The 67,500-nt window shown below is 44.0% G+C and overlaps 1 protein-coding gene and 3 non-coding genes across 4 annotated transcripts in view; 3 read left to right on the top strand and 1 right to left on the bottom strand.

Moving 5' to 3' along the window:
• Positions 1-422: 422 nt before the first annotated feature.
• Positions 423-497, top strand: TRNAP-UGG (transfer RNA proline (anticodon UGG)). The gene has a single exon. It is a non-coding gene; the product is annotated as a tRNA-Pro (tRNA).
• Positions 498-40,908: 40,411 nt separating this feature from the next.
• Positions 40,909-40,983, top strand: TRNAP-UGG (transfer RNA proline (anticodon UGG)). Its single transcript has one exon. It is a non-coding gene; the product is annotated as a tRNA-Pro (tRNA).
• Positions 40,984-53,266: 12,283 nt separating this feature from the next.
• TRNAC-GCA (transfer RNA cysteine (anticodon GCA)) lies at positions 53,267-53,337 on the bottom strand. Its single transcript has one exon. It is a non-coding gene; the product is annotated as a tRNA-Cys (tRNA).
• Positions 53,338-66,370: 13,033 nt separating this feature from the next.
• The window catches only part of LOC141032877 (fatty acyl-CoA reductase 2, chloroplastic-like), a gene marked incomplete at its 3' end in the record, with an annotated part of 1,674 nt that continues 544 nt past the window's right edge, over positions 66,371-67,500 (top strand). The window contains exons 1-4 of the mRNA XM_073506256.1: positions 66,371-66,482; positions 66,887-66,990; positions 67,060-67,259; positions 67,356-67,456. Coding sequence (XP_073362357.1) covers positions 66,371-66,482; positions 66,887-66,990; positions 67,060-67,259; positions 67,356-67,456 — 517 coding nt within the window. The remainder of the gene's footprint in view (positions 66,483-66,886; positions 66,991-67,059; positions 67,260-67,355; positions 67,457-67,500) is intronic.

Raw genomic sequence — 67,500 nt, 5'->3', positions numbered from 1 at the left:
GGAAGAATTGCTCAGATACCCGTGAGCGTATATAACTTGGGTCGTGTTATAAATGCTCTGGCTAAACCTATTGATGGGAGAGGCGAAATTGTAGCTTCCGAATCTCGCTTAATTGAATCTCCTGCTCCAAGTAGAATTTCCAGGCGTTCCGTATACGAACCTCTTCAAACAGGGCTTATTGCTATCGATTCGATGATCCCTATAGGGCGCGGTCAGCGAGAGTTCATTATTGGGGACAGACAGACTGGCAAAACAGCAGTAGCCACAGATACAATTCTCAAGAAAAAAGGGCAAGATGTAAGAAGAACGAGAGCGAGCCTTCACGAAAGAAAATGCAAGTGAAAGAGAATTGTCAAAATTTCCTAAAAGCGGTGGTTCTTTTCTTTATGGATCGGGTAGATCCATATGTTCTGAGGGGGAGACGAGGTGTAGCGCAGTCTGGTCAGCGCATCTGTTTTGGGTACAGAGGGCCATAGGTTCGAATCCTGTCACCTTGATGTGGTATTCACACAATGGGGCCGAAGTGCAAAGCCCCGTAGCCTATCCGCGGTCGGGAAGGCAGGCGAAAAGCGCGCACAAAAGAAAAAGAAAGCTAAAAAGCTTATTTGTCAATCCATTATCTTTGGTATTCTTCTATATTTAGATCATATTATATAGCTATTTCACAGGTTTTATTTACATACCTCAGTCATGTTATTTGTCTAGCCTTCAATCAGAATAGCCTCTCCACCGGTTCCGAAGATTCTTTCGGCATCAATGTGCTTTTGGAATCTTCCTATGAAACAAATAACATTCTGGAACAGTTTAGGACAGAACAGGCCTCAGTAGAAAGCGAGCTTTTTTCGCGTATAGCCACCTCGAAGCCCAATTAGCGCACGGGCTGCCCCCTCAACTCAACCCTGACGAGTACGCAAACTTGGTCAGGGAGCATTTAGACGGTGCAGTTAGTATTGACCACTACCGCCAAGTCCATAATTCACAAATTGATGAAGTCCACATAATGGAGCTCAAAAGCCGATTACCAAATCTACTTTTTTAGCATCTTGAAACCGCACATAAGAAATATTATGAATGAATCACCTTACAATAACATACGAGAGACAGCTTTCTATTTTGTCGAACAACAAGTCGAACCCAATGAACAATTCCATTCAAAGGAATGTTCTAGAGTTTTTTCCACTATATTCGCGATATTTAACAAAATGGAATAAATTCTTCACGATTTCTAGAGTTCCGGGATTACTTCACTGATATCGATTTTCGCCTAAGCACGGCCTCTAGGTTAGTTCAAAGTGTAATACAACGAACTATCGATACACCGAAAACGAGTCAAGATGGATACATAAAATGGAGACATCGTGGATTACCCAAATTGGGACGACGATAGGACATTTCACTTTCTTTCGCAATATTTCTGATCATGACTCAACCACTAGGAAAGGGGATTGCTTACTCTCAGCCACGTTTTCGCTTATGCTTAGTCAAGTGAGGATTCCATTCGAAGTAACGTAACAGGAGCACCATCTTCAAAACTTCTCGGGATCCGGAGTTTTTCGATAAAAGGTCCCATCCTTCAATATCATGATTGGGTCAACCAGGCCAGATCATAAGTGAAATAGTTTGATCGGGTCGACCAGGTCAGGCCCGATCATGAGTGAATAGAAAATCGAAAACGTACATAGCTGTTCCAGCGGAAATACTTTGTTTAATTCTACCACTTCTACTAGGAGTAGCCTTTTTAGTGCTAGCTGAACGTAAAGTAATGGCTTTTGTGCAACGTCGAAAGGGTCCTGATGTAGTGGGATCGTTCGGATTGTTACAACCTCTAGCAGATGGTTTGAAATTGATTCTAAAAGAACCTATTTCACCAAGTAGTGCTAATTTCTCCCTTTTTAGAATGGCTCCAGTGGCTACATTTATGTTAAGTCTGGTCGCTTGGGCCGTTGTACCTTTTGATTATGGTATGGTATTGTCAGATCCGAACATAGGGCTACTTTATTTGTTTGCCATATCTTCGCTAGGTGTTTATGGAATAATTATAGCAGGTTGGTCTAGTAAGACGGGGGGCGGCCGTTCGGTCGCCTATGATATACGGACCAATTGGTCAAAAATGGGTTTGTGCCGCAGGTGTTGAACGATCTACTCTACACAGGTGTGGGCTTACAGGGCTAGGGCTCATAAACCCTTTCTTTCATTCATCAAGGGGTCGGTCACTTTTCCGGGCCGGGATCGAGAAGTGGAAGTCATAAAAAAGAGATGTTTCTCTTCGCACCTCATATCAAGAGGAAAGGTAGCTTGTCAAGCTGGTCTCACTATTGGAAATTCTAGCTTTCTTTTTTTTTTTTTCACCGGCTCTTCTTCTTTGTCAACGCTACTAAGGACCTGACGGTTCGCCTACTTGATGGATGAAAGAACATGAGAAAGGGTTCTAAAATAAAAGGCTAGAAAGTCTACTACAGTACAGTCAAAGTCAGCGGCTGAGTTTGCCTAGCCTCGCCTACTCATTTTTGTAGGCGAGCGAGTTAGCGAAGAGGCTTAGGGATAAGAGAGTGTCGGTGCGTACGTAGCCTTCATTCTACTACGCTACACAAAGTCACTTAGCTCGACGTTAATTAAGAGAGTAAAGGAGGAATACCCTACATAGAAGAACCACAGTTCGCTTACAAAGGTATAACCTTTAGCTCCCCGGGGCTAAGCTGCTTCGCACCACTGATAGTTAATTAAGATTCCATTTCAAAGGCGCTACTTTGTTTCGCAAGCCTTTGTCATTGTCAGTCAACTAAGGTTGGCCCTCGGCCCCCTGCGAATCCGTAAATCAGAGAGCATGCCGCAAAAAAAAGGATGGTCCCCTATGCATTTCATTCTTTCCGGAACGCAAAGAATTAAAGTACCTGACCCCCCATCATGGTGAACCTCTCCTTGTGATCGGGATGAGGTAGATGCCTCCCAGCCGGGGGGGCGGATCGAATCGGAGTTTCCTTAGGTAGCCACCGACCTACAGTTCTCCTTAAACTTCTGTGCTTGGTGGAAAAGAAGCGAACAAAGGTACGCTCGCTTGCTGTCTTGTTCTCTGCCGCGGACTGGGATCGCTCGCCAGCTAGGCCCTCTAGAAAAAAGTTGGAGCAACATTGTATGAGAACATATTACCCATCTTCGGGGACAAGGGGCGGAACGACCTCTCGATCTACTTACTGCAGCCCAGGACGGGCGTCGTCGTCTAGGCGTGACTTCTTGTTTTGATCTCCCCTACGCCTAGGACGTTGTCTGGGCCAAGAGCCATAGTTAGTTGCTGTTTCCATTTGGTTCTTCTTTCTCGTTGTTGATACCGGCAAGACCCAGCCAGATGATGATGTCTGCTGGTTGGTAGTGAGAGGACTCTTAGTACCCGCAAAAAAAGGGCGCTGGTGAAAAAAAACAATCATTTGATTTAGTTTCTTGCTCTCCCTTAGCAGCGGGAAAGGAGTCTATCTATCTGCCTAGCTTTGGTAGATTTCCCCCAACGCAATTCAAAAACGGAAATTCCACGAATCCCTGAGGTGGATAAGTCCGACGACTCAGCAGCAGTGCGGAATTGAGTTTCTGGTCCGGTGGATCTGATCTATAGTTAGGGGGCAATACATACCAAAAGGTTCGAAGAAGGAAGGCGCAGTATATAACCAACCCACCCATAGCCGGTCTAACTGCTGAGAGAGAAAAGTGCTTTTCTTTCCCTAAGAGTCCTCGAGTACACACAGCTATTGCGGATCCTTTGCGAGATCAGGATTTTTGATTCATAATTTAGAATCAATCCATGTTAGGTCAACATCGAGACAGAGCATCTCAGTTGGCTCTGTCAAGGAAGTGAAACAGGCATTCCTAGGTTGAGGTTACCATTGGATTGACCCTCAGTCAGGCCTCCGATTCCAAGGAGTTGATTCAGCAAGTTCCCCGCGCTACCCCGCGGGAAGTCTAATCGGATCAATCGGTGGTTCCGTAATGAGTAGTCGAATACACATTGAGGGGGCCTTGCCTCCTCCTTCCCGCCCACACCTTCATTCTTTTCCTCCTCTGATCTTAGAAAGCATACTAAACTTCACTCCAATCTTTCTCCATTAGCAACAAGAGCAGCTCTATCTATCGGCCCTTGATGAGTAAGCTTAGCTATACCGCTTAGGTTGCAAAGCAGCAAGCTCCCTTCTAATGCGTTATTGCTTGGAGCCTTCTCGCTTAGTAAGCCGCCTTCGGCCCTTCCTCCTTCTTACTCTGTTTGGTATTCGCTCGCGGGTTTGTTTCCAGGTTCTTTCGTTCTTGGTTGGCTCTCTCTATTGTTGTTTGTAGATCGTGCGTCCTGCGCATTGATCCGGCAGCGAGACCCGCCCTGGTTGTAAAGCGAAGCGAGCCGTCCTTCCTTTCATTCGTTGCTTTGTCTTCGGTTTGTTTTTAAACTCGACCTTCTATCGGGACTGTGGTGACGAACCTTACTCCCCTCGGTCAAGTGGTTGACCCGTCTGTCCAATAAGTTTACTAAGTGAATGGGAATCCTATAGTTTGACCAGCCTGGGAAGAGTAGTCAGAGGCAATTCGCTAATATGGAGCTGTTTATATCGGCTTTCTTTCCTAACTAACAGGAAAAGAGAGACATGCGAGTTCGACTCTCGTTCTATCCATGTTCAGCAGTCCCTTTCCATCTTGGTACTGTTGATGGCAGTACCGCTCAACTACGAGATGCTTGAAAGTCGATGTATCAATAATGTTCCCAAGAGTAGCATCGAGCCTCGAAACGGCAAGCCATGCTTCAAGCTAAGTCAGTATGGATCTAATTGATTGCTAAACTGAAGGAACGATCTCTGTCGAAGATTCTCATTCTGAAGCAGGTGCCTAGCTCTGGAAGGATGGACGGGATCATACCTATTTGAATTGAAGAACATTCTGTAACACTTGTTTTTGAGTGGGGAAGGAAAATAAGCACACAAGCGAACAACCATCTAACCGTCAGTCTGAACTCCCAGGATCAGTCCATCAGTAAGAAAAAGCTTCCGTTTCCGTCATTCAGCAGTGGAATGGAATAGTTCGATGGTATTGATCGTCCAACCATTGATTGGAATGTCTATCGTGATAAACCGTGTAATTCTATAAGCTAAGCAGATGAGGCAACAAAGAACCTAACCGTCCTCTCTGATTGACTTCATCAGAAGATTCCTATGGTCTGGTTTACCTTTCTTCTTTCCTTGCAACCTTGGATCGATATGGTTCATTCCTGGGCTATGCTCTTTCAACGGTTGACAGAAGAGGGGGACGGGCAAGGATGATCAGACTGCTTGGTTCGGTTCGTCAGAGGTATTAAAAAAACCTTCTTTTTGGTCTTTTCTTTCTTGCCGCCACTTTAACAGGTGCCGCTGCAATGAGAGCGTAAGTTGCGGAGTTTTTTCTGGATTATTTTTTTTTTTTGGTGCGCTCTTCCTTTTTTTGGATAGAAAGAAGGGTTCAGTGGGAGGGCAAGGGGTAGTTAAGTTTTAGGTTGGCTCTTGTTTTTTACAGACTTTCTTTTCGGTGTAATTTAATAAAGAAGTAGCAATTGTTCATTTCATTTCATTTTTTTGCATTGGTAGTTCTTTTTCATTTGAAAGGGCAAAGGGGGGAAGGGAAAGGATTGACCCTCAGGGATCATATTACTCAAGAAGACTTGGGGAAAATAGCAGGATTGGAAAAGTTCGAAGAGACTGAGGAAGACAAATCCATTGTCGAATCCTGCAGAGTGATAACATCGAGTAGTGGGGGCTGGCTTCCACCCCTGAGAGAGCTTGATTTACCAGAAATCCCGCCGAGTCCTAGTGGGCCTAGATTCCGCGATAAGTTCCGAGAAATGGAGGAAATGATGCATTCAAAGTTCGCAGAATTGCAAGAAAGAAAAAATCCTTGAAAGAAAAACCAAACAAGACCAGATGTTCCCTATTGTTATCGGGAACGAGACTAAATGTTCGGCCTTAATGAGATGGACCTTGATTCCTCTCCGGCCAGGAAAAGATGCGGCTCCTCTTTGTTCTACTACCTTCATCCTCGGGTGAAGCCGGTTGGCTCACCAAACAAGATATATACTGTGAAATCATTGGTAACCATGCCTAACGGTCGGTCATCTAAGCTATCGGCCAAGGCAAGTGAGAGCTGTTCAAGAGTTGGGGGCATATCTTTAGCTCGAGCAGCATCCGCTCCCGAAATGTGAGTTAAGCTTTAAAAAAAGAAGAAGAGCTACGAGTGGAACAGCTTCTTCTATTCCTTGTTGGCCTCCAGCTCCTTCTGTCCCTCAATCCTCTTCTCTGCCCTTTTTTTACTATTATGCGTGGCATGCCCCCTGTTCGTATCTTAACAGGGCAACCTTCTCTTGCAAACAATCCCTTCGTCGCTAACACCGGTAATGCCCCATCCCTTTAATACTACCTTCGAGGAATTTCTCTCGCGTCCCTGTAGTGATAAGAGCGCATTCTCTAACAGCTTTGAAGCCGAGGCAGCCATCCTCTTGCCAATCCTAAACAAAAGAAAGAAAAGCCCTACCCGCCTTCATTGGTTGAGTAAGGGGCATTTACCTATCAGTCCTAGTCCTAAGGCGCAATCGGAGCACTAAGCCCAATTACAGCTTTCCTCCGTAAATTAGACCTCATTCTCCTAGTCCTATTCCTGATTGTTATTTCGGATTCTGTGCCTGGGTGGTATCTTCTTACTATTGATTCAACCTCTTCGGGCAAACGTTGTCACTTCCTTTATTTGAAAAAAGGGGTCTAGAACTACAGTGATCTGATACCTTCTTCCCTTGGTCTGGGTAGGTAGGTTATGTAGGCTACAACTGTTCATAGGTTGTTCGATCGCAAAAGGCCAAATAATCGATTACTAGTATGCCGGATATTGCCAGGAGGCCCTTCCCCCTATGTTTGACTCATCCTAGATGGGTTCACACCTGTTGATTCCGGTCAAAGAAAAAAGCTTTTTCACGGCATCCGTCCCATCACACCAATCTACGCCAAGATAAAGAATGCTGGGTTGCCAGGAACAAACCCTGTGATTCAAGGTCTTGCCTAGAATTGCCCTAAGAAAAATGCACCCCATTAATTGATCCCTCTTTAGAGTAGTATAAGTACATCCTCGACTATAGCACGAGTAGAGTCGAGTTCTCGTACTAACCTAAGAGCAGATATGCCGAAATATTTCCACGTTCAAGCAGCTAATCAGTAAACGACTTCTCCGTAACAGTTTGAAGATTGGCTCGCAACGCAAGTAGCGGCAAGAAAGGAGAGCAAGACTTCCTTTTCTAAAAGAAGAAAGAACTAGACTTCTATAAGAAGATTTTTATAATCGTAGATCGTGGAATATTCATCTATCTTATTAGGTAACTACTTTAGCTGCTCTCGAAACTGAACCATCGTGAATAGAACTAGCGCTTAAGGAAGAGTAGGATCTGTTAGCAAGTCATATTCAATCACCCGGTCTTCTCCTTCCTAGCTTTTAGATTTTATGATTCTCTCTTGGATTTTCATACACTTAGCCGTGTACGTATCTTGGCTAAACTCGAACCTATAGTTGATCCATCCATACTCGGTAAAGAATCAAAAAGGTACTTGAAGACGACTTTGAATGGGAGGAGGTTTTCTTTTTATCCCCCCTAACCTTATTTTTATGTCTTCTTCGTTCTCAGTCCCTACGGTCCATTGTAGGATGATTTTCCTAAGGCCTTGAATTCGTTGGCAAGGTGATCAGGGTCCTCTCCCTGGTCCTATCGAACCAGTGACTTCTCTCCTGGGATTGAATATGTTTTGCCTTTCCCCGATGGTTCCGCATTCCTATGTGGGTAGGATTCGCCAGGGATGAGCGGCTTATTTAGCCTATGCGAAGCGCGAAGCATAAGAGAAGAGTGTAGCGAAGCGAGTGTAATACTTGTAGCGAATATAAGTAGTGTCAAAGCCTACACTGGCTTAGCTCTGCAGATGTTTTCAGGACGAAGACGGTGATACGATACCACTCGCCAGTGATGATAAGATTCACTCATAGCATAGGTGGAAGATCCATCCTATTTTCTTTATAGATTTATTTGTGCAAAGAAAATACGCCTAAAAATCATTCAGGGAACCTACTCTTGGTATCCTTTACCACATTCACTTTCCATATTCCCTTTCTTTAGTTCAGACGCTATCGTACCTCAGGGAAAATCCAAATTTCTATCAACGATTCCCACCCAACTCTGGAATGACTCTCCCCTCTCTCCCTTAACATATCGAAGGCCTCTTATCCGTCAACCGCACCTTAATAGCTCAGACTTCCGAGCCTTGCTGGATGATGCAGAAGGGCCAACATCAGAGGATCAATTGAATAACCAACTCTCCCGCCCCGCTGCCGCTACTGCTCGAAAGCCTTTGGATCCCCTACAGGACTGTCATGAGCCCCTACAAGGAGTCAAAATAAAGCCGAAACCAGATACAGGAAGTGTTGACCCGGATCAATTGAGTGCGAGCCCTTTTATCTTGAGCTGATTCTCCTTATTTTAGAGCTGTGGCGAAGGTAAATTGAGCTCTGGCCTGTGGGGAAGGAAAAGGCTCTGACGAAGCTCCAGGGATTACAGGAAGGTTTAGGCCTTGTGAGCAGCTCCAAACGGTCAGAAAAGAAGATGGTCCCGCCCTTACTTCGGCTTGAGGAGTCGTTTTCTCGCTATCTTCTTCGTCTGGATTAGCCTTTTAGTAGCCTAGTAGGTTGTTTGAGTTTCAGGAAAGGAAGAGGTGCTTTCTAAAACAGCCGTTACCGCTATGTTTTTTTTCAATAAGTTCTTTTAGAGCATCGTGCCCCACTGTCCGAATAAAGTGTGCGCCTAAGGTGTCATGTGTTTAAGAATATACGTATAATAGAAATACTTTCCCAATCCGTATAAGAGGAAAGAAGGGTCCGGCAATAAGCAGTAGAAGAATAACCCGCAGAAGAAGTTTAATCGCTTCCAGAGATCGGAGCCAGACAAAGATAAGACTCCACGGCGGCACGATCGGGATGATCCAAACGGGTCAAAAATGAGTCAAAACTTGTAAAACCCCGGTTTTGGCCTTGTTACTAAGGAGAAATTGACATACTTAGCAAACAGAGATAGAATTATTTAAAAAAGAGATCAGGAAAGAGCCATTTCCCAACCAAATAAAACAGGAAAGCATGAGGCTCGAAGCCCTTTCTCATTTCGAATTTCATCTTAGTATCGGTAATGCCCCGCCCAAAAGTATTTCATCGCAATCACACGCTAGCTTGGTTGGAAAAGCTCGTTTGCACCCACTAACTAATACCTTCTCGTCAGTATTGAATTCTCCATGCTTTCGCCTTGCTTTGTAGTCATTTTCTATGAGTAATCGGTCCGAACTCAATTTCAAGAAAAAACTCTATCTCGCCTGTGGCCAAAAGTAGTGAAAATGGTATTTAGCTTAGTCAATATACAACACAACTGCTGATTCTTCGCGAGATGAAAACCCTTTGTCCTCCGTCTGCAGGGGCAATTCCTGAGAAAAGTGCTACTAGCCCTTGTTTTGGTCATGTCCACAGGCCTTTCCATTCGTCTTTATTCGTCTTTCTTTCGGCAATCTATGCATAATTCTACTTCTTGAACCACCGAATCCGCTTTTGAAAATGGATAACTAGCTCCATTCTGCGTCAAGTACTAAGGATGGGCCCAAAGCACACTTTTGAAAGGCATCGGTCACCTTAAAAACCCCAAAAGTAGGAAGTCTAGCGTGCTTCTTTAGTGCTGCTCTTCGATCAGATGCTTTCTCATTGAACGAGGCATATTAAAGTGCAAGAAGTTCCAGGTCGAGTCCCGAGAAGGTGATAGTTGATTTTGATCATGAAGTTGGCACTGGACTTTGGAATTGATTCTGGACCCCCACCTGCTCAGGACGCCCCGCCTGCTCAGGACGATCCCATTACGGATTTTCTGGAGGGGGACACGCTTGACCCAGCGCAAAAACGGGAATTCAGAAATATTCTGAATTTCTTGAAGACCAAAAGCAGAACGAACCTTCAAAATGAGCGAATCGTAATAAAAAGATGTTGGGGGGGCGAGGGTAGTAGTTACGAATCCAGGGCAATCAACCACTATCTAAAAACCCAGGTTGGACAACTGCGTGCTGGGGGATTAGCAGGGGATTTTGTCGTAAAGGAATTACGGAAATGGAAAAGGGACTTCAAAGCTCAGAAGAGACGGTCCCACTTCTATCAGGGCCTTCTCGGGGTCTTGAGCAATGTTAATTTGCATTGATTGCAAACAGGGTGCGGGATTCTCTGACGCAAACAAAGAAATGGTCCCGGAGAAAGGAATCAGTCTCTTCAGTCCGGCGCATGCCTCAAATTCATTTTTCCTTTGAATTACTCATTTTTTTGAATTTCGCACCGGAAACTTTTCTAGGAGAAGTTCGAATCCGTTCCGTTCGGATATTGATCGGTCTTGGTTTGACATGGTTTACGCGTTACTGGTTCCCGGAAGAGTCAATTTCTCCATTAGCTAAACCCTTTATTACCCTACCTTTGGACTCGTATTTTGTTTGTACACAATCAACGGAGGCCCCCCCGACATATGTTGCAACGTCTTCAATAGCATGCTCTTACTTCGTCTTTCCCTTAATAAGTCATCAAATTTGGTGCTTTTCGATCCCCAGTTGCTATGGGGAACAAAGGCAGAAATACAATAGAATCCTCCATTTAAGTGGTTCTCGCTTCTCCTTGTTCCTGCTCCTAACTCCTCCCCGGGTAGTTCCCAATGTTTGGCACTTTCCATACTTCGTGGGTGCAACATCAACAAATTCGCTCATGATCAAGTTACAACCTAAGATCTATGACTATATTATGTTAACTGTTCGTATTTTGTTCATTCCATCGGTATGCTCCCAGGTACCTGTAATTGTGATCTGTTTGCCAGAACCAAGGGGTCTTTCTGTGGAAACCTTCACGAGCAATCGTCGTTTTTTGATGGTTTTTCCGCTTTTCACAGCTGCTCTTTCCACACCCCCGGATATCTGGTGCCAAACCGTCGCCCCTTTCCTTATATATTCGATAATCGAGTTTGCTATCTTTGTGGCATTGATTGTACAAGTTCGTGAAGAGGGCTGGACGAGTAGAATGAGGGAAAGCGGCTCGATCGAGAAAAAAGAGGAGTAGACTAGAAAACCTAGAACTTCAAAAGTCACTATCAATGAATTCCCGAGCAATTCTAAACCAACATATGCTCCGTATAGACGGAATCTAAGATAAGAACCTAACAGAAGTTTCGCGACTCCTTCATGGAATATAGGTCTTAGTATATAAATAATGTCAGTTCGAACCTGACGAGTCGTTATCATCTGTTGCCCTAACTGAGTCCATTAGCTCTTGTTGCCCTTCTATGGTGGGGATCCATAGAGAGTTCGTTTTATGAAATATCTGATAAAGTAAAAAAAAAGAGAGACAGGTGGTTGCAACAATCACAAACCATAGAAAAAAATGCATATCCCGTGTGTGCTCTAGTTTCGGGTTCTCCTAGACCACCATTATGAACCAAAAACAACCATACCTAGTGAAGGGGAGCTCTTCGCAGCTGTCAGTGGAAAGATGGAAATTGGTTCTAAAAGAGCCGAGCTAGGGATAAGAGATATGGTTGGTTGGCAGAATGGAAGGAATGCTATTCTAACGGGAACCGGGAAAAGAATGGTTCCCAATACAGGGCCCGAAGAAGAGAGACGAAAGGAAGTAGTGAAAGAAGAAATAAAGTACGCGGATCAAAGTGAAAAATCACATAGCTACTAAGTCAAAACGTCCAATGAGAATGGAGATCAAGAGGGACATGAAATCCATTAGCAGCTCTATCAGTTATTTCATTATTAGCATTCCTTAACCAATAGAAAAAGAAAGAGATCACAAGCGTTATCAGTCTCCAGACGCATCTATCTATAAAAAGGAGTAGGGCACCTGATATGAGATACATACTGGAGTCAAGGATTGAGACCACTAGTGAGAAGGCCAATAAATCGTTTTTTTGTATCGGAAGGGAAAGAAGGACCATCCATTGGCAAGCACTAAAGGTAGGAATCTAGTGGCTGCTGCATCAAGCTCCATCCATGATTTTACACTCTAGAGGAGAGAACTGCTGTGAGCCAGCTTTGTAGCGACCTTTCTTATGCGGAAGCAAAACCTGTATTTCTATACGAGTTTCCTTCAGTTGCTTAGGGTGAGCAAGCCCATAATATTCCATTTATATTCTGTCTCCCTTTTCTGTTGGAGTTACATAGGAGTGGTCCATAGGGGGGGCACTAGTTACTGGTTGGGAACCATCGGTCCATAGGCGCGCGAATAGGGGTCCATCCAGTTTATTCTTTTGGGGTTGTGTGTGGGACTTTCCTCTTGATGTGGAAAAATAGGCTCTTAGGGCATATGCTGCCTTTACCGGAAAAAGAAAGTCAACGGACTTCATGGACGAGGAGGTGGAGGATGAATGGTATGGCTTGCTCACTTGCTTAAAAACTTATTTTCAAAAATAAGGAGACAGAATATAAATCTCCGAATGGAGAAAAGCATATTCTAGTATTTGCCCATAAGCTTATTCAAAATAGGAGTGCTACATAAGCATATGCTAAAGGGGGAGGAATCCATTTATTATTTATTTCTTAGCCTGGGCCCAACTATGTACAGAAATCTATCTATTATTGCCTGCATCGACAGCAAAGTAAACTCTCGCTGATGATAGAAGAACAACTCTTAGGGCAGTTGCAAGGAAACTATGAGCTATTTATTGTTCCTTTCTTAGAAAAAAAAAGATAAAGGATGGCTTATGGTCTATTTTCTTACTTGACTATCCTGCCTGACTTGGCCAATAAAAGATACCTAGCATGACACATCAGCTACGCCATCTGAGCCTGTCCACTTGCTAGTCAGGAAAAATAACCGCTCCGTTCCGTGGGCTTCTTTCGCAGCTCTCTTCACGCTCGCTTTACGAGTGCAACCAAGTTCAAGAAACTGTTCATGCTAATTCATAGACTATGCTGGTTTCTATCTAAGAGTCCTGTGAGACGCTTCCTTCTCATACACATCTGAAGCAACGTTTGATCATCCGCATTAGAGAGTTTTGCAGGTCCTTGAGAGAACGTTATCCAGTCAGTTATGACTTGACCATGGTCTGAGGTGAAATTGGTCCTGGTCCATAAAACGAAAGGTGCTGGGCAAGCGCAGAGAAGTCGTCTGAAGGGGAGTTCCATAGGAATGTTCAACTTCGATCAACCTTGGTTTGGTCCCATGCCTAAAAAAGAAATAAGGTCAAAAACAAAATAGGGGTGATATAACCCACTGCTCGCCTAAGAATGTACTGACGTAATCCCTACTATGGCTTCCCGAAGGATCCAGCTGCTAAGAGGGTCCGAGCCATAACGGATTGATGTGACCGTAGCGGCGACTGGAATCGATCTGAATGAGGCAGTTATGGGACTTATCTTATATAACAATATATATGGAGGAAGGATTCAAAAAAGGTGGGGGTCAAGGTGTATAATACGAGCTCCACTTTCAGGCAATGAGCTAGCTTAACCCTGATTGCTTAAGGTTTAATACAGTCATGTTGGATCTGCTACTAAGAAAGGAAGAGAAAGACTGATTGCGACAGCTCAACCGGATGAGACATCTCTTATTTACAGAACTGTGCCAACGTGTGCCTACATTGTTTGATTTACCAGTTCCGGGTATTGGATTTTGGAATAGAAAGAATGAAACTAGTACCAGCTTATCGCCAACCGTGCTTTCTACCAACTCCGCCAACCCCAGACGGGAATATTGATTGCGATTTAGCCGCACCTGAGCCCGCAACTGCTGCCTCTACTCCGCCTACTTCTTGTGCCGACTTCGCCAGCCTCGCGGGGTACCGATTTCCTCCTGCTTTGTGTGCGTGCCATTGACTCCTTTAATGGGTCGAAACCTACTTAGTTCTCATTTTTATTTCGTCTATACAAGAAAAGAAGGATTTGTGTTTAGCAAGACAGAGAATTGAATAAGTCAAAATAAAGTCGTGTGTACCCTTTACCGAAAAGCAAATATGACAGATAGGGTACGACATATTGCTTATTCCTGATTGATCTAGTTGACGACAGTTGCCTTGTTGGACCGATTGTGGATTGGAATAGAAGTTTCTTATATACAGATATTCGTGTTTACTGATTTCGCATACTGGGAATGGAACTTGATGTAACCCATTGGAAACTCTCTTTGAGACTCATTATCTGTTATATACGACAGGCTAATTAAGTCCTTCAATTTCAGAAAGGAGTCTTTCCTTACTTCCTTACACAAAACTGTTATGTTGTTATGCTGCTCGTGCAATCAAAACTTAGAATAGAAGAAAAAGAGTTCCCTCGGGACCCATCCTCTTCTCCTTTGCTTGTGTGACTATCATGAGAAGAATTCCATTCCAAGAAGTCAAATAACAAGAAAAAGAAACGAGGTCAAGATCCGTTGTTACCAGTACCGACGAAATGGAGAAAGTGTCCTCCGGGAACGCAATCTACTACATTAGTTGGTGTAGCCAAAGAAGAGGATATCCCCTTTTTTGACCCATTGGTCTTCAGACCAGACCCATACCATAGCTACAAACACTTTTGAGTCGGAGGAGACTGGCCAGATCGCCTTCTTGAGGCTCTCTGGGCTTATCGGACGTCAATCTGTATAGCCACTGGTCCCCTTCTCCTTAGTCGTTGGCATGGACGCCATTCTTCCCAGTGAACTCGACGATTCCTTTTATGCTGAAACTAGGGCTCCCTCTGGACGGGTAGAGCGAGAGGGATAGCAAGGACTTGAAAAGGGAAGGTTTTTTACGGCTAAGATGTTTCAGTTCGCCCCGACATGAAGCTACCACTTCTCTCCTATTGTTTCAAGCTGTTATCTCATTGCCCCCTTTTAGTAGCACCTTTGACCTCTATCGCTCAGAGCACAAATCGTTGTGCTCCTCACTGCTCAAGAGACTTCTTATTTTCTTCTTACCCTTCGAGAAATCGGGGCAGCTGAACTCTTTCTCTTTTGGTAGTGGATTCCCTCTTCAACTACTTGCAAACGAAAAAAAGTGCAATGTTTCCGTTTTTTTCTGGATCGCATTCCTCCAGCTTTTGTTCTTTCTGACGAAAATCACTCTTCTTTACTGGGATTCCAGTACGCGACTATTGCTTTCGCTTTCACCACTCGTAATAATAGTGATCTTATATTTGTATTGCAAAATGGAGAGGGAACTACTCGCTAATGGTAGTAAAACCGCCCTGCTCTTCTTGGTTAGTATGGAGAGAAGTTATCCGAAAGGTTGAAAGATGCCAACGTGAGCTAGCGTCTCGTTATGCTTAATAGCATTCCAATCTTTTAATAATAATCACTACTTGTATCTCTTTTGCTTCGCTTGGTTGATTAGTTTCACTACTTCAAATAAAACAATGAACCTTTTCCTGTGTGGCCAAAGGGACTACGTTCCTAAAGTTCGAATTGATCATTCAATCGATCTAGGAATCATGCATGGCACAAGGTAAAGGATGGAATGAGACATCTGATAAAGAGCCTAGAATGACCTTTCCCGATCTTTTGAAGGGTAAGAATAAGAACTCTGTTGTATCGATGCACTGCTCTCAGGCGAGATTGAACACGAAAAAAGGTGCATCAAGGCGTGAATAAGGAAGAAGTCACCTTTGTCGGTTTTCAAATTGAGGACCAACTGTGCTCCGAAAGTGAGAGAAGAGATCTCAAAAGACCGACACCCACATCAAGAGAAACAGACGAAGCAGCTCAAGCAGAGCTAGAAACGGAAGCCGAAGCAGCATCTTCTTCCTTTTTCCATACAGAGAAAGGTGCCTTCGCTTAGATTTTTTTCTGTTGATCAGAATTCCTTAGAAGAAATTGGAAGAAAACCGTAGCGAAACGGTTGAACCTTAGCGAAGTATTTTGGGTTCATTACAACCTTCTCCTATTCAGAATCGGAGAATAGGAACGAAGTAGCTCGCCTAAAGAGGAACTACAATTCTTCTTTACTTCGATCAAGAAACTAGATTCTCAATAGAGTTGCTTACTACGAAAAGAAAGATGCCCCACCTTTAGTGATTAGATGGATCACTAGCCCTTACTCTCAGTCACTGATTCAAGAACGAATACCGAGACAGAAAAAACCCTTGCTGGTCTACTGCTTGATGGCTTTACATCGCTAAAGAATCCGTAATGGACAGCAAGAACTCTGAATCAAGAAAAGTACCAAATCGATTGGAAATGTACGCTCCTGTGGGAGTCGAACCCACCGCATAGGTGCCTTGTTCTACCGAGAGATGAACTAAGGAGCGGCAACCCCTACATCAGTTCTTTGTACCGCCCAGAAGGGCACGAGAGAAAAAACAAAACCAATAAAAGATCAGACGAGACGGAATTGGTAACGTGAACGTCTTTTCGTCTTCTTGCCTTAGTTTCATATAACTCAACCTCGCTTTCCAAAAAAGAAGTACTGATTGAGATTTCCCTTTTATGATGGCTATCCCGTTTCTATTACTTACTGAATTTCTTGTCTACTGGCTGGAAACTTGAAAGGCTTACCACGGGATCGAAGGCAGAAGAACTTTTAGGATTGGCTAGAGGGGAACTACTCCCCCAATCCCATTTTTTCACGGGAACCCGATGTTATTAGATTCTATTCATTCATTCTGAATCTTTTATCATATCGCTTATTACGGCTATCTTTAGAATTTCATTGACTATATATGTTTCTTTCCATATGAGCTATTCCCTTTGCTTTCAATCTGTCTTGTGCCACTCCAGCTTTCACTCAAGCCATTCTTTGCCTGTCGACCCTCACTCTTCCTCTTGCTTCCTTAGGAAAGAGCATAAAGAAGGCACCGAAAACAGGTGGGAAAGGAAAGGTATACTTTTCACAGCCGACAAGCGGCGCATTTAAGCCCTAAAGAACTAGCTTCCTGGAAAAAACTCACTCGATCACCGGCTTTCAGGGGATTCCCCCACTTAAGAATAAAGGGGCATAGACTACGAAAGGGCTACGTTCACTTGATGAACGGTAAAAGGTATTCTATTACATAACGAGAGCATACGAGCGGAATACGATACTATCGAGCTTTCCGAAAGTGTGAGCTGAAATTCCAGGGTAATCGCACCCTTGACTCTATCACAAGCTATTGGAATTGGCTGGAACTTTCTATACCAAAAAGGGATATATAGGGGTTTGTTTTATTGATGCAATAGAGATCTTTCATAGATGGATCCCGATATGATCTTATTGATACGAGAATTAGAATCAAATAAAAGTGTTTTCTGATGCATGCACTCTTTTCTTTAGGTTAATCAGCCCTTACTTGCATTGATTTAAAGGTCCTATTTCCCATTCCTTGCGGACTTGGTAATCTAACAACCCTTCAGGGGAGAGGATTATAGGACACCATAGCTTATCTGCCTTGATTTCCGAAACCAGAACTACCTCGGCCTTCCCTCAACTGATTGACCTAGCCGACCTATAACTTATGCTGTGTATAGATTGACAAATTGCTGGGTCTACCCTCAGGGCGCCCTATAACTTATGCTGGGTGCCAGGGAAGAAAAGAAAGGGAAAGCGGTCTTCTTCAAGCCGAAGGGGAGCCCGGATAATTGAATGAAGGTTGGGACAGAACTCCAAAATAACAGATCCTTTCCTACTAGTTTGCTGTTCCGGTTGGGAAAGCAAGAAATGGGATAATCATTTCCAGTCAATTTCTCCTAGTTTTCCTTCTGGAATTCCAGTCAGAAAATCAATGAAATAGGATTTGGATCAGAAAATCAGGAGAAGAAAAGCAACCGAACCATAGATCCTGCTTTGGCCAACCCTCAATTACCAAGTTCTTACTATCTAACCTAGCTTTTTTCCATCTATCTAACCTTTGTCTATGAAACCTCGAATGCCTCTATACAGTGACGAAAATAGGGTTGTACCTGTAATAACATCTCTTGATACCAGTATTCTAGCTTATGGTTCATGTGGGATTCCTTGCTACTTCCTATAGCTCTTCTTTTGCAGATACATTAGCCACTTTGGCCTCTATGATTTTGATTACCGAGGGACTCTGATACCAGTCTTGGTGCAATCGTCAGGGTCACCCGCCTACAGTTTTCGCCATAGAAACTTTACAAGATGAGGATGGTTATGATCCTAAAAGGTATGATGACATATAGAAATTCCTAAATAGGTAAAGTCACCACCATAAGCTGAGGTGAAAGATCGAGTTGTACTTTTCAAAACTCTGCCCTGTTTATTATCTGTGGTGATAAGTTTTACATAAGATCATTTAACGGGATGCACCTTATCAGGATGCAGATCTAGATCACAAGTAAGCAGTGATGCGCGAGACGGCTCTATCTCTTTTCACAAGTACAGATGGCCATCAAAGATTAGCAAAGCTATACCAAAAATAGGTTCACGTAAGAAAGTGCCTATTAGTTTGCGTAGGAATGCCCGTTTTAGTTTACGGAAGAGTGCACGTAGAATAACAAAAGGGGTTATTCATGTGAAAGCCAGTTTCAACAATACCGAAATCATAACATTAACATTTCTATATTCGAATTTGAGATATATATACCGGACCTGAGTAGTAAGTGTTGACTCATGCGAGTCACTCCTTCTTCGCTTTGACTTCTTGGCTGGCTTGATGCTCAGTCTGGCCAATGGGATGACCCCCTTTTCTCTACTTTGTTTAGCTTTGCGAATGAGAAAGGTTCTTTTAGGCGACTTCGAACCCCATATTCATACCACTTTCCCACCTATGTATTATTTTTAAAAAGAAAACCGTAGGAATCTCTCCGAGGGTAGTAGGTCGGGGGAGCACCTTCCCTTTGCCTTATGGGACCCTCGATCATACTCTTTTCTGATAGCCAGAAAGGAATGACCTAACTTACCACTGAGTAGGCGCCCTTTTTCTTTTCCTTCTAAACTAGCTGCTCTCGCTCTACCAGTTCGTACTGAACTTTCAGTTTCATTTATTTCATTTATAGGCGGGCTTGATTTTTCGATTTGCATTATCCGTTGGATCCAAATCCATATCATAATCAAGTAGATAATGCGATGACTGCCTATCTCTTTCGAGAAGGAGTCCTTTTTCCGATACTTACTATTGGGGTAGGATAAAATAGCTGGAATCTTTCCATTCGTATACGTTATGAGCTCCTGCTTAAGGTTCTGGGCTACGAATTCCTTCCTTGGTCCCTTCCTTCGCTAGAAAAATTCCTAAACCTACCATCGAGAAAGCTGGAAATCCTACCGGTGATGCGGTAACATTTTGAAATGAACCATTTCGATGATACATCATTTCAGGAATTTCCTTTCACAAACGCTCTATTAATAAAGTATTCCGTTCCCATTGCTAAGGGGCTTTGAACACCTCGGGTGCGCGGTTACTCTCGGATGGTTCACGGCAATTCCAGGTAGTTTCTACTAATAGCTCATTTTCCTGTATCGATAAGAGAAATGGCATCATGTCTTCTTCCGTAGCCTGAACTATCCAACTGGACTCCGGCTATGCGGATTGCTTTCTTCATTTCAGTTGGGTAATTCGACCGTCCACCTTCCATACAACTTGAGTTGGCTTTGATCGATTGCTTGGTGTCACGCTATTTACTACTACGGTTAGCGAAATTCGTTTATGACACCGATTCATTTCTAGTTGATCCATTTTGTAAGGTCGTTCAGAAGCAAAGGCCTACTACTCTACTAGTCAAGTAAGCTGGTCAAGTCAAAAGAAGGTTCCTGACTATCTAGTAAATGAGTGCACGAAGAAAGGGAATGGCATGTTCACAAACTGGTACTTTTCTCCCGGTAGGTATGTTTTACAATAGGCATGTGCCATGAAGCAAGAAAAGGAAACATGTAGATAATGTTCTAACGTGCCGCTATTTACGACGAGTGGATCATCCCTATACTTAACTCACCCCTGTGCTATAAAAGAGAGTAGGTGGAAACATTAACGTATCTTTTCGCTCCCTTCCTTTCCTTGACGTATATGAGCGTAGCGATAGCGGTATCTTTTGATAGAAGCCCACATGCCCACTCTTCTATCCCACCTATCCACATACGGTATCGGTGGCCTCGTTATCACTTTATGAACACTACACTACAAAGTCAATGTTTTCTCATCTTCCATATGATAGGTGTGATTATGGAAATTGATAGATTGTTTCTTATTGTTTTCTTTATTGGAAATACTTCAAACAATAACATTTGTGGTGTATACAGTAGTCAACCGAGCTGATATCTTTAGCAAACACCGCGATAATGTAATCTATTTCATTATTAGGTCCATCATCTTCGAGTTTATTGCCTACTAATTTAGCATAGTTCTAATAACATTTATTGAGGAGATTGATCTTTCTATGGAACATGGGCAGCATATCATTCCTAGATTCTGGATCTTTGATACAATATTCCACACATGTTTTGACCAAAGTAGGGTTCATTAATAATGAAGTTTAGGGGGTCATATTTTCCATAGCTTTTTCTTAACTTCCTCGCTAAGACTAGTATTGTTTAACTCAGCTTTTCTTTCATAGCTCAAAATTGATCTTTTATAATAAAGAAAGGGGCAATAGTTAGGACGCATATGCGCCTAGCTTTTTGTCTCTTTTACCGCAGGAAGTTCTCCAAAAGTATGAAAGGCCGGAGGGCTTTGTACCAACCATTCTAGTGTGGTTGGATTCTGTTCAACAGCCCAAGGACTTTCCGCATTCAGTTCTAGCTATTTCCGCACCCCCTAATCGACCAGAACAACAAATAGGTTATCTTTTATGCTTATCGAAATATCGAGTGAGAATCTCCTTCATTCTTTGAGGATCCTCCAAATTAAATTGAAGATCAATAAGGTCTCTAAGTGATTCGGGGTCCTTTCCCTCGCATCTCATGATTTGGTTTATCCTTTTTGATAAATCACGGTGGTAGGCATCTGGCCCCAGAGCTCTCATAGGGGCGCTTTGCTTAAAGTGTGTGAGCAACTTAGCACCGAAAAGCTCATTTTTATCAAAAAGTTCGATAACCGCCTTTCGAGCGTCATCGTCGGATGATGGATACTTCTGTCGTACCTCTTCATAGGTATTTTCCCTTTTGAGGGTTTCCAAATCACACAAGTTCACCCCAAAAGCTTGGTCCCGCCTTGCATCTGTTTCAGCTAGTGAACAAGACTGGCTTTTGGAAGGTTTCCCTCCATCTGCCGGATCCCGGAGAGGGCCTGTGGTGGCCTCTTGCCCGACTTGGCCGCTATTTTGTGATTTGGTGAGAAAAATGTATGCCGCCTTGGAGGTTCCCTCCTCCGAGCGGGCAGGACTTTCCAGCCCCCCTGTGCCCACGGTCCCACATCGCTCCTGCCCCCAGAGGGCCGGTACCATTTCTTCAATCAGCGTGGCACCATATAGCAAAACATATTGTAAAAGTGACAGAATCACTTCAAGTAGTGCTTGCCTAACCTGATCTGTCACGATCAAGGAGGGATCTACTACTAAAGCAGCTATCACAATGATAGCTAAGAAAAGCCCCCCCCATTGATAAAAACCAGAATCTGATGATAGATCAAGTCTTACTGAAATTGGATTTCCTTTTCGTGCCATATGCCAATGTAATAGGAATTTACTTTCCCCCTTTCTGCCCTTTCCTCTATTTGTTCGATAGCCTCTTCGTTTTATTCTAATTCTAAACCCATTGTCGTCCACAGTTTCCTTGTCGACGCGAAGGGGCCAGCAGCCCCCAAACCAAAGTCTGAGATCAGAACTCATACCGCGGTTGTGGCTTGAAGGCCGCATGCAAGTTCTTCAATATTTAGAGAGTATGTGTTAGTACGAGATCGCGCTATCAACTTATTTCATCTTTCTCGATGATTAGGACAAAATTGTATCCCTTAGGAACCGTACATGCACCTTTGTTTGGATGCCGATCTAATATTGTTACAATACGAAATACTTGAAGGCCACACGCAATTGACTCACCTACATTTTATGCTCCCACCCTTTTGTAGAAAAAGCCATCCAGGGAAGATATGGCTTAAACTATCTTTTTCATTCAGTTTTCTTTTTATATGCCATTTATAGTGAACTCCAAATTGGTTCGTTCCATAGAGATAATACTTGGAAAAGGAAGCTCTGCTAAAAGCAAAATCGCGAATAAGTTCAAACATCAAAGGTACCTGTCTACATCTACCTACCCGAAGCTACTAAAACATCATCAAGACTTGAAAGCGAGGAGATACCAAGCAATGTGACATGTCGATACACACAAGAAAGCGCCATCCATCCCTCGAACTGAGTGAGGTGACACCTTTTTGACTATTTCGATGTAGTGAGATTGCGATTGAACAAACAAGAGGGTCTGGGAAAGTCTGCTGTGGCTTGTTCGAATAGCAACCTATACTATCATTCTGTTCTTAAAATAAAGTGAACATCGACGCCCCAATGTCTATCGAAGCCTTGAATAACCCGAAGCATTGGCAAGATTCACCCTAAGAATAAATAAGAAGATTCCTCGTATCTTCGGTGGATAGACAGGGCGCAAACCACCCCTATTGCTGTTGACTTCTCCGCCCGAGGTAACATAATGTAATGCCCGAGAACCCACCTGTCCGCCTTAAGCTCAGAATAATGCAGAAGCAAAGGACGAGCCTATCGATGAGGATGAACACCATACTTGTTTCCTCTGGCTGACTGGCACTTGAGCCTTCTTCTTCTATTAGCTTCTTTTTATCGAAAGAAGCCTCTAATGGCGCCTTAGCCTATGTTGAGACTGGCCTGCCTGCGTGGAATCTAAAAAAACAATGAAATCCATTCACACAAGCTGGACCATTGCCTTCGGCAACGCCCTAATTCCTTTCCTATCTTTCTTCTTTTTCTCAAGGACCTGTAAGAAGAAGCAAATCCCTTTCTTGAATGGCCGAGGAAGAGGCGGCACTGAACAGAACAAGATCCCCCTCTACCTATCCTTGGGGCTGTGCGCATTCTTAAACTTGAGCTGGGTAGGACTCAGGAGAAGGGTGCCTCGGGAGATAAGTAGTTCCTCACCTAAAGCCCTCGTAGAGTCTAAGTAGTGGACCAGAAATATGACATCCTTCCCGCTGTACTAGATTTTATCTGGTTAAAGCCAGGTGTGCACATTATATTCATTATAGAAGATATAGAAGATACTGCCATGCCAGCTGTTTCTTATTGGTAAGCTTGCTTTTCGTCGAATGTCTCTAAAGAGTGATGGTGGGGGAGAAAGAAGAGTTGGTATGTATATTTCTGGTGCCAGTTGACTAGCTTGATAGAAAGAGGAATATGTTGATCTATCAAATCTAGATTCTATCATTTGTGCCATAGCTTTTCGATGTTTAGTTATCGAAGTCAGTATCTTTTTCTCTCCTGGTTCACAAAGCAAGGTTTTTTCCTTGCGCAAAATAGCTAGCTTGCCGGAAGTCACCTAGCTGGGCCACTGCCTGGATACATTACTAAAGTGATTCTCTGGTTTTGCTTGCGGTATAGGAACCCTTCCCGTATAGGAACTACTGCCGAGGCGTACCGTTGTTTCCGTAGAGGAAGCCGCATCCCCGAAGTGCACCATTCCTTCGATCAATAGAATAGGTTATTTTCTGGTTGCCGTATAGTTATTGTTGGTAGGAGCCGAAACCCTGGATAAAAACAAAAGGAACCGGATTGCCGGTAAATCTCAATTTGCTCCAGAGTTTTTTCTAATGACCTTTCCACACCTGTTGAAGGGAATCACTCCTGGCAACTCCTAGAATGCGGTTAGAACTTGTTTTTCTTCAGAAATATGGGGAATCAGCCATCGAACTACCACTGCTATGATCCGTCTTCGATTCACCAGCATCAGCTATCTTAAAATGGCATTTTAGAAAGCATCTCTTCCCTTGTTGGCTTGGGTTCCTATCGTTTACTAATAATAAGAGGAGTGGTGCCTTTAGATTTCTTTTCTTGAAATTATGCATCTCTCTTATCAAGTGATTTCTGACATCACCCTGCTCGCGAACATAGATCCAGCCCTTCCTATTGAGAAAAAACACCTTGTATCCCCAGCTCATTGTGAATAAGCAGGTGATACATAGGAGTGAAGAAAGAAATTCCCCGTGCCGCTTGCCGTTTCAGGTTCAAGGAATGGGGAAGTGTTCTGTTGAGAAATGTTTTTTTCACTCATGGGCGTAATTCCCTGCATTGGTGTGTGAGAATTCTAAAGCTAGCTTTATGGGAGAGCAGGTTAGGGCGTACCCCCGGTGGAGCATGTAGGTGGTGAAGGAGGATATCGTTCAGTGATGCTATGACTACTGACCATAAAAGAAAGAGTTCTTTACGGCGCAGATGTGCGTTAGGTTTCCTAAAAACGTTATCATTGATAGTGGGGGATCTCTAGGAGGGAGGGTTATTTCTAGAAAAAACAAATGGATATCCATTCTATCTAGCCGAGGGATATTTCAAGAAGGTAGGAAGTTTCTCCTTCCGGCCAAGGAGAAAGAGACAAGTTTCCACCTCATCCGAGTTTTCTCAGTGACTTCCCCATAGCAACGGGAGAAGTTTTTTCACCCTAAAGGAAAGGAAATTCGAAGAAATCAGATCTTTCAGTGAAATTAGCATCTACTAATCTAACTAGCGAACCAATATTAGTATCATTTTTGGGTTCTTACCTTTTAGTGACTCTTCACCGAGTGATACACTACTACTTTTGGTTCGAGTGATACACTACGGCATGTTACGAACATTATCAATCCTTGAAAAAAGGAAGAAATGGCGAACGTACGCTATCCAACAGAAGTCCCGACCGATATGACTATTCCTATCCTTTCATCCTTAAGCGAATGCTGGAACGAAAGTAATCCCTCGAAGTTCAATAAAAAGGGTATTGCAAATCAACTAATTGTTTGCAAAATACCACCTCCTCCTGTATCTACTATTGGTTTCCTGAAAATCAACCAAAAGAAAGGGTATCCTTCGTTGCACATCTTCTGAAAAGATAAGGGCTCGGTATCGGCTCAATCGAACAAGCTGAGGTATATAGGGAATAGTATAACATATTGATTATCCTATTGGATTGGTTCCGCTCAGTCGAGATATGATGACTCAATGGGCATTGAGAGTGGAGATGAAATGCACTATCGTTATGCTTTGAGGTGAAGAGATTTCGGTTTATATATTATTGATGCCCACCTCTTTATCCTTGCTATCCCTCTCGCTCTACCCAACTATCTATAATGGGGCAGAGAAGGATAAGCAAAGTAGGCGCACGAATATTTATTAATTAAGAGTTTTCGAGACTTCATTCTCTTTTTAGTTTTGACTCTGGGTCCGGTACAGGTTGACGCGGAGGATAGGGATGGGAAAAGAAGCCCTAGCTTTGGGAAAGACCGGATCATAACATGAATTTCAGGGCATACTTAGTAGATGCAGATCTAGGTACTCTTTCTTCCCCAGATGGGGAATGGGCCAAGCCGATCCGTTGTTGGCTCTGAAAGTGCATTTGCTAGTTCGAAAGAAGCTGAATCCGGGTGCAAATGGGATTCAAAATGATTCTTATGTTTCGTAGCATGCTGCGCAGACTCACTTGGTAAATAGCCTTCCCTAAAAGAGGCAAGGTGCTCACACATGAAATTCCCTTTTGAAGGATATCCTATTTGACTTTTATGCCATACTTGGGCAAAGCCATCGAGACTATATCCATCACCAGGAAGAAGAGAAGCGAAGCCATAATTTCTTTAGGATAAGCCTGAGATATCTAGTACAGTAACAGTGGTCGAATTGCTGCATAGCCCCCCCTAATACGAATTTGGCAAATCCTCGTTCTAAAGTTAGCGCACCATTGAGGTAAGTAAATATTAGTAGGCACACAGGCAGCCCGTTGCAAGGAAGGAAAGAGCAAGAGCTAGGGCTAAGTGCTCGAGTTACGGTTGTTGACTCGGAATTGTAAGCCGAAGAAGCATTCCTGTGACCTGGCCGTATGAATGGTTTCTTTCTCAATACCAGAGCTAAATAATTAGGCATCAAAATTCAAAGAAGGTTTGCCTTCACTTCAACCTTAACCATTGACGGAAGATTCATACCTATTAATATTCCCCTCCTCATTTGCTGAAAGCACTTCCTATAGCGAACCAGGCAAGGAACATATCGAGTAGGCTAGTACCAATTCCTCCACATCAACAGCAAAATAGGCATATGAATCTTAAGTAGGAAATTCCTTCATCTCAGATGAGGTAGGTAATCTACCATAATTTATTTCCATTTCCAGGTAAGATGAGCGGAGACGAGTTTATCAGCACCGATACCCCCACGCATCGTGGCCGGTTCCCTCGGGGGTAGAAACTTAGCTTGGAGAAAGATCCCGTTGATCTTCGGGCTGGCCCTTGCCTATTGAAAGTATGGTGTCTCATAAATGCTTTGTTAATGCCTCTTATTCGTAGGATCGGTCCAAAGCGCGGCTGAGTTGACGTTGATAGACTTGTGCGTGCTCTGCCGCTCGTAACCTTTTTTTTCTCCCATCGATCGAATCGAGGAGGTCAAGTTTCGAGAGCAGAGCCTCTCGCTTCTGATTATCAGTCATATCGTCGTCGAGCAGAACGCGCAGGGAAGTAATGTCAAACCTGAAAAAGAATATGGCACGAGAGATTTAATATAGGGAGGAATGAATCGGGCATCAAGTAAACTAAGGCATCAAGGAAAGTAAGACTTGAGGATGGAAGGGAGGAAGGAACCAATAAGCCACCGTCAGTGTACCAGTCATTGGGACAGGTGCCGTGTGTTCGGTCTACCTGCCTTTAGTACGACCCGGATGAAAAGATGCTGACTTTTCTTAAAGGTTAGGCCAAATGATTCTAAGCTTGAGGACCCATTCTATCCGGGCCTAAATGCTGGAGTTTCAGAATTCACTCTACTTCTTACTGACTTTCGCCGAATATATCCTATGTGCTTAACACATTGACGTCGGCGGCTAAGCTTTCTTTCTAATGGTAAGCCGGGGATCTAATAGTCCACTTCACCCTATCAAACTTGACCTCGATATAGGTTGCTTTTTGATGACTAGTTAATAGAATAGACGGTATCTATTATTTTCTACCTCCTCTACCTAGATCTCCTTTTCCTAAGGAGGGAGAGAAGACGGTTCTCCGGGACGGAAGACATCTCTCACTCGTACATATATGGATGGGTTTTCTACCTCAGAAAGGGATGAAACTGAGCAGCAGAGATTGCTAAAATAGCAAAGGGGATCCAGATTATTTCAGAACTCCAACTGAATGATGCTATACTCGAATCTGATTCTGCTGCAGCTTGACAAGGACCTGTGAAAATGCTGATATCTCGAATCCCTATCTTATTAAAATGGGGTAGCTTTACTGAAGTACTGCAAGAAAAGTATGGAAAAAAGCATAGTCGGTACTTCTTAATGCGGTACGTAAGCTGGTTATCCTGACTAACAATCATGCCTTGCTTGGATTTAGGGATTAGGAATTCTTATTGGGAAAGAGATTGGATTGGCATTCAAGTAGGAGTAGATCCTATTGGTCCAAAGTAGGCATTCTTGTATCAATTAAAGTAGCTATCTTCATGAAATAAGCGCTAAGATTCTAGTTCAAAGATAGGAGCATTAAGCTCTAAATCCAGTCAGTCCAGCTGGAAGTTTCACTAACTACTTAGGGAACTAGGGACCAGACCAGAGTTATGATTGGTGTATTCCATTCCTACCGTAATTGAGACTTGCCCTCGCTCGCGGGTGATTCCTTATAGCTTGATCCATGTGATGGCTGTTCTCTGCAATGAACCACAACATGTCCATGGACTTCACAGAGAATTGAGTGAATGCACTAAAAACCAAGAAATGACATAGCGAGAACTGAGCAGCTCGAAAAGCTCGGACTTCGTATACAGAAAGTAGAACTAAAAGCAGATGAGTAGAGATTGAATCGAGCATAGAAATAAGAGAGTTTTTCTTTGCTTAGCACTGTTCGGTTCGTCTTTCTTTACAAGTCAATCTATGCATAATTCTATTTCTTGCAGCGCTGAATCCGCTTTTGAAATACAGATCAGGGGGCGGTATTCTTATTCCTTGGCTCGCCACTTATGAAACAAAACTAGATATTTCTTATTATTTTCTTAGGAGCTGAGCTCCGCATGCGGTTCGATTAAGATGCGACAAAACCTTATCCATTAGTCTTGGCGATGCCAGGGATGGAGGGAGTCATCAGTCGCACAAGCTTATTGCTAAAGCCAAGACAGGACATAATAGCTTCTAAGTAATGCCATTGTACCCGCTTTCATCATGCCCAACTCAAAAACCATTTATCCCATACTTCTTCTTTTCTTGTTCCTTCGTATGAATAACAGGAATCCCGGTTCGGATGGTTGACCAACATTATGATTGTGTATGAACTAGGGCTTTGGCTCAACACCTGCTGTCTTTCTTGCCCATCCTTTTGTGGTATCGAAGCTGTTCATTGAGATCCATAGGTTCACGTTACAACCCACCAATAGTCGATTCCAGAGCGGAAGGCGAAAAAGATAGGACGGGGACCCTTCGGAAGAAGGTATATGCCCGTAGTATCTAGAAAATATTCATGGTTGCAAGAGCGAGGTTAGTCATCCTCACCATCACCATCAAATACCGGTACTCGCTTTTTCTACAAGCTTGATTTACGAACTCGACCTTTCGCAGGAAGGAAGTTCCGTATACCATCAACGGAGTCAAACCGCTAGAGGGTCACATATATCTAAATACTAGTTCCGATCATACCAGTACTTACTTCCGTGGAGATACGAGAAAGGGGGAGAAGATGCGATTATGTATCATAAATACTAAGGCCAGACAGACTAAAAGGGGCTTTTGGATACGAAGAAGGTTTTCACGTCTTGCTTTGGGTGGTATGCTTCCTCACTGTTGCTATTCTGCCCTTTCCCGGTAGTCAACCACCAACGAACGCAAGGAGATCTGGACCTGCATGTAATGTTTTTTTTTGCCAATACTCTAAAGCAGCTTCCTTACATCAACATGGGATTGCAAAAGGGAGGGAATTGAAAAAGGCGACTCCTCCTTAGTAGGAATAGTAGCTGAGGCTGCTTCAACTCATAACGAAGCTATTCCAGCACATAAGTCCGGGATGATCTGAGGTCGCTGGTCTCACATGGAAGAGATACGAGCCTCCGCTGGATAAACACCAGAACTGGTATCGGCTTCTTTTGTTCGTAACGAACAAGCAACGGATTGGGGATTGCCAATAGAAAAAGATACAACCAACCAGCAGCTTTTGGAAACCAGGATCACCCCCATTGTAAAGAGAACACGGCACCCCTTTCCGTAGGGGCTCGCAAAGGTATTATACTGGATGTGCGCAGAGAGCTAATGAAACTCCATTCCTTTTTCTCTATACTCAAGGATCTGCTATAGCTTGCTTTTCCAAGAGTATTGTATTGACCTGATTCCCCAGGAAAGAGTTGATGGCATCTCAACGCAAGAAGGTAGAGAAGAATCCCTAGCGAAGATGTGCCGAGAGCGAGAAAGCCTGTCTTCCCCGAGATTATTTATTCCTCTTATTTCTTATATGAATAACTGAAATCAATCCTCACTTGTATTAACTTCATGAGTGAAGAGATAGAGAAACCCTCAATACCGGCACTGCTCCTATCAAAATCAAATAATTGGATTTGTTTCCCCACTTCCTCCACGGGATTCGTACATCGGATGAGGATTCCTACAACGGTACAACGGATCAATCCATTCAAATCAATGAAACCATTAGGTACGCCCCGGGATCTACTCTATTTTTAGATTTGCTAATGCCGAGATCCGATGCGAAAGCAAAGCGAAGGTTGTTATTCAATAGTTGTTGCCGGTAAAGGAACAGCGGAACGGGTATCTTTAGCAAAGCAATTTTGATTGGTTGAATCGTATTGAGTTCCGGTCTCTTATAGGGTATTTCTTTGTCCTACTTATAGTATCTTTCCTCCAGCCTATCGAAACTCGTGTTTTTATTAACCAACAACACATGCACTTTGTTAGAACTAAAGAAAAGGTTATTCAATCCACTAGTGCAACTGAAGTGAAGGAATTACCTATTCTGAACCTCCACAAGAAAGAGCTCATAACCACTGCTTGTGAACAGTTCTCCTCAACTGAAGGCGCACTACTGTTACTATCAGTCTAGTCTCTCGAGGGCACTCTTTCGATCTCGAACAAACTTACTTCTCCGGAAGAGAGATATTCAGAAAACCCGATTTCCAGTCCTGTCTTAAGAACCCGACTCCAAAGAAAGAAAAAAGAAAAGCGGACTAAAAGAGAACAACAAAAGAGAGATCACTTTCGACGATTGAACAGCACTTTTATATCCAGATTGGAACTGGACTTGAACCTTCATATCCAGATTTCACTCCACTTTCACTTTCATATCAGGAACGTCGACTTGCACTTTCAATAGTGAATTATTCACTTTCCGGAATTGGCTCATATTCACATAGGCCAAGAAAGACGAATAAGACCTTGAACTCCCTATTTCACGTATAATCGAGAGACTCATAATATCAGTGCCTTGGGTAAATGCCTACCAAAGGGAGAAGATTACCGAACTTTTTTCTGTCTTCTTCGCTTCCTAAAATATTTAGGGAACAGGCTGGCTTTCATGTTCATAAGTTCTCTTTGTCACATACATCCATCGCTTTCGTCTTTCTTGGCTTACTCAGGTGATCTAATTAATGGGCAAGCCCCACTCAAAGCAATTCAGTCCCGGAGCTCTTTCTTCTAAATGCGGATTCAATAGCACCGGTGACGAAAGCAAAGGATATTCAATCCACTTGTCGTCTTGTGGGCCTGCTTCTTTCCGTTCTTTCTCTTCTTTTGCAGAGGTGTGTGTTGCGCCACGCATACAAATCGTTTTTTTAGCCAAAGGGTGACTTTACCACTCGCTTCTGGTTCCAATGGATATGGGTTAGATGGATGGAGTCTTCCTTATTGAAGTGGGCAAGGCAAGCAGCTCCTCTCGAATAGGCTGATCGGTGATACGTGATTTTGGAATAAAAGCTAGACGACTCAGCCCTCTTCTCATCTCAAAGCTCGACCTCTGCCACTACTACTGCTTCCCTAGCCAAGCCATACTTCTCATTCTTTGCTTTAATCCATAAAAAAACAAATTCCGTCGAGTTTCCTTGCATGGGTTGATTGACCTTGAAGTCCATATATAGATTCCCGTAGTTCATCTCAACTTGACCAACCATTGAGAATGGAACAAATAGGGGAGATGGAATTCTTCTATATTGTCTTTCAACCCTTGCTCTTGCCTTGGCTTCGCCTTCCACCTTCAGCTAAGCACCTAACCCGTGGGACGGGACCTTCGGTCTAGCCTTTGTTCGGGTATGGGACCGACCTGGGATTCTTCCATCCGAGTGAGTACCGCCCTTCTGATTTGGTTTGAGTACGGGACCGACCTTCTCTTTTGTTTGTAATTGGGCTTGCCCGAAACAAAGGAACTTTGGTGTGAGAACCCACCCGAGTTGGTAACCCAACGTTTTCACCTACGATTTCTCCCTCGTCTTCTTTGCCTAGCCTTTAGCTTCTTTCTTGTCTGATCTTAGATTTCACTGTTAGGAAATAGGGCATTACCTGTCACTCCGCCTTTCTAAGAAGGCCTTTCGCTTAGTTGTCCTTTCTACTAGAACTTCCCTTTAGCAGTTCTGGAACATCTATAGTATGCTTGAATGTCGGCAATTTGTCTATATTCTCTTCCTCCTCGTCCATTAGTTCAGTTCCTTTCCTTAGTGAAATCTGCCCCCCTCCATCTTTCGAGAACAACAAGAGGGCATTCTCAAGCAGGCGTATTCTTCTTCACTTCCTAAGAAGGCATTTTCTTGCTAACAAGCCATTCTGGCAAACAAAAGAGCTACTTCTATCAAAGAGGAGCAAAGGCTAAGCGGAACTCCTCCCTTCGTGTCTTCTTCCTTTCCAAGCTTGTTGCGGGGAATCTGGGCTCTTTTTCAGCCCCTAAGGACTGCTACTTTGATGAATGAGGCCTGACGGTCTTAATTCCTAATGCTACTCCTACTGCTATTGCTATTGTTACTGCTTTTGGGAATTGGCATCTTTCTTCATAGGGGCCTAGCCAAGGAAAGCTTTCCCATTAAATGAATGTGCTTGCGTACTCTTCGATTCCTGCGGGAAGTGTGGGACTAATTGAATTTCATTCTTGTCTGCTGAGAGAATTATTCTTCCTTACAGCTTGCATTCGATGCATCCACCGTACTAAGAGCTCCTTCTTGAAGAACCGATTCTGTAACAACCCCAAAGGCGAATCTATCTAAATAAACCTAAAACTCCCATTATGATTTGAGATTGCCTTGCCGTTGCGCCCCTTGCCTTTCTTACTGGATTTCCAGTTGATGGGGAAGGCTTGGCAAAGAAGCTTGTGTCGGAAGAGAAGTGGAAAACTAAGCTGTTCGGGCTTAACTTAAACCTGATTGCCCTAGTAGGAGTCAGAATAAGGTTGAGGCTTGAAGACAAGCAACTGACATCTCGGATCTTGCCATTGCCAGGAGCATGGATGCCCAGAATGCCCTCAGTCTATGTCTGTCTATATAGGCTTTAAGGAAAAAGGCAAGTAAGCCGTAAGCCACAAATCAAGGCTTTTAAGGACCTTCGACAGCTTATAAATAAGCTAATAACAGATCTTTTGCGTCTTTCGAGATGCGAAGAGAAGTAAGAAGGTTTACTATTGGGATAACGAAGATATGACCATATTTCAGATCGATTTTCAACAGACGAGATCGGATAGTAGAATAGAGAGAAGGATTTGCTGCTTTCTTAAAATGATAGAGAGTCAGGAGAGGGTCTATGTTAATAGAGCTCTTTAGATAGGGAGAGGAAAGACGTAACTAGACCGCAGAAAGAATAGAATCTTTTACCGCTACATCCGCTGGAGAAGAAAACTCAGCAAAGGAGATTCCTATCCTTTCTCTAGTTGAAGACTAATCTGGATATTCCCGAAGATGCTTGACTTCGAGTTCTTGGAGTGACAGCTTTCTTTGTAAACAAGGGTCCCTTACTCTATTACTTTTCCACTTCATTGATCTGAAAGAAGTGACAGAAGAAAGCTACGGGCATATACCCCTGCCCCGGGGGAACAGGTGCCACCTCAACAGCTATATTCTAAATCGTTAAGCCTCGCAACCCTTTCCTTTGTATCGGACCTTTCCCGCTTTCCTTACTTTCCTTCCTCACTCAAACTTCAAAAAGTCCTTCCATGAATCTAGGGAAGGAAAACCACCTCTGACTTCACCAAGTCTCCCTTTCTTTGGTCGAAGGCTTCAGGTCAAGATCCTTTTTCCTATCTATTGAAGATGCAAAGAGAGATGCTTCTTCCTCTTCAAGTTGGAAGTGCAAGAAGAAATGCGGTAAATAGGAGTTCCATCTACCACGCACTCGCCCCACACTCCAGCTAACTTCAGCATCCATACTCAGCTAGGAGGAAGGTGCCGGGGACACTATGAACACACATGTACTTGGTTGACTTCACGTCCCGTCTCACAACCGGGTAAGATCAAATAAACAAACAGCTTGCTTGCCCAATCCCTATTGAGAGGATTTCTTGAGCTTGAACTTCCTTTTGTAGCTCCGCTCACAAGGACTTCTTTTCATCCGCAATGAAGCTTATACCACCACTTGGTCAGTAAGGCCTGATTCAAAAAAAGATCAATCACCCCCTTCCCTACTTCAATGGAAAAGGGGGAATCGCCCTTTCACAGCCGCCCCTCCACAAAATTTATACCTATCCTTTCGCCTAAGATGATCACGAACGAAGACAGAGAATTGCGTAGATAGGAGGAGGAAACGAACCAACCCGAAAAAACAAACAAAAGGGAATGAGAGAAATGATCGGAACGATTGAGGAAAGAAAGAGAATGGCGGCCCCTTTCCTTTCGCCCAGGGGGCATCGTCGTCGGGGACAGGCTTCGAGGGTTCTTCCATATCTAGATATAGAGATAGATGATGATAGAGATCTAGATCTTTCTATAGATAGATCCTTTGAGAAATTTCTATTGATCCGCTTTCAAGATCTATGAACAAGAGAGATCCAAAAAATCTCCATGTAAAAAAAAAGAGATGAATAGATAGGGCTGAGCCGATAGCAGGACTGGGTACGATGATGGGGCGAGAGAGGGAAAAAACCCTTCGGGATGGATCGGGAAAAGTGACCTCCGGCTCAGCCCACGACTTCCTTCCCTTCGCATAGCTCAGGTGACTCCCTTCCCCCTTTTTTCCCAGAATGAATTAGCCCGACACGACGAATCCTGCCCTCCTGTCTTTCTTTCTCATTGAATGAACCACTGCCTGGGACGCCCCTATGCCTATGAATTCAATGATTTAAGGGCCCCGGGAGGAAACTTCGGAAAGAAAGCCTACTGGTTGGTCTGGTTGTCCCCCGGCGGTGCCCGGGCGGGCCTCGGTTCAATCTTGCCGATTCTACCTAGACATGGCTCAAAATGAAGGGGTAAGGCCAAGTGTTCTTAAAACAAAACTCGAAGTGCACACTTCGGAGCACGGTCTTCCGTTAGGTCCTTTACGGACGACGAAAGCCCCTTGGCTATACTCTACTCTTCGCCTCCGGCTGTTCTGTTCTTTTCTTTTGGCTCGGCGGAGCTGAGCTGGGTTCCATTACACTCTGTAGGAAATGCATAGACAGTCCACGCAGCAAACCGAGGCCCTGCGTGCGCCGTACGTACCGCCTACGAATAATAGGTAGCCCCACCCCAGGCAGAGTTTGTGAGCCGTGTAATAGGCGACCATTTCGCGCGGTTCGGGGGGCACTTGAATAAGCCGCCGGCACCCGGCTGCGTCTTTACCCCTATCCAATTTTTGGGCCAATTCCCCCTTCGTACTACCAAAAAATGAGATTCTTGCCGAATCCGAGTTTGCTGCCCCAACCATTACAAAACTAATACCTATTCTGTTTAGTACTTCAGGTGCTTCTCTAGCGTATAATGTAAATCTCGTAGCGGATCAATTCCAACGAGCCTTTCAAACTAGTACTTTTTGTAATCGACTCTATAGCTTCTTCAATAAACGCTGGTTCTTCGATCAAGTTTTGAATGACTTTCTAGTCAGATCGTTCCTGCGTTTCGGATATTCAGTCTCATTCGAAGCTTTAGACAAGGGTGCTATTGAGATATTGGGCCCTTATGGTATCTCGTACACATTCCGACGATTGGCCGAGCGAATAAGTCAACTTCAAAGTGGATCTGTTGTGCGAAGAGTGCGTTATGAACCGTGGCCGCCTACCTGCTTTGGTTGGTGGGGGCGGCTCCTCCGTTGTGGGTAAACGGGAAACCCGACTCTACGAACCCGAGGAAAGGCTGCACAGCTTCCGTAGGGGCGTTAAGACCGGAGCTTTTTGTAGTGCTAGCAGGAATGCAAGTGAATGAATCCAATCCCATCCCCTTTAAAATCGGCGAGGTAATACCTTATTGAAGTAGGGCACGCTACGGCAACACAGGACTGACGGGGTGGGGGCTTGCTGTCTACTTGGCGAGCCTTCACTGCCCCCTTCTGTAACTTCCCTTCTTTCGTCCGTCCACGAGGCAGTCAAAAGAAAGAGAGAAAGGGGCGGCTATAACGCAGGAGTCGTGGCGGTTGTATGCCACAAGGTCCCTATAGACAAGGGGACAAGTGAATCATCGCTTTTGGGCGCAGGCAGCCCTCTACCATCCATCCCATTGCATTCCTCTCGTAGAGTACTGTACCGTCTCAGACCAGATACATCTATGGAAAGAAAGGATTTCATAGAAAATCTTCATTTTTCTATTTTTTTTTTATCCCCATGCATTCCGTTATTCCCGTAACTATGGATTGATTGTCCCTACCTAACTAAATGGTAGTGGTCTAGGGAGCGCAATTGCTAGAGCACGGGAGAATGAAGAGTAATGATTTAAGCAAGAGCAGCCGGACGGACTACTATAGTCAGTCTAGTGACTACTATAGTCTTTTCTTTCTTTGTAGTTAAGTAATAATGTTTGGTATAGCAGCCTTTCCGAGCGAGTCTCTGGGATCTCCTGTAAACCCCCATGATGTGGTAAAGGGAGGATATTAGGGGAAGCAGTGAGTGGAGATTCCCCTGCGGAGAGCCGGATGAGGGGAGACCCTCACGTCCGGTTCGGAGGGCGGGGATATCCCGACCCTACTATCATTATGCCTTTGCAATGTTACTTGGTTCAACTCCATTTGTGACCTTTTCTCGTATGTGGGACTCTCTATCTTCTTGGGTAGATTCTAGATCGTCTTTCATTTTGTTAGTGAGTAGTTTTCTTATTAATAAGTCAAGTCAAGAGTAATAAGAGAACTGTAGGAGCTTGCCAGGACGGCTTGGTAAGCAAGCTACCTGTTATGTAGGCGCCAACTCCCAGTTCTTTCTCTTCTTTCTTTTTGATTTTTTATTCTCGTTTTTTTTACTAAACGTATAATCTCCTTTCCGGGGAAGGGGTAACATAGACGGAGGCACATGTAGACAGATACAGACTTTTTCAATCTTTTGCCTAAGCGAAGTAGTTGATCCCTCCGAGGTAAGGGCGAATCGAGACCGAAAGCTACTAATAAAATAGCATAATCTGAACACATAGCTGAACACATAGTTTAAGTAGAAACTGTTAAAGCTCCCTGGTCTCGAAACGGCCGGCTTTGGTTCAGCTCTCGGGGCCACCTTACACACTAATAAAATCGTCAGCTTCCTTCCCCACTCATCGCCCTCACTTTAAGACAAAAAATCCAATTCGATTCAAAGATCGGAATCATACCTCCAGCGGGCAAGGTCGGCTCAAGAAATGGAAGTTGTGAGATGGAAAGAAAACCACGAAAAAAGAACTGAATTAGGGATCAATCCATACGCGGCTTGCCTTCTCCCCTTCCCCATAGTAAGCCAGCCAATAGTAAGTACCCTAACTTAAGAAGTTCTCTTAGCTAGCGCATGTCCATTAATGTGACCACCGCATGCTCCTGCATGAGTTTCATGAATGGTTTGTTTTCGAATCCTATCTCTCTGGGGAAAGGTATCTTTTTTCAATTCGAACAACGGTATCCCTACCTGGCAAACTATCCTCGTTTTCGAAGTCCCTAGTTTTGTCCTCTGCTGTAGTATTCCGGTTAGTAGACGGCTTCCTTCATCGGAAATCTAGCCAGTGCTTTCCATTAGGTGTGCAACGAAGGATAGCCTTGCTTTTCTTCTGATTCTGATTCAGTCCAAAGATAGAGACAAAAGAAAGGTAATTATTGAATCGGACTTGGCTTCTTTTTCGGCATGGGCAAAGGTTTGGCAATTCCACCATTAGCAAAGGTTTAATCGGTTGACGGTATCCTTGGCGAAAGGCACCTGGTGAGAGTAGCTGCTGCTGCTGTGCTACCTCCAACTATGAAGTTCAGCACATGAACAATACAGAGTACTTTGTTTCCAAAAACAATACAGAGAACAAGACCACAAGAAAACAATTTAAAAGAACTACTTTTAGGCAGCAGCATCTGGACAACAGGCTTAAAAGCTTCCAGAAAAATGATAGCACAGACAGCCGAAACAATTTTCCTAATATTTCTTTAACTTGACCTTTTTGCAGTACATCTAACAGCATATAGGGGAATGCCTTTTTTATATTACATTTGCACCAAACCAAGCTATTCTTAATACTAATTCCTTTGCATAGATACTTTCAAAAGTGCTGAGAATAGCAACAGAGAGAAAACGCTGCAGAAGATATCACAATTGAATTACTAACCTGGTACTTGTTCATAGATTTTCTAGCATCTTCAATAAGCTTTGATTCTTACTCAAGTAGTTTGGTTTGTAGTGTAGTTTTTTTTCTTGACTCTAGTAGTGTAGTTAGCATGCCTTCCGTTCCTTGCTTGCTTATGCACTTTTGAATTAAAGACGACCTTTCAATTCATTATTGACTGGATAAAGTAGTATTAGTTAATATACGCTGATTCAGACAAATCAAAAATAAGAGACAGTCTTTTTCGATACTGTATGCTGGGACAGACCTGTAGGTGAGCACAAGCACAGCCAGCCTTCCACCTCTTTATACTTATGTTTAGCAGTGTACCTGGTCTTACTTCTTTTTCAGTTTACGCTTGTGTCCCAAGCTTGCAAGTTCGAAGAAGAGTATTGTATTGACCTGAATCAAGTTGTTTGCCTACCCGCCGTTATGTCTTAGCTAGGAATGAGCTGTGAACAAAATCGAAATAGTTGTTACTTGAGTCGATAATGACTTTGTGTCGGTTTGCTATTTTCTATAAATTGGACTGGTACCATGTATTGTAACATAAGCTTTTGTATAAGAGCTGAGATGTAGTTAAGATTACACTTGATCCTCTCTCTGTTTTGTTGCTTCCTTCCATTATCTCCAACAACTGGTATCAACACTAGGAACCTTCACGGTCAGGGTTGATTTTATTAGACCACTATGAACACTTGTAATTGGTTCTTTCTACTTCAGGCATGGTTCTCTCTAGTTAGTGGAAGAGTGTACAACATAGGGATTGGTATCAGTCACACATTTAGGAAAGAAAGTGAAAGGGGAGGGCAAGAGCGGTTCGAAGGTCAATGAAATGATAAAAAACCACCAGGTCGAGTTCGCTTCTCCCTTCCTTTTGGTGTTTAGGATGTGAAGTTGATATAAGAAGAGAGGAAAGGGGAACTGCGCTAAATGGATAATTTCATCCTGGTGATGGGCTATTCCAATGGGCATGCATCTGAGATATGGGCTTTGAGCGTAGGAACGCCCACCTTTACAAGAGCTCAGTTCTAAGATTGTTTGCGCGCAGGCACCACTACTATTCTGTCTTTTCTTGTTATGCATCCGGTCCTATAAATCTTTTTTTTTCTGACCGGAGGAAGAGAAATAAAAACGTCACTTCGCTCGCCTTGGGGGACCTAATTAGGAGCTGATTGATTTCTTTAATAGATATGAAGATGCCTTGAATGAACCCAAGCAAGCCGAAATAGAATACTATAAGTATGAAGTGGACATCTATGGTTTAATTGGAAACATCTCTTTTCTATTTAGATTTTGCCAGTGCCTCCCTTTGTGGCAGAGCGAGCGCCTTGACTAAGATAGATTGACTCTTTCATTCTTTTTTTTATTTTATTCTGGTTCCAATCGTTTGAGGAAAACCCCCTTTGGCATCAATGAAACTCTGTTATATAGGAGTTCAAAAACCTCATTTCGTTTGAGAGATAGTGGAATTTCTTCTTTCAACACGTACATCGACGAGGGTGTCGATGACTTGAGTGAGGAATGGTCATGTGCTAGAGGCCGTACCTTTGGAGTAAGACCTCAACAAGGGGGTGTGCAGTTTAAATGTAAATGACGAGCATGGAGAGGCCAAGGTCATTTGTAATTAGGTGTGGCTGATGCAAGAAGACTGGCGAGCTGTCCATGGTGAGAAAAGTTGTGATGCTACTGCAGGGGGCATCCTGGTGTAGTTGAGGGCGCAGAACTTCTGTGCGGGTACAACTGGCACTTAAAAGACCTTCCGTGTAGATGAGTTCTCTTGAGTGAGACTAATCGAGTTACGAAGAAACCTTTGCGATGGTGCTGTGCAGTTGGGTTCTCTATGGAGGAACTTCGTTGTGGGGACCAAGGGGTCTTCTTAAGAAGAGTTGCTTTGATGAAAAGAGTGTAGCCATGATGGCAAGTCAAGGTGGGGCCCTGTGAAGGCAAGCCTTGTGTATGTTGGCGTGATGACGAGAGAAAGGAAATGCCCTGGAACAATAGCTGTCCGTAGCACACCCTGCAATGACTTCGACCAGCGGACCAGCCTATCCAATACCCTACGCCATGACCTTAGAAGTTCGTACCCCATGATATTCAATGACACCCTTAGACATTTGATCATTCATACCTCACAGTACGCTTTCTTTCTTTTTTTTGGACTTTGAATTCCAAGCGAAGGAAGCTCAGTGAAAGATAGACTGGGATTTGACAGCAAGAAGAAAGCAATCATAGTACGCGGCACACACCGCTGACGAATGAGATTGACGTCCCAAACCAACACAGGTTCAAGACTAAGTGCAGAACCAAGAATGCCGTGGATAGAAAAGTGAGTGCTTCCTCAAGCTTCATGAAGGAAGGGTCCAAGGACCTAAGCGACAACCTCTACGAAAAAGAAAAACCTATATATAGATAGTGGTATGTGTTCGCTGACACTAAATAGACTTGGCTCGGGGCAGAACTGAGTGGCTAGGCTAAGTTCCCTAGTCTTCTATTGGCCTACCCACCCCTACGACATGGAGGCGCTTACCCTTCTCCAACAAGCGTTCCACCACGCGGCGATTGATTACCGCTTTCCGTCTCAATCCGTTCCAGACCAAGCCCCTTCTCTGATCGGGGGAAGGTCATTCTAAAACATCAGATCTCCCATTGATGCTGATCAAAAATAAGTTTATCCACCTAGAATATATTCTAGGTACCGAAAGATTGGATGTCATTTCTCAACACCAGGCGGGACGAGCAGCCCTATACCACGTGTAGCCACACTCTAGTGTCCTTTTCTACTTAGTTGGACAGATCACTTCAGAAAATCGTATAAAAATCAAGCAAGAAAACGGATGCGCTAACGCGCAACGGCTTTCGCGCTAGTTGCTCAAAAAATCGTATAAAAATCAAGCAAGAAAAAGGTTCTGGCAGGCTGCGTGGGACTGTAAATCCTCTTTCGCTGGCTGGGCCCTTTGGACTCGAAATCCAAACGGAGTGAGTGGTTCGATTCCACTCTCAGAACGAGACTGAACGAAAGAAAATGCAAGTGAAACGAGACGAGAATCAAATTGTAGGCTTCTTTCCTAAAAGCGGTGGTTCTCGCCTCCCCGTGCCCAAAGCGGGGTGGGCGACAGCGCTGCGGTTCTTTTCTTTATCGATCGGGTAGATCCATATGTTCTGAGGGGGGGACGAGGTGTAGCGCAGTCTGGTCAGCGCATCTGTTTTGGGTACAGAGGGCCATAGGTTCGAATCCTGTCACCTTGATGTGGTATTCACACAATGGGGCCGAAGTGCAAAGCCCCGCAGCCTATCCGTGGTCGGGAAGGCAGGGGTATTAAAAGTGAAACTTGGCTTGCGTGTGCGCGCACACAAAGGAGACTGAGTTGGATTGCAAAGCCTCTCAGACGGAAGGAACCTGTTTTAAAAACCCCTTTCTACAATCTTGAGAAATCTCACGCAAGCAACTACACGCCGCAAGTCTTCGGTATTGTTCGCAAGGAATTTGAAAAGATTGACTCCGCTTTTTTTCTTTTCGAGCATGCCAAGCCTCCAGTAGAGCGGAGTTCTGTGCATGAAGTAGGCGCAGTTTACAAACTAGTGAATGGTCAAATGAATAGGCTCGTTTCATCAGGGGTAACCAAGGAGTAAGAATGATTTGATAAAGTAAACATTACCTTTGAGTGCGGTTCCTTCAGAACAAGCTCTTCCCTTTTCAGATTGCTTCTTTGGGCCACTTGAGCATCGACTGGGCAAGGTTGGATTCCCTCTACTTCGGGTGGCTACTATTTCTCAACAATGTTTTTTCATTTGATCCAATAGCCCTCCGTTAGATAGGAACAGCTTTGCTAAATACTGATAACTCTCGAATAGAATATGAGAAGGGAAAGATCCTTTACATAAGGAACTATTGATCATAGGCGTACACTCTGAAAAGAATTGAATGAAACTCTCTTGTTTCGTCAACTTTGATATCATTAGCTGTCTCTGTAGCTGGCTCTCATGTCTGGTGTTCCAAGTAAAAACTTTTCAACTAGCTGGGTCACCGCTGTTTTAAACCCTGACTTGGAATCAGAGCCATAAACGAGTGATTCGGTCGGACGGACGATTGAGTTCTTAAAGCTTGGATCGGCACTTCTTGTGTTGAAACAAACACGCTGTTGCTAGCGCCCTCAACGCTCTCTTCGATCCTTCGCAAACATAGCTCCTTCTACGGGAGATAACTTTCGATCACTTTCATCTCAATTCGTTTCATTGGCTGGTCGAGTGGATGATTAGACACAGGCGGAGTATTCAAGTTGTCCCTACTTCAAGTTGTCCCTACTAACTAACGGGTCTAATTATCGCTGGCTCACAGGCTCCTTCGAAGCAAACATTCGCTGCGCCCCTCGCATTCAAGCTCTTGCTTTGTCCTGCGGCCTGCCCTCTAAGCAAAAGCAAGATCTAGACAAGAGTGAAAAGCAGTCAGAATATTAATAATCTAAAAAGGCCTTCCTTGGTTGTGTAGCTAATCCCCCTCCTTGACAAGAACAGAATTTGTGCATCTTCAAACTGGTTATGGGTGATACCCTCATTCCCCATTAACTCACTAGAAAGCCCTTTGAATAAGCCTCAGGAACACCCATTCCTTTCGGATCAGGGGGTGGTTGTTTTAACTACTCGTTCGGGGAACATTAGACAAAGTTACTTATTTGAGAAAGTAAATGAACCTGAAATAGGACCTATGTGATAGTTTGCAGCATGAGCATGTAGATGCTGGTTATGGTATCAGATCTGAGGACCAAGAATTTCAAAAGGATAGTATTAGACTCAATAAGAAGCTTTCAAAACATCACTTCTCATATTTGGTCTGTGGGCTACCACGCTTAAGCTTTCTTATCTTACTCTTTCCACTAACGTTAGGACTTAGGCGAGCTGCTGAATACGAGACACTTCTTTCTCGGCCGTGCGTGGTCTTCCCTCGGGGATGGGAGAATATAGAAGGTGGGTGGGTGGATCTCTATTCTCCATAAGGATAGGGTTTATTTGATTGGCATTCACGCCTTTTAGAAAGAGCCACTCAATGCAATTCTCTTTTAGGCGAAGAGAGTATGCCCAACTGGAGTGGTTTCCGCCTATATTCCAACTAATGTCATCTCCAAGATGGACAAATCTTCTTATCTGCGGATCTATTCCATGCCGGAATTCGACCTGCTATTCATGTGGGTATTTCACTTTCCAGAGTAGGATCAGCGGCTCAAATTAAAGCAATGAAACAAGTAGCTGGCAAATCCAAATAGGAACTAGCTCAATTCGCAGAGTGACAAGCCTATTATTCGCCTCTGCTCTCGATAAAACTAGCCAGAATCCATTGTTTTTATGACGGGAATTGCTTAAACAATCCCAATCAAACCTTCTCCCAGTGGAAGAACAGATAGCTACTATAGCTACCGGAACGATAGGATATCTTGATTCGTTCGAAATTGGACAGGTCAAGCTATTTCTGGACTGGATGAGTTACGTAAACACCTCAAAGATACTCATTCCAAGAAATTCGATCTTCTAGCCAGCTTCTAGCCAGGTGGATAAGGATGGAATCTGGTATCCAAGAAGAGGATGTTGGACATTCTTCATCCCGGAGGGCCGGGGAGAGGAGAGATAGCATCACTCTGACTTTGCCGGAAGGAGGAAAATCCAGAGTTGGCTTTGGGAGAAGAGAAGGAAGCTCTCAGGTTTAGTGATTCATACCTGTCCTGTCTTTTGTTTCCAGGGTTTCGATTTCCGGTCCAGAGCTAGTCTACTTATTTATTTTATACGGAAACGGAATTTTGCATATTATACGGAATTTGTCATACCAGGTTTTCCTAGAGTTGAGGAATTCTATCCATTCCAGGAAAAGCACTGGTTTGAGAAACTACACTACAGGAAAGTACTAAGGAATAGGAAGCTGCTACTTATACTTATTATTCTTGTCCAAAGATGCCAGGCCGAGACAGAAACCCAACTAGTGAAATAGAACGGATCTCTCTAATAAACTGGGGTTCTTCTCTTCGGGTTGCTGGTATCCTTATATGGATCCGTCTTGTCTCCTCGGCTCGATAAGCTAGCAAAGTCAGTTCGTTGGATTGGTCTGTCCGGTCTGTCAGTCAGGAAAGCACGTCAAGTCGGTTAATAGCTCTGGTCCGGTTTCTAACTCGGTGAATTGGTATGGTCTGGAGGCCCGGCAATAACAATAGCAGACAGGTCAGTTGTTCAAGTCCGTCTGGTTGATAGGTCAGCTCGGTATAGAATCTTGTCTGGTTTCTGAAGTCGGTAAAGTCCAATCAGTAGAGTGCCAGTTAAGTTCCTCAAGTAAGGATCTTTGATTCCTCCAATTCGGTAGGTAATCATAATAGTCTCGGCTCGGAATGCGAAGATGCTGCTAATCTGTTAAAGGGATCTAGATCGCATTTATTTGATATGCGTCCCTTCTTCAACCCCGGATGTGTACCTGACGCCAGGGAATAACGTAGTTCTAAAGTAGTGACTCGTGTCTTGGAGGTCGTCCATCCAAATGTTCCTCTTTGCCATTGCCCGCGTCTACTCCTATAACCGAATCGATGGCCTATAGCGCCATGCCATAATGAAATTCTTGATCATTTCTTTGTTCGTAACATGGCGTAGTGTATCACTGGGTGCCACAATCCCATTCAATTCTTGTCCATTCAATACCATGGATATATCGATTTCTATTTTAAGAAAGCTCCTATTTCGATTGATATCTCTAGCAAATATATGCGTAGCGTATGTCAAGATAAAGTAAATCAATCCGTATGACGGCAGGGAGCGGAGGCAGCTTCAACTCAAGTGAGGAGCAAGCTTACCTCGGGCGGGTAGATTGATCGGCTCCTTCATATCTCGGGATTTCGCTTAGGCCACCCAGGCCATACCATAGAAAAAAGATCTGGTTTCCTTTCCCTCATCAACCTGCCGCTGCCGTTCTTTTATTTCACGAAAGAATCTTTCCGTCCGTATTGAGCAACTCAAATTCCTAGAAAGCCGTTGGTGCACCCACCCAGTGAGTAACTACTAATGCAGTGAGTAACTACTAATGTTACGAACAAAGAAACTTTCAAAAAGTGGACCCAACAAGCAAAGCAACGGATTGGGCTGCACTGCCTTTCGGCGTTTTAGTTAGGCGCATCCTCTTGCGGGATGAAAATCTGCCATAGCACGCTCCGCGCCTTTGAAGGAACATTTGCTCGATGATGGTCCTACCCTACGCGGGCTTACTAACGATGGCCAAGCACGCAGTCATTCCCGTTCTATTTGATAGGGGAAGCAAGCTAGTCAAAGAAGAAGGAAGCATGGGTATAGGTAAGTCTAGACATATTGACACGGGCGTATACTGAAATAGGCATAAGGCCGCTAACGCTAAGGAGACAGCACCGCTTCTTTGTTCGTAACTAGGACATGTATTGATGCTAGAGGCAGACTCCTGGCACTTATCACTCCTTAGATGAAGCAAGACAAGAGTGAGTCCGCTAAGGGACAAGTATGACTCAAAAAATGATGGCAGATTTTTATGGAAACGATTATATTTGAGTATATTGTATCATTGGGTTTGTCATTGTCGATAGCTATTCTTGTCGCCGTTAGGGCTGGCCGGATGATCCATCACATAAATGCTATTAATGTTGAAACACAAGTAACTGATATATCCAAAGATGTTCTTAAAGAACAAATCATTTATCAATTGGAAATACTCTATAAAGTCTATAGAGATACTACTGAGGGTGTGCACTTACCGGCAGGAGTCAATCTCCAAGAAGTAAGCACACATCTATTTTTTGTAGACGAGAGAGTGAGCCTTCTAAACAGTATCTACTGTGATCTTATTGCAAAGGGAACTGGAAGTGAATACTTTGGCCAAGTTATACAATTTCTTCTGGGATAGCTTGTTGTGGGGCTTTCCGAAGGGTCGTTCTGAGAGTGGTCTCTTTTCTTTAAGGTTGCATATATTGTCGGAGAAGGGAGGGATCCAGGCCAGGTCTAAAAGTGCCGAGTTGGGTTTGGGACAAGATCAGGAAATAGTGCATCTTATATAGTGGGTGCCAACTTGATTGCTGCTGGGATTGCTTGATAGGAAACTTTGATTGATACGAGCAGATGTGAATGAATTGAAATAGTCAATAGTGGTGATATGATCCCGGTATCTACACTCGGATCTACTTCTGCTACCGAGACTGCTGCTACTGTAAAAGCATCAGGAACGTGTCAATTCACTGAATAAAGTGCTCTTTCCATTGATTTATGGATGAAATCACGAAAAAGAGAAGGAACCACCGATTCTGCATCAAAAACAGGGGTTCTGGAGCCAGTTTCTCAAATCGTAAGTAGATCCAATCCAGGGCAGTTGATAAGTGAGGTTCTCCGGTCGAATGCAAATAAGCCAGAGCGTATCTCTTGTTTCGAGGAAGAAACAAACATCCTGGTCTCAATAGATCTTGATTCTATGCATGCGTCAGACACATCACGAGCCGGAACAAACGAGTGCTTTCAACTCACGAGCCGGAACAAACGAGTGCTTTCAACAATAAGCAATACCCGAGCTTCCTTCTACCAACCAGGATTCCGATACCAATTCCAATCTGGCACAGCACAAGGAAGTAGCGCACCAGAAGAACCAATACGAGAACCCTTCCTTCCAGCCAGAATCCGTCTTTCTTGTCCTTTGCATTCGAGGAATGGGATCTGCCTTGTGGAAACTAAAGCTATTTGTTCGAGTCAAGCAAGCGGACAGTCAGCTAAGAATACTGGAAGAGAACTCTCTAGCCCTGCACTTAAACTAGACTAGAAATCCGAAAAAACACTAGTTTTGGCCCATAGCGAAATAGAGTTTTTCTTCTCCGCGGACTCCCCATGCTTGGCGCCATAGGCTTTAGGACTTTTGGCACTAGGGAATCATACTTTGATCAGATCCGTGGACAGGCTCCCGAGGTCAAATCGGATTATGGACTTTTCCAGCTAAGTGAAAACGCACTTCACTACTAGCAAAGAAGTCAGCTCAGGGCAGGGCCGGTGGTAATCTCAGATAGGAACTTGCCGGGATCCTTCCATACCTGCCATCCACCACTACTACTGATCGTTTCCCAGAACGAGCCATACCTTTTCCCAGAATGAGAATACGGCTGAGGACGAATAGCGGCGCCTAGCTTTAGTTTCCACACGACACGATGGATCTATCACTCTCTTTAGCCAGGCCATTCTCTAGAGGAGAGTTCCGAGAATGAATTCCAATCTGGTACCAATCGTAGAAATCGTATTGTAGAGTTCTTCTCACGCCTAGCACAGCTACAAGCATTCCTCGAATGCAGAGACAAGACGGAGGATATCTGATCCCGCGGAACATCTGCTACCAACTACGGATTACCTTGTTTCCATGAAATCCATGTTTCTGGCACCTTGGCCCCCTCTACCTACGAAATTCTGATTCCTATTGCTTAAGAAAGTACAGCAGAAATAAAGTCTTTGGGTAGATGAGGTCACTGATTAGCCCGCTGAGCTGCTCTGTCCCCTCTACCGGGATGGGATGGTTTATGCGCTTGTCCCGATGAAGCTTAGGATCCGATAGAAACACGGGGTCAACTAAGGAAAAAAAATGGGAACCTTTGCATGACGCGCCTTCCTCAGGATGTGCGCTCTCTTTTCAGGATTGAGAATGACGACACAGCCTGGAGGTCTTTCGTCTACTTCTTCTGTCCAGGCCTGTTTGTATTCCCACCATACCTTTCCGCATCGTCCTTCTCTATTGGGGGCTCCCAACACCTCAGCCAATTCGTGCAGCATCTTATTCAGGATCTCGGTGCTCCCAAAAGTTGTGAGCGACTCCAGGAACAAGACTCTGCCACCTCTGTGCGTCACCGAATGAAGGAAGGAAAGAGCATGTCGTACATAAACCTGGATTTTTTCCATGTCGTCCGTATCTACGCACGGCACGATACATAAATCCTGCAACAGGAAGCACAATTTTGCTACTGGATCAACATCCACCGTCTTCTTCGGACTCAGACACAAGAACGAAACCGCCAAAAACATGAAACAGAACAAAGAGGAGTAGTACAGCAACTGAATCATAGTCTGACACCGTCGATGGTTGGCTGTCGTGAGGAGGGTGCATTGCAGCAGTTGCTGGTAGGATTTTGGTGTTGCTATGTTCTTGCCGCAGATGATGATATATGTAGATGGGTGAGGTTTTGGACTCGAGATATTGCTGGGAGATCACATTTGCCGTCGCATTCCAAACAATTCGTGAGCCGTTTAGCTGGTTTAGTGGACATTTGCCTTGTTGATCAACTGTTTGGTATACCCAGTTCTGTAGAATTGTTTTGTGCCTGGAACTCCGAACGACCCTTATACTGTTTTGCTTTCTGCTGCTTCTTGTTCTGCTTTGCCGAGAGAAAGATTCACCGGGGAACTTCATGATTTTTAGTTTTCTTTCACCTAGATCGTACCTTTAAGTACCTCCTGGCGAGGTATATGATGATATTATTATCGCTGGCATGGGAGTACCACTTAGATACCAGTGGCTAATAGACCCAGATTAGTTCTCTAAACTGTTTTAGAACCCTTCTTTTAGGTATAATAATACTATCCTGCCTCGATAGAGGATAAAACGAGACCTTTTTTGATAGCCCGTTCACTCAACTACCACGCTTAGCTAGTCTGTCTGTAGGGATGGGAATAGGGTAGTCTGCCCTTCTTCGTAAGTAGCTGGACTCGGATCTTCGCAACTATCAAAACTCAATAAAGCTTCTGAAAGTGGTTCCGTGTTAAGCGACTCACTCTCGTTGAAGGAGTATCGCCCGATGCAGATAACAGCGTTGAAGTGGAACTAGCTTTTTCTTTTTCCACTAGATTCAAGGTTACAGGACACGGAGTAGACATCAATCTCTTGGAAATGTGGTTCGTCTCAAATCTTCCCATTCTTTCTTCTTTCCACTAATCTAATGGTTTCATTCTCCCATCGAGAGGTTATGATACTAGCAAGAGTCCTATTCTTCTCCTCTCGATCCTACCTTGGGTTATGTTTGACAGGGATGGTCAGTGAACTTCTATTGGTTTCAAAGGAGGATAGAGATCCATTGGGGAAGGCTCGAAAGGTTATTCGATATCAAAGGTTGACCCTCGACGCGCCGCAGCCACTATTTTGACTCCTTTTATGCAATTATGAACGAAACTTTCTCGATTCCAATGCAACTTATCCTTTTGGAGTTGACGTAACAAACTACGCGAGCCTCCCGATGAAGCCAACAGAAATCCTATCCGAATACTAAAAATAAAAGGCAATTTCATTATGGTGGTATACCAGCCGCCAGTTCTGGAACTTCCAGTTCCAATCGGAGCATATAGATCCGTAAATGGATTTGTATGTATAGCCACTTCAGTCGTGCTCCTCGTTTCTCGAATGGAAAAAAAGTATCTTCTTTCTGGGAACATGCTAAACCAGAAATTCTTATGTTCGTGATTCTTCATCCACCGATGCAGAAAATCTTCCAGTTTTCCATTCTCATATGAGGCAGGAAAGTTTATGGGCAACAGGTCGGCACGAAGTGATTCATCATGTTCAAACATGAACCTTTCGCTCGTTGGGGACGGTTTATAAATCATCAAATTCCCACAAATGGAATGAGAAGTGGGTCCATGTAAATGATCGAGACCTCGCAAACAACAACGTTCCTTCCCCATATGGAGTTCGGGACCCAAGGGCAATCGTTGAGTGAACTGTATCTTATTCGTATTAGTTGACCTAAGCCGCACCATTATTGCAGGGGTGGGGCTCGGCCTCCGAACCGTACGTGGGACGAGTTTCTGCCTCATACAGCTCGGGCCGAAGACCGGGGAAGTTGAGGAGAGATGGGGAGACCCAACTGCTGCCGGTCGGGACGGACAGGAAAGGGGGCGGGGATAAGCTTGTGAAGAAGCAAGCTTATTGCCCCACCCCCCAAAAACAAACCGACCCAGCAAGAAAACGTATGCGCAGGCGCAACAAAGCGCTCATCCCTTGCTTGCTGCTTCGCGTTCTTTCTATTCCATCCCAGTCCATTCCGGGATAGGCGGCTAATATAATATGTGCAGTAGTCGTCGTCTGACCAATCGGCTCGGACACCAGACCACTTGTGCCCGCCCATTCTGTCTCGCCCTAAATGGAATGGCTCTCTTAGTTACGCTGTGCCCCGACCCGAGTCCCCACGTCCGCTTTTATCCGCCCGCAACCCGGCCAACACAACATTAGGGCCGTCCCCCCCATTCTATGCTGACCCGGGCCGGGGCTCGCTTTTTGGGAAGCCCGTTCCCACCGCGCTCACGGCCCGGCTGGCCTGCCAGCGGTAGTGGGAATTCTCCCGTTCCCTGGTCAAAAAAGGGTTGGTTGGATGCGGGATCTACTCCACGAGGAGCGGTACGGACGTAGATGATATCATCACGACCTCTCTTTGCGTACCGCTAGGGATGCTTAACGCCACTTCGCCAACTGGCATTACCTGCGCTTTCGTGTCTCTCAGTGTGGTCAGCACTGGGTGTTTCCGAGCAGCGAGGCTTACACCCATTCGCATTAATTCATCCAAAGTTCCTTACCCTTATGCACGAATTTTGGAATAAGCCATCTTCCTATCAAGGTTAAGGAGTCAACTGAGCATCTCAGCGGCGGGATTGAATACCCGGATCGAATCAGAGTTCACGCCGCCCGCCCTGAACAAATAGAATAGGAGGCGTGGGCCACAGGTCGCACATAAGCCATCGGGTCGCACGACAGAAGAACACCCAACATAAAGATGCACACTCCTCCATGTGAAATAGAAAGATTCATCTTCACTTTTTTGTAGTAGTCGTGACCAACAGCCATCAGCAGTCGGCTCGTTGGTAAGGCGAGAGCTTCAAGCCCGCTTTCTGGTGGCACACCCCCCAAACAAGCACCACTCGACGAGGGGGGGGCGGGGAAAGCTACAGGCCCAAAACCTTCGACCCTTCTTTCTATATGGGGGTGCCCGGGGCACCTCATCTTGTCATTTTGTTGCTCATTCCCCTTAGGCCGAAGTGTTTGGCCTTTACTTCGGAGCGCCCGCTCACGCTTCGCTGACCTATCGCGTGGTAAAGAGAAGAGAGTACGAAAGAATTGTAAACAGAGCAGACCGCAGAAAGATTCTAAATATGACAAGTCCCCCATGGATTCGATAATAAGGAAATGAAGAACGGGAACGAAACGAAATAAAGCATTTCTAGCGGATGAGCTTCTCTCCATTTTGTCTGGTAATAGAATAGGGCGGCTTGCTTTGACCAACACTCCACTTTTTGCTCTGTCCATGGAGCGTATGAATTTCCTTAAATGTAGATAGACCAAAAAAGGGAATAAAGGGATAGGAATAGGAATTATAGTACCATTGGAAGAAGAGGCACCAGTGGGAACATCTCTACTGACGAACCATTTCAATAGTACGGGTGCTGCCGTGCCACGGGGCACGACCATGGAAGTAATGAAAAAGAAGAAGTTCTGTAGTTGGACCATCTGCTCTATCCGTTCGATTTGAGCTTCTCCAGAGAAGATGAGACGCTAAAAATGAAAGTGTTCGCAACGCATACCGAAAAAGGGTACCTATGTTGCCGACCATTAATGACTAGTTCGAAGACCAGGAGCAGGGGCACGTGCCAAGAAAGATTTGTTACTTTCCCTATGGTTTTCGAACGTTTTCAATAAAACCTTCTCGTAGAAGTATTTTCACAAAGTTTTCGGTAATATTAGTAGATGCTATTCGAACCCTTCCTTTTATTAAGATTCGAATTCTTATTCTTATTATTATCTAATTATTCTTTTTTTTCATGTATATGCGTCAGACACAATCTACTAATTGATCTATATTCTGATACCCTACTATATCATAGTCTCTACTACTAGTATTTTTAATACCTCAGGAGCTCATGAGACTCTTTTAGTGAAATTCATAAGTCTCAATTCCCGAGCGATCGCACCAAAAACTCGAGTTCCTTTTGGATTTCCTTCTTGATCAATGACAACCGTCATCATATCGTATTATCATACCGTTGTCACGTTTGAGTTCTTTACATGTACGTACAATTACAGCTCGTCTTACTTCTGTCTGATCTTTCTAGAGGCATTTTGGGCACTGCTTCTTTGATTACAGCAACAATAACGTCACCAATATGAGCATATCAGTGATTACCAGCTCCTAAGATTCGAATACATATCAATTCGATAGCCCCACTCCGTTGTTATCCGCTACATTCAAAAGGGTCTGAGTGAGATGGATCTTGGAAGTCTGGTTTTTGATTGGATAGTGATCTCGGGCACGAGTGGTTGATCTTCGCGGGCCGTGAATGGCCATGGAAAGGAGTATTGATGTCAATATGTTCGATCGAGAAGATTGGACGATGAAAGACGGATCCTTTGTGGTTTGAATAATAGGCTGTGGTCTCGATATTGGGCTATGGGCTGATTGCTTTCTGTATGAGCCTCTTGTGATTGGGCTCTCGTGGGCGGATTACCCGATGTGTACTCATCTTCCAACAAAGAGGAGAAGACATAACCAGAAGAATTGTGAGAAATAAGTCAATTTATCAAGTTGAGGCATTTCGATTTGGATTTCAAATAAGAAAGACAGAAAAAGACTCCTGCGCCCTCGAGAGCATTCTCTTTCACTTGCATTTCTTCCTGAAGTTGGCTCGAAGACCTGTCCAGCCTTGATTTTCCCAGTTATTACTCGAGCGCGCTGAGGCAACTCTGAACTAAGCTCAGGGGAGGGGTAGTAGGTATGCTTCAAACCCTCCGGCACCTTGAAGAACGATGGCACTAGATCGGGAAAGATGAATGACCAATGAGGACAGGACAATGGGGGAAGTTGGTAATAGAGAATCCTCCCTTCTTCTTTGCTTTCTTGCCTGAAAAAATCCAAAACTAACCATTGGAACCTCATGGGCTACCGAGTTAGGAGATTCATTTTTTTTATTACTTTTACTTTTTTTTTACTAAGTTATTCTAAAAGATAAGAGCTAACCGACCATCCTGATTGAATGTTTGAGTACTCGGAGTCTCTCGTAAGTATGGAAAGAAAGTCTCTTCTTTCCACAACTCCTAAATTTCCCATCAGCCTATCCAATCTAATTCCAGACAGAGTCAGTAGACCTTACTTTAGTGTAGGTAGTGTCAGATAATTAGGAAGTCTTGATAGTCTTTCGTATAATCTCTTCTTCAATCCTAGGAGCAAAAAAGGAATGTCCTTTAGGGACCTTTGGATACCAAGATTTCCGACCTCTTACTTTCGTAGTTATGAATTGCGGAATAGAATCAATTCTGAAATTCATAAGTATATATCCCTCATCCCTATTGGTATCGGTTTGGGCCACTACCCAGAACCCTGCCAGAGCCCTATTTTTAAGAAGAAATTGACAGTCTTTTTTAGAACTAGAACTATGGTAAAATCCAGTATCGACAGGCCTAGTTCTTTTCCTTTGCTTATGCAGGGCAAGAATTTGTCGAGTTCAATCAGTACAATAAGAAATCCTAAGTATTTTTTTGGTCAGGCGACACCCAGATTTGAACTGGGGATAAAGGATTTGCAGTCCCCTGCCTTACCGCTTGGCCATGCCGCCAAATCCGATCCAAAATCGAGCAAAATCTTATTCATCCACATTATTTTACTAATTTTTATTCGTAGGAGGGGATTATTAAACCCTTTTTGATTTTTTGTAGATCGTTGAATCCCTTTGTACTTATCCCTTTCCAATCCCTTTTAATAAATTCATTCCTGTTTTTTATTGGACCCAGTTTTATTCTCTTCGATTGATTGTATCTCAAAACACACATTGCTTAAATACCTTCTCTTTCTATTGAAAAGAGAAAGGATTTCCAGTCACAGACTGCCAAATTTAGGAAAAATTGGAACCATTAACTATATTATTTGTTATTATTTGTTATTTTGATATTTTCTATTTGTTAGTAGTGAACGGTTCTAAAATGGGTATTGTATCCCAAATAGTGTTTCCTTAATGGCATAACAAAATCAAATTGATTTACGGCTAATCAGTATCAATTAAAAAAAAGAGAATTATGATATTGATATAGTGTGACCTGACCCCTGTTGCTCCAAGTGAAATTCTTTCTAGGGTTCTTAAAGATATTCTCCATTTTTTCCCTTTCCCTACAATAAAGTATAGTCTGAAGGCTAGCACGCACCATTCCTCGCTTATGATAATCTAAGGCCAAAAAGAAAGAAGGCTCACACCATAATAATACATACCCTTTTTCCTCGATCGTCAAGGTCGTGGATTTGGATCGATTTCGGTTTTACGGGCTTCATACATTGTTAAGAAAAGTACTCGGCATTGGAAAGCATCACGTTCTGGCCACACACAAAAGAAGTCGGTGGAAGGTATGGAATTTCTCGGCTGAAGGTCAGAAAGAAAGCAATCGCCAGTGCTCTCGGTTCCAGCAACGAGTCTTTTCTCTGAGAATTAAGGAAAACAAACTAACCTTGTCTGTCTATGTTCACCTTGACATGAAAGACTCTTTTCCTAACCTGACTGTTCTACCTGGCTAGTTCACTTCACTTTTCGAGGGATCCTGGATTGGAGTTCACTTGTCTATGAGTGTCCGAACAGCTTCAGATCCTTCCAAGGCGCAGGGGTTCTCTCTCCATTCACTTTGAGCTGGGTTTCTTGTGATCTTTTTAGTAGTTTTTCCGTCCAATTTTATGGTAAATTAAGTCTTACACAGCTGTCCCCAAGGATGTCCATTCCATTCGGCAGGGACTCCATCTCGCATTCGATCTCCCTCCTTTCCCTGAAAGAGTCGAGGTCTCTCTGGACTTCTCTTTTGCCTCTCTCCCAGATTCAGAAAAAGGGAGGAAGAGGGCCTCTCGACGGGAGTGATTCCCCGAAAAGAGATCGTTCCCAGCATCCTCGAGTTCGTAGTCAAACTCACCTTCATCCACCTTTCATGGACTGGCGCGGGCAAGCGCCGATGTCTGGAGCAGGAGATGGAAGCTTGGGTTGAGGAGGCTGTCAACGAGTCATCAAAGGCGATAGATTGGTTATATTCGGATTCGTTTGATTTTGATTTTCTTTTTTTTGGTTGTGAGAGGTCTGAGTCCACAGCTGGGGAAGAGTCGTCAGATGACAATTGAAGTAGGGGTCTGCCTCTTTCAAAGGGAAGCAAGAGTCTCATAGGGAAGGAGATCCTGCACAGACCAATCCCAATCAGGAAGAGAGTCTTGTTGTCAATGAAAGCAATTTTTCTATGTCACATATCTGCCTATCTCGTGTTGTGAGCTATAAAGTACCCACCAGGGGGGGGTGGACCAAGAAAGAGGCAGGCGATTGGGTCCTTCCCATCCTCTGTGATGTCAGTCTCTTTGTCATTCTTTCACCCTTGCTGAGTAGCGAAGTGAGCATACTCAAGATCCAATTCATCAATCATTTGAGTTGGTACGAACATAGGAATCCAGACTCCGCTTGATTCGATCTTCAGTTTCGACCTTCATCAGTCAGGAAAAAGAAGAAGGACCCACTTATTCCACTCGGAGAGACCGAACCAGGCAACAAAAAAAAAGAAAAACTGAAGGAAGTTCTCTTTCCATTCCAACTAAACTAAGTGAAAAAAGGGGGAGAGCAAAACAGAAACACAGGAACAAAGAAACTATGTCCAAACCAACGAGTCCTTTGGTCGACTCTAAAGAATGTATCGGGAGTTGGGAGTTAGCCGTCTCATAGGAGTGATAGCTGGGTTTTTCACGGAGTTTCTTCGTACGATTGAAAAAAAGAGTGCTCTAGGTCGGAGAAAACAAGAAGAAGATTGTTCACCAGTCTGTCTCCCAACCTCTTTAAAGCAGCTACCTACCGTGATCTGGTCTTGGGACAGCATTGGCACCCCCGTTTGCTGGATCTTCTAGGCACTCTAAAGCGCTTCCACGAGAGACAGATGGACTTTGAGTTATAGACGGAGAAGAGCCTTTAGAGGATCAAGAGTGATTCCTCAATAAAACAAATGGGATTTTGAGGGAGGGCTGAACGCGATGTACTGAAGGGTTCGCTTTCGCTGATCGGCGCCAGTCTTTCCTGCTGTGAATTTCCCAGGTCGGGAGGGGCCCTTTCCTTCTACCTTACTGAACCCATTCACCAATGATTGGATCACTCAAAGCTAAAGACCAATTCCTTCCTTTTAGGTGGTCTAGGTGGCTGGGATACTATGCCCTTCTTTTTAGAGGCTCAAAGACGAGTTCTTTGAAGGAAGCAAAAGAACCCATGTGTCTCGGATGAAGTCTACCCTCTTTTTGTGCCGGGAAGAAGAATGAGATCCAACTCAAAGTCAAGGAAAGCGGCCTAGACCACTGACTTTTGATGGAAGGCTTCTGAACATGGATTGGTCTGATAAAGCCAATTTTTCGGCGAATCAAATATTTTCTGAGAGCACTAGACCTTCTCTCTTTCAGGATTGATTCCCACTCACTGCCTGATAGCAGGCTTGGCCCATGAGACCTATTGTCTTATTGTACTGGCTCACTTCACTACTTTGGAGGATGGGTTTTTCCCCTTTTTGGTTCGCAAACGCTCTAACCCATCGAGAAGCTCCATCCAAATTGGAGTTGATGTGAGCACTTCCCCAGAGGCAGAGGCTTTTTCTACAAAAGGGTGGGAGCATAAAATGTAGGTGAGTCAATTGCGTGTGGCCTTCAAGTATTTCGTATTGTAACAATATTAGATCGGCATCCAAACAAAGGTGCATGTACGGTTCCTAAGGGATACAATTTTGTCCTAATCATCGAGAAAGATGAAATAAGTTGATAGCGCGATCTCGTACTAACACATACTCTCTAAATATTGAAGAACTTGCATGCGGCCTTCAAGCCACAACCGCGGTATGAGTTCTGATCTCAGACTTTGGTTTGGGGGCTGCTGGCCCCTTCGCGTCGACAAGGAAACTGTGGACGACAATGGGTTTAGAATTAGAATAAAACGAAGACCCTATCGAACAAATAGAGGAAAGGGCGGAAAGGGGAAAAAGTAAAGTCTAAGCGACATATGGCACGAAAAGGAAATCCAATTTCGGTAAGACTTGATCTGAATCGTAGTTCAGATCCAAGTCGGTTCAGTGAGGGCGACCGCGAAAGTCACCGAATGGGTTCGGTCCGTCTTTTCCTGATCTTTGTTTGTCCCCCCAAAAAAGGCGTGAGAGGACGTTGCAGATGTCCGGGACGGACACGACTTCTTCTAACGCTAGAAGACCACAGGAAGAAACCCGGGACCAGAGCATGTCGTGAAAGACGCACACGGGGCGGGCGTGCTTCGACCGTGTCTCCGGGGCACAGTTGAATGTAGATATCATGAACGCGAGGATAAGGATACCAGGCCGAGAAACCCGGGCAAGTACTCCCCTAATGTGCCGATCGCTAGCGCATCCAGGGCCCCGGCGCCCAGCTCTGCTGGAGAGGCCGTCACTGATCTGAAAAGTGCGTCTGCGGTTCGGATAGACTGATTCTGCGAACGCCTAGCCCCAGGAATCAATAAAAAAACAAGTGCTAAGTTTCATTTCAGATCAGTGAATAAACCAAAAAAGAGACCTTTCTCGCTCGACGCCACACTATGCTCCGCTTCAACAAATGAGAGTTTTCGGTGGAACCGGTGAACCACGCGAGCTGGTTAGATGCGTGGGGCAGAGGGCTCGTAGTACCTGATAGCGCAGCTATGCAGTGGAAGGGAAGGAGCCTAAATCGACCCCCTTCTTTCTTTTTTATTCAAAGACACAAAAGCAAGCACAGTACAAAGAGATTGGACTCTCGGATGAGACTAAGCAGCTACCGTTCCGACGCGCCCCTGACCCTATCTTGATTCAAACCGAAAACCCTCTCTAAGGTGGAGCCTAGTTGAAGCTGTCATTCAAAGAAGAAATGGGAATCCAAATCCACTTTGAGGGATATAGATGAAGTCTCGCTCAGTAAAGAGAGTTGTAGATTCGTAGAAGAGGATCAGAGTACGCGCGCTACAAAAGGCAGCTAGCCAATGAAAGTAAGTGGAAAGAATATAGTACTTTTGTACTGACCCCGGAGGGGCCCCCGGTTGTTTTGGCGCGCCCTACCCCAACGTTAGACTATTGCCTTTTTAGCCTACGCTTGCTGCTTGCAGCATGGATTCGATAGATCTATCGAATCCATGCTTCCCCCGCCCCGAAGCGAGACTCTATCCAGATCTCAAAGAATAACGAGCTAGGCGGCCGGCGGGCAAAGAAAGGGGGCGGGGCGTTTACTTGAAAATGACAACCGCCTGTTCCAGCAGCGGGGGCCTTGCACGAAAGCAAACCTACGATTAAGTAGCAGTTGCTTTCGCTGATGGGCCCAGTGAGGGGGGCATTGTCCCTCAGTTCTTACCAACCTCAGGTGTGTACATCTAACTTATTATCTTCTTTTTTCACGCAAGCCTGACCTCAGCTGTCCATTTCTTATTCATTCAGGGCGCCCCTAGTGGACTTGGCGGTGCTCCTTTCTCAAACCAGAACAACTCTGAACGTTAGGGAAAATAAGGGAAGACCACCTGAGCGAACCGACCGAAGGGACTTTACTTATCCGAACCGAACGTTAGCGGCTTAAGCTAAGCCTATCACGAGCTGCGTTGCTGCTTGATCGGCGGGGAGGAAGATCTCAAAGTATGGGGCAAAGGATCAAGCGCTTTGACTTTGCTTTGTCCCCCGGGATCCACCACAGGTTGGGTTTGAGAGCCGTGTGATGGGTGACTATCTAGCACGGTTCAGAGAGCACGTGTATGTAGTCTGCGCTGGTGAATGGAAGCCCCCGCCGCAAAAAAGAAGCGGCTCTTCCCACGGCTCTGTCACCATTGACTCTATTTATTATTATGGTAAATCATTGTATCAAGATGTCAATCTTAGATCTTATTTTAGTTCGATACGTCCACCTACGAAACTCGCCCTTGGCTTTCGTCTCGGTAGGTGTATTATTCTACATTTTCCCAAAAGGACATTCATTCATTTCTTTCTTCCCGGGCGATCACCACGACTAAAACGAAAAAAAGACAAGAAATCAAGACCCGTACTACAGGAAAAGGGCTGGTGGCCGACATTTGGGAAAGTCGGGCCGATCGGGTGTCTTCATTCAAGCGAGGGTACAGAGGAAGAACGAAACGAAGTGAGAGGCCGGGGGGCAGGGAAAAGAGTCGAGTCGATCGACCGGGAGAAGCAAAACGAAATCCGGATTTGGCCGAAAAAGATGCAACGTTATGGATACCATGACCGATCACCATCGAGAAAGAAGAATTTTGATAAATCACTTCGGGTGAGCGGGGCCTTCAAGCGGCCTCAATACGCCGGGGTTGTAAATGACATACCTTTCCTTATGGGAAATGCCGCCTCCTTACTAAAAAGGAATAGAATCAAGTTATTTTTACCAAAGAAGTCCCGCTCTGACGGCCCGACGAGTCATCTACTAAAAAGGACCCTCCCCGCTGTGCGCCCCTCCTTGAATTATTCGGTCATGCAATACTTTTTTAATACTAAGAATAAAATGCATTTCGACCCCGTCCTAGTTCTCAATCATTTCGTGGCACCGGGTGTGGCTGAACCATCTACGATGGGGGGAGCGAAGGGAGGAAGCTTAGATAAGAGAATACGCTCTCGCATCGCTTTTTTTTTAGAAAGCTCTACCAGCGAGAAAAAGTGTTTGGCCCGAGCCAAAAAGAGGTTGATCCACTTCATTCGCCAAGCGAATGATCTTCGCTTCGCGGGAACAACAAAAACCACCATATCGCTCTTTCCTTTCTTCGGTGCTACCTTCTTTTTTCCAAGGGATGGGGTTGGGGTGTATAATAACCCTTTTTTTGAGTATGCCCGGAAACAACTCCTAGCTCAATTTAGGATCAAATGTAGGAACCTCATGGGTAAGGATAAGGTAATGGAATTGATAGAGAAATTCATAGACCTAGGTAGGATAGGAAAATTGATAAAGGGAATAGAGATGATGATAGAGATCATACTGAGAAAGAGGATAATTCCGTACGGGTACAACTCTTATTTGAACGAAGTGCAAAAAATGCGATCTTTTTTGTCTAATAGAACAAACACTAATACCTTAATTGAGTCGGTAAAGATCAAATCTGTTTATCAAAGTGCTTCTCTGATTGCTCAAGACATCTCTTTTCAACTGAGGAACAATCCAATCTCATTTCGTTCCATTTTTAGTAAAATAGTGAAGGATATTCCATTAATAATGCCAAAAGGGGTGGAGGGGATACGTATTTGTTGTTCTGGTCGATTAGGGGGTGCGGAAATAGCTAGAACTGAATGCGGAAAGTATGGAAAAACATCTTGTAATGTATTTAACCAGAAAATCGATTATGCTCCTGCGGAAGTATCTACTCGTAACGGAATTTCAGGTGTCAAAGTGCGGATCTCATATAGTCAAAATAAGAAGGGACGTGCTATATCCGAAACGTACGAAATATAGTAAATATTTTAAATGCAGATGTAGTAGGGGTCGCGAACCGGATGGTACACAACTTGGTTTTGGAAGATATGGCACCAAAAGTTGTAGAGCTGGTCGTCTTTCATATCGAGCCATTGAAGCAGCGCGTCGGGCTACAATCGGACAATTCCATCGTGCTATGAGCGGACAATTCCGAAGAAATTGTAAGATATGGGTAAGAGTTCTCGCAGATCTTCCTATTACGGGGAAACCCGCAGAAGTTCGAATGGGAAGAGGAAAAGGAAATCCGACGGGTTGGATTGCTCGTGTGTCCACGGGACAAATCCCATTTGAAATGGATGGTGTGAGTTTGTCAAATGCTCGACAAGCCGCTAGATTAGCGGCGCATAAACCATGTTCGTCAACCAAGTTTGTTCAGTGGTCGTAACGTAATTGGTTAGTGGGGAAAAACCGGGCCGGGACTCAAAAGAATTTGGCGAAGTGTTTGTTCCTGAACGAGGGAAGTGGAAAGACAAAGAGGGATAGGGAGCTCGCCTCCTTCTTTTTTGTAATCGCCGAAATTGTACGACGACCCTTCTTGTTCCAGGCATACGACCCTGAGACGTGACGGTGTCACTTTTCCGGCCCGGTAAAGTGACAGTTATATAAATAAGAATAAGAAAGAGAAGCGTGATGTTGTCGTGTTGTCAGCAATCAAATTATCGTCAATAGATAGTACGGTTGCGTTGTTTCAATTTCTGTTCGTACTCTGATTGCTGTGGCTGCAGCTCGATCTTGGCAAATCTCTCAAATGGATGTCAAAAATGCTTTCCTTCATGGTGATCTACATGAGTTTTTTCTATATGCAGCCACCTCTGGGTATTGAAGTTCCTGATGGTCATGTTTGTCGCCTTCGAAAGGCCCTCTATGGGAAAAAAGCAACCACCTCGTGCTTGGTTTGAGCGGTTCAGCTCTGTGGTTCAAGCTGCTGGTTTCTCTTCTAGTGAGCATGACCCTGCACTTTTCACTCATACATCTGACCGCGGTCGTACCTTGCTTCTTCTCTATGTTGATGATATGTTGATCACTGGAGATGATCAGAAGTACATTGCTTTTGTGAAGAAAAAGTTGAGTGAGCAATTCAAGATGTCAGATTGATTTTCTCTCAGTTATTTTCTGGGAATTGAGGTTGATCAAACTAATGATGGTTACTATCTCTCTCAGCATCGCTATACTCAGGATTTGATCTCACGCTCAGGTCTTACTGATACACACACTGCCGCTACACCCATGGAGCTCCATCTCCAATTGCGCCCTAGTGATGGTACTCCTCTTGAGGGATACCACTCGCTATCGTCATCTTGTAGGCAGCCTTGTGTACCTCACTGTGACCCGGCCTGACATTGCTCATGCAGTCCACATTGTCAGTCAGTTTGTCAGTGGTTACTTGAGGGAGATGCAAATACTTCATTCTTCCATAGTGCTGCCAATGGAAGACACATAAAATGTAATATTGCTTCTTTGGAACATGAAGGAAATGTTATACAAGATGAGAAAGAGTTGCAAGAACACATTTCTAGTTACTATAAGAGACTATTTGGTTCAGAGGACAGGGGGGACATATCTCTTGGTGGAAGCCCCTTGGTCAACAGAGCACATGCTATCAGAACTAGACAATGAAGAGTTGACTAAGCCTTTCACTATGGAGGAAATAGAGTTAGTAGTTAAAGAGATGAAAACCAATACAGCTCCTGGCCCAGATGGCTTACCAGTAATCTTTTAGAAACATTTTTGGGAGATGGTTAAAGAGATGGTCAAAAGAATGCTTGATAGCCCGCATGCTGAGGAGTTGCAACTTAGAAGACTTAATTATGGGGTGGTTACTCTGATTCCTAAAACGAAAGATGCTGCAACTATCAAGCAATATCGGCCAATATGTTTATATTATGTTTGTTAGAAAATTGTGACTAAAGTACTGACAAATAGGCTTGAGAGAGTTGCAGATAAGGTGGTGAGTAAGAGTCAGACGGCATTTATGAAAAACGGAAATATTTTAGATGGGGTGGTCACTATCCATGAGGTGTTTCATGAGCTTAGGAGGACTAAACAAGAGGGGGTCATACTAAAGCTAGACTTTGAAAAAGCATATGACAGGGTGAATTGGGATTTTCTACAAGAGGTTTTGCTTAAAAAGGGTTTTCTTTAGTGAGAAGTGGAGAGGTTGGATTAAACAAGTGGTAGAAGGAGGTGCAGTGAGTATCAATATTAATGGAGAGGTTGGCCCATATTTTAAGAGCTACAAAGGATTTTTTCAGGGTGATCTCACCTCTTCTTTTGAATTTGGTGGTGGTCACAGAAAAGGGGGTCACTCAAGTGTACGGCATTCTTTGTCCGTCCAGATCGCGGTACATGTTCGGACTGCTCTGGATTGTAGAGGAACGAATTTCAGGCTACTTTAGATGGGGTGGGCTGCACCCATTCTCGGTACGTACAAGGTGGGCACCCATTCTCGGTTAAGATGGGAAATCCTATAGGGGTAGAAATGCTACATGAAAAAAATCCGCTCTTGCTGTATTAGGAATTGAAAGTAAGTCAACTCCTTCCTCTTAGAGCAACTTGTCGCAGCTGTGACTACTCTTTCTATTTGAATTGAATGTCAGCGAATCACTTGTTTCACTAATGTGACTAGTCTTGACTGCAGGTTTTTTCTTTCTATAGAGAAGTGACTGCGCTAGAGATGCTTATTAAAGGTTTGCTTGGTGGCTTCCTTGCTTGACAGGCTTTCCTTGTTGATTGGCTTGGTCTGCTAGTTCCCGGAAATCACTTCCTCTAAGTCTTAAATAGCAGAACCTACTCTTTCTTCAAAGAATGTAGCATACCTAAGAAATGATTTCTCTAACGAGTCAAATCCGTTGTGAAATAAGGAAATGCGCGGATCGCTTCTTCTACCCTTCTCTTATTCGCATTTCCTGCTTACTATTGAAAGAAAAGCTGTTACTGCTGCATATCCCCTTTTTCCTCTAATTCGAGCGAGTAAAGGCGCAGCTTCCTCATCTTTGCTTTATAGTTTGATATAATATAGAATTGGATTTTGCTTTCCTTTAAGGAGCTCTAGCTATCTTGCTGATCCACCAGTTCATACTATTAATGAAAGCTCTTTCACCCTGCCCGCGGGTAATCCCTTACTGAGCCTACTCAAGCAATCTCCCATTAGCCGCTCTTTACTTTATAGTCAAGCGATTGTAAACTCCTTATTTAGGCTAGCTACTTTGCTGATTAACAAGATTATCGCATTGGAGCTGTGACAGTTATGTAAACTACTTCTCTAGCAAGTAATGAATCTGAGGTCAAAGCCAATGAGTACGCCGGATGTTGCATTTTCGCAGTGAGGGAAGGTTGGCTTGACAGGCTTCGTTCTGGATGTTGTAATCTCTTCTCATGGTCTTTGTTCGCTTTATTATCCCGTTGTGAGAATGGCTAGGACTGTGGATCCACACGCCCCCCCTCTAGTCAGTACTTTCCGAGTAGCGCAAGGCTTCTTCGTTGGCAAATAAACGAATTAATGAACTAATTTCCTAATATGACGTGAACTTGAACTAGCATTGATCAAGTCCATGAGCTCATAAGAAGGAGTTCTTCACGTGAGAAAGTCCACGGCTTAGCTTAATTCAATAAAAAAGAAAGTATCCAATCGACTTTAGGAGCGCCATATGTTTCTATCTGAAACGGTAAAGCGAGGCTCGCTATAAGGGTCATAGCTAGTTCAGGATTGGTAGGAAAGTAATACAAATGATTGTAATATGACAACCCCCAGGGGAGCTAGCCTTTGTGTTAAGATTAAAAAGAAGAGCCCTCTTTTCATACGACTCGGTGATTCCATTGCTCTATCCGGCCGCAAGATTCGATCGCGTACAGCACGAGCACGAGATGGGTTGGGGACTTAGAAATGAGCTATGCTCCAAGAATTGACCCCTGAACTACCTTTGCCCGCCTTTTCTTGTAGAATCCATTCCCCCTCTTTTATATATTTAGAATGCTTTTAGGGCTAGTGGAATGAGGCTGGAACCCATCAATATCGCTAAACCGGGAGAGTTGCTTGTGTTGGGTTCAAAGTTTCGCTCTACCAAGGCAAGATATAATATAATAGAATATAATAGAATATAATGGAATATGCATCCAGCTTTAGCTGAATATCGTGAGTGTTCAGCGAAGTATGCTAGCCATTGGCCTTACGTTCAGGATACTCCTTTCTGTCTTTGCGATGTTTGGTTATAAGAGAATGTTGCTCTTCAGAAAACGCGTATAGTGGCCTTCGTCGATGGGACAAACGCTCCAGTGTATGCGTTACAAGGCAACTAGCATTTTGTCATGGAAGTTCGTGAAAGAATGTTCTTGTTTTTCGTTGGAAAAACCAACGCCGACGTCAAGATCAGTCTCCTTTCCTTTCTCTTTTCGGGAGCAGAGCTGAAAAAGATGGACAGTAACGATCGCGTAATATAAATTTATCGGCCTCGTCATCGAAAGCGGCTTCCAATTGCTCGGAAATTCTCAGCTATATGGGGGACTTTGATGGTGAGCAAAAAGAATTGATCAAGAAATTGGTAAACTTTCGCATGATCGATGGTAAAAGAACGAGAGTTCGTGCTATTGTTTATAAAACTTTTCACCGCCTAGCTCGAACTGAACGCGATGTAATAAAACTTATGGTTGACGCCGTAGATAATATAAAGCCAATATGCGAAGTGGTCAAAGTAGGAGTCGCAGGTACTATTTATGATGTTCCTGGGATTGTAGCCAGGGATCGTCAACAAACCTTAGCTATTCGTTGGATCCTTGGAGCAGCTTTCAAACGACGTATAAGCTACAGGATAAGCTTAGAGAAATGTTCATTTGCTGAGATACTGGATGCTTACCGAAAGAGGGGAATTTCACGTAAGAGAAGGGAGAATCTTCATGGACTGGCTTCCACCAATCGGAGTTTCGCGCATTTCAGATGGTGGTAAAGTGATACCACATAAGGAGCTCTTCCTCATTCAGTCATACTCAACAAAAGTAAGAAATGTTTGACCCGGATCCTTTTTTCATCTTCATATAGAAAGAAAATCGGCCTTCCTCATACTCCCCCCTTCATTCATAGAGTTGGAGGAATCCACAAGAGGCCTGCCCGTTCATAATTGCATAAAAGAACCATTCTTTTTATGAAAACTCTTGTTCCAACCTCACCTCAGGTCGAATGAATACGAAAGGGGGATCAATCAAATCAATAAGCCATGAATGAAGAAGTAGTGGGCCTTTCGCCTTATTTCGTTTGACTCGTGGAGCTGAGAAATCTACTTCAAAGAGAGGGAAAGAGTGCTAGTCCGAAAGAACAAGCAAGGGATGAGCGCACGGGAGCGAAATCCGTTGCGCCCACGCGCATACGTTTTCTTGCTGGGTAATTTCTCAGAAAGTTTTTGTGTTGTTGATTCCTATTCCTAGGTGTTGTGCTTTTTCCCCTATGCCGCCTATTGGTACTAGTGGAGTAGGATTGGCCTGTAATACAGAACCTATAGGTGGTGTAACCTTTCGCTCAATACTCAAATCTACAATTGAAGCATCTGAGGCTGCATCAATCGAGGATACACGACATAAGGAATTGTTAGATCTCCAAACTGAACTTCGCCTTCACCAAGCGTGGGTTTTCACTGGTCCTAACTAACGGTTGGCAAGCGATCCCCTATTCTGCATCCCGAAGATCAGACGGCCCAGAGCCGGAGCGATCATTCAAGCAAGTTACTCAGCTTGCGTTTTTCAGTCAATCAATAGATTGTGCAGTTTCTTAGTCTTTTGGTCCACGTCTTCATGACTTATAGAAAGGGTTTCTTTCTTTTACAAGATCATGGAAGCTTCAGAAACCATCCGAGATCTTCTGGAAACAAGAAATGTTGCATCAAAGGGTTCAGTGGTCATATCATAGTGAAATCGAGTTTCTTGATTTAGTCGATATCAAATTCCCAACTTAGAAATTCGAAAGGACTAAGATTCTACTTCTTCCTCAAATACTGGGAATGTGGATTCAAGTATGATATCACTATTCCACAGATCTCAAGAAAACGAATTGAACAAGTTTGATGGCTGGAAGAAGATAGGAAATATTCAAACATGTATTGCATTTCATCGATCTCACCCTTTGTTCAGTGCCGCATAAGTACTGACTTCTTGAACAGATACCGGTACCGGTCATGAAGGCTTCGCCCTTCTCAAGTCAAGTGCAGAAGCGAAATCCGTTGAGCAAGAAGCCAGTGATCCCACAACATCAAAGTGATACATATGACATATTGGAAATTAGGCTTAGTTTGTAGCTGTGAATATAGTAATGCACTTATTTATTGATAAATATGTTCTTTCAAGTAGAGCATACTCGGTAGAAAGGAGGTGGCGGAGCTGGGAAGAGGATTATACTTTTTCGATTACTTGGACTTAGAGACCAATTATAGAAAGAAGACAGTAGCTGAGTGAGTTTTATGGATCTAGTTTATGAGCAGCTTAACTAGAAAAGCAAGCAGAAGGAATAGAAGAATGAAATGCAGAAATAGGGGAAGGGCGGGTAGCATTTTCAAATGCCAGTTTGAGTGAGACAGTTTCTGTCTGGCCCCCCACTTTTAGGCTGTTCTTCCATTCTGCCTTTGTCTTGCTCTAAGCTACCTGACTTCCTTCCTTTGTTCTTCCATTCTACTTTGTATGATTCTGATCATCAGTTCTTATCGATCCCATTTTAAGGACAAATCCTGATGTTGGTAAAATATACGTGTTGATCAAGGCCAAGGACAATGAAGCAGCCATGAAAAGATTGAAGAACGAGGTATGATGATTACTTCGGACTACTTTCTGTTCTTCATGCAAATGACCATATTTTCCGTCTGCAATACAGGTAGAAGATACTGAGTTGTTCAGATGTTTACAGGAAATCCATGGGAAAAACTACCACAGCTTTGTATTAAGCAAGCAGGTTCCAGTCGTTGGTAATTTCAGGGAAGCCTACATTGGCATTGCTCCTGAGTTAGCCAAAGAGATCGCGGAAGAAGTGGATGTTATCGTAAACTCTGCAGCAAATACCACTTTTGATGAGAGGTTCGTGAAGCTATACTAGTCTTGCACCAAGGATTGCTTCCATTACTAAATGTGTAAGTTCACATTCCATAGCAATAAAAGTATTGCAACTTGCAGGTATGATGTAGCACTAGACATCAACACCGTGGGGCCATTCCGGATAATGAGTTTCGCGCAGCGGTTTCGAAGACTGAAGCTCTTCTTGCAAGTATCAACAGGTCAGAATGCCAAATAAGAGTTTCTTGTGGTCGAAATCAAATGG

The sequence above is a fragment of the Aegilops tauschii genome, unplaced genomic scaffold, assembly GCF_002575655.3.
Source record: "Aegilops tauschii subsp. strangulata cultivar AL8/78 unplaced genomic scaffold, Aet v6.0 ptg000617l_obj, whole genome shotgun sequence".
Taxonomy (NCBI): Eukaryota; Viridiplantae; Streptophyta; class Magnoliopsida; order Poales; family Poaceae; genus Aegilops; species Aegilops tauschii.
This window is presented reverse-complemented; position numbering and strand designations above follow the sequence as displayed.